This window comes from Cupressus sempervirens, chromosome 7 (genome assembly GCF_028749045.1).
Source record: "Cupressus sempervirens isolate cs-2001-9-10 chromosome 7, ASM2874904v1, whole genome shotgun sequence".
Taxonomy (NCBI): Eukaryota; Viridiplantae; Streptophyta; class Pinopsida; order Cupressales; family Cupressaceae; genus Cupressus; species Cupressus sempervirens.
In genome coordinates this window covers 933,299,439-933,371,527 of record NC_143124.1, presented here as the reverse complement: position 1 = coordinate 933,371,527, position 72,089 = coordinate 933,299,439, and the positions used below count along the sequence as shown (strand labels likewise).

Below are 72,089 nucleotides of genomic sequence, written 5' to 3'. Positions count from 1 at the left end.
AATTTTTCTGCAATTTGATTGTATTGGAAGGGACAAAATGATTCTATAGTCATTTTGTTATGTTTCTTTGAAATAAAGAGAAATATTCTATATTGATCTTGCGGTTTGGATGTTTATCTTTTCTGATTGAAATCAATTATATAGTTGTTTCTTTCTGATTCAGAGATATGGTCTTGTAGTATTATGTCAGAATGTGCATGTTTGTAAATCAGTTGGTTGACAAATTTGTATTTTGCAGAACAAGTCATGTGACCCCTTCAATTTTCTTTGTAATATGAAAGACTTGGTGGATAGTCTTGTGGTTGTTTGCTGGTTTTTTATTCATTACCAACTTATTAATCTTATAATTGCATTCATCTCATGGTGATGAATGAATGTCAAAAACCTTAGTATCTTCAGGTTAAAGATATATCTTTTCATTTAAATTCATTGCAAATATGTAAATGAAAGAGTTGTACCTCTTAATTCAGAGGGCAATAATCAATCAATGATAACTGATCCAACTATTAGTAGGCTTTTTTCTTTCCAATCAGGCATGTTGAGTTGTTATTTATGTTTCTATCTGAAAGACAAAATTATTTACTAACAGTTTATGGTGACTCTACTAGGGAGAGAAAGCAAAGTTCCAGTGCTTTTCTTTCCTTAGATATCTAAAGGTACCTCCCTAAGGATGGAGGTTGGCGACACTAATTGATTGTGGTGAAAGAATTTTGGTGTTATGGCTTTGGTTGCAGCCCAGCTATGGGGGGCTCAGATTGGGCCGTTTGCTTTATCTTAATACTCAGCCTTACCTAAAAGTTCAATAGAATATCTCCCAAAGTTTTTCAGCAACAAAAATCAAGACCTTGATGATCACATTAAAGCAACTACAATCACTTGTGGTATTCTTGGTGTGCAGGAAGAGAACATACTTATAAGACTATTTGCAGGGAGTCTCATTGGGAGCATTGTTGATTGGTTTTAGAATTTGTATAATGGATATATCACCTGCTGGAGTGACATTGAGGAAAAATTTCTCTAGAGATTTAGGCCCACAATTGATGTTGCTAAGTTATTATTGAATTTATTTCAAATTCAAAATAAGGAGATTGAACCTAAGAGGGATTTTGTAGATAGGTTCAATAGGCATGCTAGTAAAATTTCCCAAAATAGCCAACCAAATAAAAATAATCAACTGTGTATTTTCATTGCTACTTTACAAACTAAAATCAAGTTTTTGTTAAAGCACCAAAGAGTGCAAACATTGCAAGATGCACAAAGGGAGGCTATTAGTTTAGATGATGACATGTTTCTAAGTGGAATGAAGAGTAAAGAAATTGCACAGGCAAGAATTTATCTCTGTGAACAACAGAATTATCCGAAGAAAAAGCCTAAACAAAAAAGGCTCATTCTCAAAGCAGTAAAATCAGCACCTCCTATTTATCAAAGTCTAACAGTTTTCAACGATGAAGATCTCCTAATCCCTCCTATGATTGAAAGCACTCCTTGTAGTGTAGTTGGAGCCTACTATCTAAATGTTGATTATGATGATGACTACACCTCATAATTAGTTGACTCAATGATTGGCCTTGATATACCTCCTCCCATTGAACAAAGCCTGGAGGGTGAAAGATCAAATGAAAACTTACTAGGAGAGTTTCAAACTTCAGAATTTGATTCTTTTATATTTGGGACTATTAATGCTATTTCATCAAATAATGTTGTTCAGGAAGATATGAAGGATCAACATACACAAGAAAAGATTGATGACGAATACTCTTCTAAGAGTATGGTTGATCACACAATGCAATATCTATCAGCATGCTTGGATGACTCTTCCTATGAGCATGAAGTTGATTATGAATTATTCCTATTTGATCTCCTAGAGACTAATAAAGTATTACTACAACCCAAAGCACCAAATGATAGCCAAAAAGTAGAAAAAGATTCATGCATTTTTTAGCCCCTTGCAGAATCAGTGCAACAAATTACAATGGAAAAATCACATGAGCGATCCAAAAATCAAAGGACTCAAGGTATGAAAAATTAGTAGACATTCCATCTATCTTTTTAAAAGATGATATTGATTGAAAAATGTGGAAGTCTATATTTATTTTCTGTCCTCTGCATTCAATTTCCTTTCATGAGTTAAAGATCACATTGACCATGTTGCTCACTTGTGTGCAAACCATTCTTCCATTCTACCAAGAATTGATTAGGAAAGGCTCATACTTTTCCCAACCTATAAATGGTCACATTTAGTTTTTAGGATTTTCCCCTCTCCATTGTAAATAACAAATTTTGGCTTGGTTGTTTTGTTTTGTTTGCTTTGTGGTTTTAATAAAAGCTTTATCAAATTTGAGCCTTCCCCCCTTTCCTTGAGGTAATCCATACTCTGAGGAGTTCCAAGAAATAAAGGCCCTTATGAATTGATTGACAACACTCTGTACCCATCGAGTTGTATTGTCCAACTTCAAATTCAAGGCTCAATTTTACATCTTAGCATGCAGTTTCATTAAAGCTCAAGTTTAGATGCATAGTTCAAGCTTCATATTCAATTTGATTTCAATATAAGTGTGCATGAGTGGGTTTCAGATTTTCTCTTGGCATTAGCTTCAAAAGTTGGGGTCTTGGGAAGAATTTGTGATGAGCAACCTGCACTGTAATTTCAACAGTAATATTTTACAGTGGCATTGACACATGGTCAAGTTGCAGTAAAAATGAATATATTTTGAAGAAACTCAATGATGGACATCTCCAATAGCTTAACGGTTTAAAAAATGGGATCCCTAAAGTAAGAAGTGAAAAATAAAAATAAAAGAAAAATACTTCATGACATTTTAGGGTTGATACTCTTGATGTAATTCTCAAGGAGATTAGTAGCATGTATTGGAAGAAAATGATGGAGAGTGCAGTAATGCCATGCAAAGAGAAGAGTTGTTTCTCTTAATGTTCCTCATGCAGCAATATGACATTAGATGATGATGATTCCACTTATTCAGTCAAAGACTGATGGAAAACTAGCCGAATTAAATGCTCATTGCCAAGATGTTGGTGATGTTTGTGGAAGGTGAGAACGCAACCATGACTCTCGTTCTGGAGCATGTCCATCCGGACACAACACTTCCCATAGGCTTATCAGGTGCTCCAATTATCAATGCCATGACCTCTGACTGATGTAATGATGCAAAGAAGATGGGAACAATATTGAAAACACTCAACTTGGGAGACTTCTAATGCAAATATTCTGCATTCCTTCATTTTATCCTTAATGTGGTATACTAATGTCGCCATGTGCCCTAATTTGCAAAAACAATGGTGCTCAAAAACTGGTGTGATGCTTTGAAGAATTAATGATAAACCCTAATGCAAAATTGATACCATCAACAAAAGTTGTGATTCATGTTTTGAAATATGTAATGAGAGTGTTTTGTAAACTGCCAAAATGGCATTCATTGAATTGGTGAATGGTGCAACTATGCAAGCAATTGCTCATGAAGATACCTTAATGGAGAAGTTCCTTTTAGATAGAATCTCTTTTTCTATAAGATTGAATGTGGAGTTAGTGGCCCCTATGTATTTAGTTGTATTGATCTTGGAGGTATCATGAGAATATCCCACAACTAATGAGATTATATATTTGATGGCACCTTCATGTAGTCTGTAAACTTAATATAAAATCTCTTGGGACAAAATTGTGTTTCCAACATAGTAAGTGACATGGTCGAGAAGGTTAGAAATAGTTGTGAAGATAGTCCCAGATGAATTCAAGTTGATGGTAGTGATCCCTATGAACTGAGCTCATAGGTGTAAAATGGACATGGAAAGAATAAGTTATAAGTGTAACACTGTAAATAGAAATTTTTGGTATGGCAATAGAGGCAATGATAGTTGGAAGTATCATTTGAGACTAATGCAGGCTAGTTGAAAAACTTCAAACTATCAAAAGTTGTCTGAAAAGTGTCGATGCACTTTCTATACAATATAAGAATATCAAAGAGTTGTTGAAAAATCTAAATGTGGTGTGAAACAATTTATGGCCCTGAAATTTATACTAAAAGAGCACGAAGAACTTTTTGAATACTGTGAATATGAATATATCTCAAGATGGATATACACCTAAAATTAATTGGTTTTATAAAATTTTCAAAAGAAAGATGTGTCATCAATGCAGGTGATAGGCCCTTTGGTTTCAGAAGACGCCAGATAAATGCTTGAATGGTGCACTATCGCAAGTTCATGCTTAGCATGCTATGAAGGCTAGCTCAGGAGATCCATTTGTTGCATATGTTAAAATGATGATAAGAAACTACTTGAATGGAGATGTTTCATACACTAATGGGAAGGGGGATACAAAAGTTACACCTGCTGATATGAAAGCAATGCAGAGAAACTCTGGTGATTTGTTGCATGTCTTTGGTGCTCCACATTTCATAAATGATGGATCAAGATATTCTCTTGTTAAAGGAGAAAACATAATATGATCAAGAGGCTTTGCAACTAATGGATGAAGTCCTGGTTAAATAAAGAAGGTATAATTTATTCTCTTGTTAACTTTGTGTGGCAACCTGTAGTTGTAATGGTAGATGCAATCAATGCTACCAAAGAAGCTTCTTCCCAGATTGAATCCAGGAAATCCTCCATGTCAAGTACATACAACAATCAAATCTATGAGGAAAGTCGATTGATTAATGACTCTACACCCAATGGACAACACTAGACAGCAGTAAACATAGATTCTAGAGTTCTCTGCATTCTAGTACAAAATGCAGCCCCCAGAGAGAGCCACTGTTACCTAGGGTTTTGAAAGCCTAAGTATTTCCCCTCTTCATTCAACTATGTGAGAAATTAAGACAAGGTGAGTCTTCAAAAAAAATTATTATTTAAAAATTATTTTGCATTGCATAAATATTTAATTCTTTAAAGAATTAAATATTATCACATTCAAATGCAAAATAATTAAATAATTGATTAAACCAACATTAATCTCTCACATAGTTAAATCTAATTTTTATGATATGAGGGTGAAAATGAGAAAAATACAAAGGGCAAGGTTAATTCTTTAAAGAATTAACTTTATTAGAAAGTGTTAAATAATTATTGCACTTAATATTGAAAACTTAAAACATAAAGAGAAGAACATAAGCAAAATGATAAAATGTAAATTGGTTTGGTAAAAAGAAGTTGGGGGTAGTTGAACTTCTTGTAGGGGAATTATTTAATGGGTGAAAAAGAATTTTAACGTGTTCTTGTGTTTCTCGGGTTGGGAAATGTCTATACATTTTTCAAGAAATGGGAAGGCATTTTGAGTTTGAAGATTGTAACAGAGAGATTAGAGGAATTTATTTATTTTTCTGCAATTTGATTGTACTTGCAGGGACAAAATGATTCTATAGTCATTTTGTTATGTTTCTTTGAAATAAAGAGAAATATTCCATATTGATCTTGAGGTCTGGATATTTATCTTTTCTGATTGAAATCAATTATATAGTTGGTTCTTTCTAATTCAGAGATATGGTCTTGCAGTATTATGTCAGAATGTGCATGTTTGTAAATCAATTGGTTGAAAATTTTGTATTTTGCAGAACAAGTCATGTAACCCCTTCAATTTTCTCTGTAATATGAAAGACTTGGTAGATAGTCTTGTGGTTGTTTGCTGGTTTTTTATTCATTACCAACTTATTAATCTTGTAATTGCATTCATGTCTCATAGTGATGAATGAATGTCAAAAACCTTAGTATCTTTGGGTTAAAGATACATCTTGTCATTTAAATTCATTGCAAATCTGTAAACAGGGAGTTATACCTCTTAATTCAGAGGGTGGTTATCAATCAATGATAACTGATCCAATTATTAGTAGGCTTTGTTCTTCCCAATCAGGCGCGTTGAATTGTTATTTATGTTTCTATCCGAAGGACAAAACTGTTTACTAACACCAAGAATGCTTTTTAGCCAATTTTCCACATGACATGCTTCCATCCCTGGACCTTTCCAATGAGCGCAAAGGCCCTGGTCTTGACACCTGCTCTAGACGTATCCCACTAGATGGCTTGATAAATGGATTGCCTTTCAGTCATGTTGCAATACTTCCTTTTGAGGTTTGAGATTATCGATAGGTTCTTGAGTTAGGGCAGCCACCCTATTTTCAGATTGCCACGACACTGTGGAACCTATCTTCCTTACTTCCTTTGTTTCCTCCTAAAGAGGGCCAAAGGGTTTTGAAGATCGTAGTTCCCTCCGTTGATGCTTAGATTTTGTAGGGACAAAATGTTTATGATGTACTATGGATCTGCTTTGTCTCTTTCTTGACCTGCATAAATGGACCATGGTCCATCCATCATTTGCATCTTCTCCCACCTAGATCTAAAGAAGTGTTCACTCTGTCTTCGAAAATGTTACGCATTTGGGCATGAATTCCCTTTATACGCTATAGCAGGAGAGGAGCACATTTTGCCATTTTTTTTATGTTTTCTTAAAAATACCACTAGTTTCTCCCCTATATTTCTTCAAATTATGGCAGAAATTGGATCTTCTTTTCAAGCTTTTCTTGATTCACAAATGCTAATTGCGATAACAAAGTTTCTTAAACATTCATGCTTATAAATCCACTGCACTCACTCAAAGCTACCGAAACTAAACCTAAAATAGTTCATATCCTCAATATTTTAAAGAAAAATAAATTGAAATTCTCACACTCACAAAGATAAATGCAGAATGAGAACAAAACTTTAAGCAAGAAATCGGGTACCTTCAAGTGAGAAATCGACTACTTGGGGCCTTCTGTAGGGGCTTAGAATGTTCGACTTACCTTTGACAATTTTGTTAACCTTACTTAAAAGTCTTTCCAAACTTCACCTAAAATCTCTATAGCCTTTTGTTTGTTTCCAAGGTAAAAATCTTCTGAAGCGGAGGAGATGTTGTGATAGTTTGTTTCATTAGTGGTTTACTGTTTCTCTCTGATTTAAATTATATTTCACTTGTTGGATGTATGACACCTGGTGCTTGGAACTTATCTTTTGAGCACCTCAATAATTCCTGCTGATGCATGCGGGATCTGCTTATATTAAGTTGATCGAGTATTGGCTTGAACCTGTTTTTATGTCTGCCTTCGTCACCTCCTCAATATTCAAGGGATCATGTCGATTTGCTGGTGTATGAATTATACGAAAGAAGAATGTGATCTAAGCGCCTTTTGCACATTGATGAACCTGCTTTGATAATGAATCAATGTCTTATCTTTCTATCAAATTATATACTCATGCCCTCTCAAGGATATATTTGGCTATTAATTCTGATAAAATATGTTGCCGCCAACTCTGATACAAATCGTTGCCTTACTTCTGGGAAATTTCCTGCATTATTTCTCAGAAATTCGTTGCTCCAAGAAGAAGAATTTTGATGCCTAGTTCGAATTCTAACAGTAAAAGAATTGTCTTGGCCTCTGCCAGGCAATAACTTTATTATCTAAGTGGCCGTCGTTATTAGGACTTAGGAATGAGGTTCTTGTCGAAATTAATGGTAGCAGTAACAACACTAGAATTTATATTATATTTGTATTCTTCATTGCTCTCTATATTTGTTTCTACATGCTCGCACGGTCTCAACCTATTCGCAATTGTAATTAATAATTAAACATTTGGAATGTTTTTACTCCCTACTTTATTGTTTGACTGTTGTGTGACTGTTATGTTTGTTTATGATTCAATATTAGAAGTCTTATATTATTTATTCTAATTTTTGTATTTTTTAATAAAATAAACAATTTATATCGATTATTTTAATTATTAACGAAGATATATATTTTTAATTTTATTGGCAAAATTAAAAGGAAAATCAATTAAAACAAATCTATTTTATTTAATATTCTATAAATTTAGATATCTTATTATTGTTTATTTTAATTATGATATTTTTATTTTATTAAAAGATAATTTATTTTGATTATTTTATTTATTAACAAGTAGAAAGGGAAATTTTATATTAAGAAAATATTTATTTAATTTTTAATATAAAAAATCGTAAATTTAAGTTTGTTTAAATTAATTAAATAGATAACAGTTATTTTTTATGAAAATAAAATATTGAGAAACTATTTATTTAAATGTTCATATAGAAAGGGCGGGGGCCCTAGCTCGGTTGGCTAAATCTTCCTTGTTGCAGGGGGTTGGTCACGAGTTCTAGTCTCCCCCATCCCCATGGTACCTGTGGGCGTGTCACGCCAGTGCTACCGGTCACGTTAAAAAGTTTACCCGCTACCGGTCATGTTAAAAAGTTTACCCAACGCACTGCAATTTATAGGGGGGGCCATGCTACACTTGATTCCTGGAATCTAATTTTTTTAAAAAAAATGTTCATATAGAAAGTAATCTTAAATTTAGTATATAAAAATTTCTAAATATTATTATAATTTGTATTTTTCAAATGTGAAGATATTAGCATTGTTTTAGATTTTATCTATTTTATTTATTAAATATCATATATTAAATAGAATGAGATTTTTTATTGCAATTATGATATTTTACAATTTTAATATTTTATTTGATCAATACCCATTTTTAAAATAAAAAAACATAAGTTTTAAGTTTTATACAATTAATTTTATCTATTCTATTATTATTTTATGCATTATTATTATTTATTTATTTTTCAAAATGATTACTAAAAAGATAAAGTTAAAAACAACAATATCCCTTTTCTATTAATGAAATATTTATAGCAATTTTTTTAATTAACCAAATACATGATATATATTTTTGTGCTAATAAAAATATTGAAAAATAGTTTATTTAATTTTTGATAAATATACATATATTTTTACCTTAAAAAAATAATGGTTAGGTTTTATTCCATTAATTTGTCCATTCTGCTAGTATTTTATACAATGTTATTATTTATTTTAATCTTGGTGTTCCATTTTTCATGGGATTAAACAAACCCTCTTATTGGAAATTTGTGATTGAACGTATCAAAAGTAGAATTAGTGCTTGGAAGGTTTGTTGGTTATTTATCTCGGGTAGTAGTTTGCTTATCAAAATTGTTCTCTCTATCATTCCTAATTATTACTTCTCCATTCTACAAGCCCCCAAAGGTATCATCTCTCAAATTGAAACTTTAATCTACACCTTTCTTTGGGCAAACAATATGAATGGACAGAAGAAAATACCTCTAATTTCTATTCATGCCATGTCACCCTCTTTTAGAACAGGAGGTGTCGGACTTCCCCAGATTACTAATAGAGCTTTTGGTGCTAAACTTGTTTGGCAAATGTATGACAAATCCTTTGCCAAATGGTGTCGCCTTTTACAAGAGTAATATTTAGATAACTTGGAACCTTCCAGAGTTCTTACTGTCCTAGATCCATCAAAGGACTCTATCATTAGGGATTTCATGATGGCTTCTTGAGAAGTTATTACTTCATTCATATCATGGGAAGTGAACAATGGCGATAGTGTCAATTTTTGGTTTGATTCATGGAATGAGTTCCCTCCCCCACAGCCCCCCTCCCCCCGCGCACACCCCCCCCCAACCCCCCCTTGTCACTATTGATTCTTTAAAGGATTTGTCAAACATAGCAATTCAAGCTTGGGGGACATATTTTTCTAATTATATCTCAATTATACATAGATTCACAGGGCTAGTCATTTGGCAAAACTCCTCAATTCTTCCTATATCCCACAATCAGGCTGCTTCTTTCAAACAAATAATAGCTGAAAGGTATGTTTTTATGTCTAATCAACTAAAGATGGTAAATACTCTGTTAAACAAGAATACTTAGCTCTCCAACACAACTAGTGATCGACTTCATAGATTGAACTTTTTTTTATCCCTTTAACTATGTGCTATGTCTGCAACTTATAGAAACAACAGATCACCTCCTCTTAAACTGCCCTTTTGCACAAGATTGTTGGCATTTTGTTCTTAATAAGCTTAATTTCCATATTTTGCCAAATTACTTAACTCTCTGTGGGATATATTCCAAGCATGGTCAATCTTATATTCTGAATTAATATTTTCATGTCTTTGGAAGTGCATCCCTGCATATGTAGTATGGGCAATTTGGTGGGAAAGAAACAAGAGAATTTTTAGACAGACATCATCTTGAATCCCTCAATTTCTGGAACGTTTAGAGAGATCAATTGTTGAGCTTGTTAATGCTTCAGTAAGTAAATATAAGGGTAAACATGTTTTTTTCTCCTTGGGATGACTATGTTATTCATTGGTGGAAGGGTTTACTTTTTCCTTATCTTCTTGCTCCATTGTGTCCATCCAAGATTCCTCTTATTCTAGCACAAAGTTTCAAACTCAATTTTGATGGGGCCTCTAGAGGAAATCCAGGAAACTCTGTCTATGACATAGTCATTAGAGACTTTAAAGGTCATGTGATTGCAACAAAATCATCTCCTCTCCCTCCGTGTACTAATAACAAAGTTGAGGCCTTGGGCTTGCTTTTTGGTTTGAACTTGTGAAATCACTATCTATATCTATGTTACTTGTTGAAGGGGATTTGACTATTATTATTAATGTGTGTGTTAAACATCATGTATATAATTGGTCCATACAGTGTATATTGCATCAAGTATGGTCTCTTTTTTATTCAATCTATGAATGTTACATCATACATACTTATAGAGAAGACAATCTTTTATTTGATTGTCTAACTAATTTGGGTATTGATGGGGTTTATATTAACTCTTTACTTTCCCCTCGTAACCTCCTTGATTTCCCCAACTCGATCACTATTATGAAAAAAGAATATGTTTGGAATAATGTTGAGCCCTTCTCATATATTTTCTGATACTAAATCACAACTTCTTTGCAATTTCACATGTTTTTACTTTTATGGATCTCATTTTTCTTTTGAGATATTGTATGCAGTTCAGGGTCTTGGATTGTACTTGCATCAGATGGTTTTCTAATATCATAGTCTCGATTGGAGTTTTGGATGAAGATCAATGATGGAAATTTTATGATAGTTTTTGGCCTGGCTCTTGGTTTTGTCTCCGACACCAAACAATGAATTGTATTCATATGAGATTTGAGCTCTTTGTAATCGCAATATTCTCAATTTAGGAATCACAAGGACAAGATTCATTAGTGTTGATAGATACTCTCTCTTGATGCAGTATTTCTTCTTCTGCATCCTTTTTGTATCAGGCAATAACCAAAGTTTTTCTTTTATGGTTCTTTTCTCTAGGAGCTATTTTTTGAACAAGTTATTATTCATATAAATATAATGTTTTGCCAGTAAAAAAAATGAAATTGATTTTTAAAAAATTAGTAATAATTATTTTACTCATTCAAAATAGATAAGAAGAGTTTTTTCAAATAAAATAAAAAATATGTAATGTTGGACATTCTTAATGTGAATAGATTTTTTGACCGCCACAAAATGATTTCAAGAATTTTTAAAGTTTGTTTTGTGACTTTTGAAGTAGTTTCATGGTGTGAGACAAATTAGGACAACAACAATAGTTTTTTATTAAGGAAAACAGGTTTTGAAGGGTGCTTAAAACCTTGTAGACAACTTTAGATATTCAATAAGCACAGAGGCAAAATTACAACAAACCGAAGAGGAGCTGGTCACCCCCCAAATAGGGGTAACCATGGTGACATAAAAGCCTATCACTAGCCAAAACAAAATAATCAACTAGGAAGCAAAGATCCAAATGGAAGGATCTGCCTCCAAAAAGCTAGGCACAACAAGGGAGCTCACGATACACCCTTTGATTTAGAGTCTCCCTTGCCCGATCGAAGATTCATTTCTAAAGGAGGAGCAGAGGGCTTTGTTTTCTTTCTTTTCACTGTAATCCAACCATCCTCCACCTTAGTTGCCTCACCAATCCAATCCCCAGAAGAAACTAAAGAGTGGAGGCCAGGGGGAGCAGGAGCAGCAATAAACTCCCCAGGAGAGTTCGTAGTAGGATGGCCTCCCACAGGAACATGAAGATCAGCCGAGACAGGGACAGGGGCAGGAGAGGGACCAAAGGCTAGACACCGGCCTTCCTCAGCAACCATTGGCATTGAATCATCAGCATGGGGAGAGGACCTAACATCCTTAGCAACCACAAGCTCTGGGATGTTAATAGCATGGGGCAAGCCAGAATCATCCGCAACCTCTGAGGAACCTTTCAAGTACACATCCAAGGACTTAAACATCATGTAGTTCTTAGGGGATGCCCCAGACCACCAAGAAGGTGGAAGCCTTGGTTAAGTCTTCCTAGCAGCACAGTAAGCAGTGATGTAAGCTGTCTTATGACATTTTTTTGCAACAGAAGGGAATACCTTCGTAATCCAACATTTGGGTCCAGGAGCCCCTCAAAGAGTCCAAACAAATCTCTTCTAGAAGGCCCTTTGAGACATCCATCTCAACAAGAATTTGTGCACACGTCAAATGGAGGACATCAGAAGTGGCTGAGTCCACATATAAAAAATCTTCGAGAGAATTTTGGATAGTTTCCAAAATAGAGTCTATCCAAAGATGCAATGGGAGGTTTGGGAGTCGGACCTAGATATGAATCTTATTAAAAGATTCAGTAAGTGGATCGAAATCCATATGCCATGGTTTGGCCATAAGTGAGTATCTGTCTTGCCATGAAAAACTATTATGACACAAAATGGGCTTCCTATCCTTAGCACTTTCAAACTTTACAATGAAGAAACCTCTGGCATTTGGAAATATTTGGACACCATGGTCTAAGATTGGTTCCCACAGCTTGGAAATCCAAGCATGGAGATCAACTAGAGAGGGCCAAAATCCCCATAATCGAAAGATGGCAGTGAGGGAGGAGAACTCCTCTTTCGTATTGAGAATATCATCAACTGTTTCATTGTCTAAAAGGACCTTAACAGGTTTGGAGACACTTACAGGGATAGCTACACCGGGATGAGGAGGCCCAGAACTAGTGCGAGCAGCACCATGAAGACCTGCTTCAAAGGCGGCCACATCGGCATAAGAGGCAGCCCTACCCCTAGAAGGTGCAGGAGACCCAACAACTAGAAGATCCATTGAAGGAGCACCTGCAGGAGGTGAGCAAACCCTAACATCCCCTGAGGTCAACGCGAGCGCACCAGACTTGTATAGGGACAGAAGAGAATGAAGCTACTGAAGAATGCGCTCATCTGGAACAACAAGATTTTGAATTTCAGGCGATGCGCGCTCAGATGTGTGAGTAGGGACAAAAACGGTAGGAGGCATATCCACGAGATTTTAAAAGGGTTAGGACAAAAACAAAGATATACAAAAATAGTTTGTTCACAATAATATATTTATTTGAAAGTCATATAAGTTTTGACATTATTCAAAAATAACAATCAACATTTTTTTTAAAAATTTCAGTTAAATATATTTATTATTTTATCTAAATCTTTTATTTATTTTAGATTATTGAAATCAACTAATTTCTTGATATATTCTGTAGTTTATTTATCTAGTTTAAACTTCAATTTGCAATTTAGAATAAATTTATATGCCCTTATAAATAAAAATATATAAATAAATTATATAATTAAAAAAATCTAATATATAAATTTTCAATTTAATATTATAGAAGGAATGAGCATCCAAATAGAACCAATTTAATTGGTACAATAATTAAGAACAAAAAGATACACATGTATCTATGAAACTTCACTAGAAATAATTTAAGAGTTTTTAACTTCCATGTATATATTTGTATAACTACTTTTTTTTATCTCATATATTATTTATTATCATTCTAAAAAAAATTAACTATTTTTTATCTAATATATTATTTATTATCATTTAAAAAAATATTTCTCCTATCTAAAATAATAGTTCAGAATAATAATTAAAAATAGGATAGAAATTAAATAATTATAAAAGGTAAATTTAACGATACCATTTCCTCTAAATAATTATAAAAGGTAAATTTAACGATACCATTTCCTCTAAAAATAATTTAATGAAACATTTTATTTTTTATCGGTAAGAGGCCAAAGCCAAGATTAATTATTATGTGTTTTAATTAATTATTATTATTTATTTACTTAGCTCGAGGAGATTTAAACCTAAGACCTCCCACATAAGAGGCCCACAATTTACCATTTAATAAATTAGAATGCAAAACCTATTTTTAAGCACCACGGTATATGACTTATGAAAATTTAGCACATTAGAACACTAAAAGACATGGAAACACATTTTGAGTGGTCTATCATGCCCAAACTTCAACACTTTCATAAAGATCAATGCATCACAAACATTATGTGAAACTTCATGAGATGGTTTCATTATCAAGGTATAATCATTTCATTTCAGCATTTACATTAATGTTTTGCCTCTAGTCTCATAAAGACAAATTACTTCACCAACATAATTGTTGTAGAGGTGTGTAACACTAACACAAGGTTTGACTTTAGTAAGCCCCTATACAACATAATCATTCTTTCTCATTTTTTGTGTGCAAGTATAGATCCAGCAAAGAAAGCGTTACAAGAGCGCAAAGCATGCCATCATAAATTGTGACAGAATTTGAATAGGTAAGAACAATTGAACTACAATGTCCAATGCTCATGTCTAACACTTTTAAACTGGAATTTCGGTAGACTAACCTAAAAAATCTCCTTATTACATTTATGCTCCAAAACTAAGTTGCCAAACACTCTTGTTGAATAAATTTTGCTCTTTCAAATCTAGGTTCTTTGCATCTTCTCTACAAATCTAACTTACCATGTATGGCTTTTGTACTATTATTTGTTTTTATTATTGAAAAGTATTAAATTTTTTTATCAATAACCCTAAATCTTAAACACACACTTTACAATCTCAATTACAATGCAACACATGAACATGAGTCCAAATATTCATCCTTTCTATCAAGATTGTAATTTAACCTATTCAAGTTTCAATGATATGCCACGAAGAGTTGAGATCTTATCCATAGGCCTAGGATCTTAGTCCATAAATATCAATACCCATGGTAGTGGTTACACCTATAACCACCTCACTTAAGCCAAAAAATCATCCATGTGTACTCCCCATACCCAATGTCATCCAAATACCAACTACCTCTGTAGTCAACCTTAGGGTAAGCCAAACTACATCAATACCCTGTGCAACAAATACTACTCACCACATGCCATGTATAACCCATAATGAAGTATGTTGTCTATACATATGCTAGCTCCTCATCTCTTGGCCAAGCCCCACATCCTCTCCAAGACATCCAATCCACCCCATATAAGTAATCTATCACTCCTCGCCAATATAAGGAATCCCCCAATTGTACATCGCATTGGTCTTATCTATGCAGATACATACAAACATCTTACTACCTATCACATGTCTATCAATGGCTCAATAATGTAATTAGTTCCCATGTTGAAACACACAACGTCACTCTAAAGCCCAAACTTTACCCACCCATGTACATGATTCTATGCATTTCTATACAATTATGCTCGTAAACATAAAATTCATACATAAACTCTCCCAACTCAACATCCCTTCTAATACTCTCAACCAACCAATTAGGAATTTGTTTACTATACAGGGTAAACAGATACTTATTGCATTAAGGTATTAGAATGTAACGCCAAACAGGATACTTTATTCATATAAGCAGTATGAAAACAATGATAACAATGATAATGATGCTCCAATAGTCCATTCGGACAATGTACATATACTTTCTCGAAGGGGTAACTCAACCGTGATGTGCCCTTTCGAATACAACTCTACTCGTCAGCTATAATAGTTTTTACTGACAACATCATCCCCCCCAAAAAGTAAAGTCATCTCTGGATGACAAAATAAAGACAACAAAAATCAAACTATAACCCAAACAACTAATTACATCAAGATTTAGACACTAAGAAGAGAGATGTGTTCCTAGTGTAGTAGACGTCTGTGCTCTAATCTTGTCCAACTCTACTCGTAGCTCATGCACTTGCCCTGTTTGTACCTTCAAATCTGCTTCAGCCTCCATCTGGATCTCTAAAGATGTTTGCATCATTCCAACAATCTCTCCAAGTTCCATCTCCTTCTTTGCTACCACTTGATGTAGCTGACTCTACTGGGCCAAAAATGTTGTCCTCTCGAATTCCCAAGCTACTCTCTCGGACTCTCGAGCTACCTTCTCTACAGCTAGTTCTTCCTTCATCGATGATAACGGGGTAGCTAACTCCTCCTGAGCCCTCTCTATTGTTGTCTGGTTTGCCTAGCTCCTCTAAAGGGGATAATAAGCATCCTAGTATATTCAGACTATCTTCTGAGTTAGAGCCTCTATGAAGCTCTCCCCAACTGGCTCTCTCATATTGGCCCAATCCTCGCGCATCTCTAAAGTCTCGACTCTGGACTGCAAAGGCACCTAGGCACCCTACCCTCATGAGGGATATCACGTGCTCCAACTCCTTTACCATTGAATCCAAGGCCTATGTCTATGTAGAGGCCACCACTCAATAAGCCCGAGTCACCATATCAGCAATAAATGCCTTCACACCCTCTCCCATCAATGCCTCTGGCCCCACCGTAGGCTGTTCAGTGCCCTTAGCCATCTTCAATGCCTCTAACATCTGCTCAGCAGTGCTCTCTGTGGAGAAGTGTGGTATTACATCGGTCTATGTCGAGTGACTCTCCTTTACCTGTCTGTAGAGGATCTCCTTATGGGGATACTTCCCGCACAAGTGTGAGAATGCATGTCGCCTATGGGGATGGTGTATGGTTAAACCTCGTACTCAAGTACATGCTCAACCTTTGAGATTTACTTTATCTGTTCGGCTCCTCAAGCATTGCTAGCAATGTTGCATCTATCGTAACCACCATGTCCAACCCCACTACATCCAAATGAACATCGGGCGTCCTTAAACCCTCACCTAGCAATATCTCCATTACTCCTTCCTAAGTGTCTATCCCCTCATCCGGTATAAATATCTTAGCTCTTACCTCTAGTATAGCTAGCAAAGTCTCTTTGACAACCCCTTCAGATAACCCTATGACTACCTTTGGTATGACTGTATCAGGTATCGCTATATCAACTGAAGGCTTGGTACTCCCTAAAGGTGCCAATGGTGTTGGTCGTGCTGATGACTGGGGTGTTGGTTGTGTGGTTGGTCTAGCGGCTATGGTGACTGACGTCATGACAACATGTTGCCTAAACTGTCAAACCCAAAAATGTGAACACCTGCGGGGACTAAGTGCCAGTGAGAGGTAGCTGTGAGGGTCCTCGAAAATAGTAGTGGCGGTGTTGTAATAACTTCAACTTCCTCATCATCATCCTCATCCTCCACTTCCTCCTCTGAGTCGTCATCAGTGTCCTTTGATGATGTGTCCTATCTCCCTGACAACAATACCAAATGTTTATCATTCAGGGTAAACATATACTTATCGCATTAATGTATTAGAATGTAATGCAAAATAGGATACTTTATTCATATAAGTAGTATGCAAACAATGATTACAATGATAATGATGCTCCAATAGTCCATTCAAATGATGTGCATATACTTTCCCGAAGGGGTGACTTAACTGTCACGCGCCCTTTTGCATACAACTCTACCCATTGGCTATAATACTTTTTACCGACAACATCATCCTTGAGAACTCTTGTAAAGAAGTAATACGCTACTAAAAAGGCTCATACAAAAAAGAGGCAAGTCCTCCAACACCTCATTTCTATAATCAAATCCATTGTATCACATATAACCAACAAACTTTCCATTACAAATGCATGCTCTACGCCCCATTGCTCCCCTCATACTCTATTACAAAACCACAAAATGAATTGTAGTATCCTTCATACATCTTCCATGGTGACTATCACCTTTCCTGTGGGCAGGGGCGACATGTTTTATTCCCTTTGTGTCACCTCTCTACCAATGTTGTCAAAATCATCCTATGTGCTTGCAACAATGCCACATGGAATACATCATACAACCCTACTACCTTAAAAAATGTTATTGTAGACTCATCTAACCTCATTCAATCTAATCATTGATGGCCTCCACTAACATTTTAAAAACAAGAGCAACTTGAGTTTTTGAGCTATTGGTGCAACTAAAAGAAATCCAATGGAGCTTATAAGTGCAATTTACTTCAACTCAAGAAGCACACATGCACATGCACAGACTATTGGAGGTGTGACTATATATGCTCGTGTTTACGTGCCCACACACACACAATTGAAGTTGTATGTGTGCTTGTGTACATGCACGTGCACATACACAATTGAAGTTTTACATGTGTGTGTGTGCGCGCACGCGCGCGTGCGCATTGGAGCTTTATGCTTGTGCTAAACCATGAATAGTGTGGATCATTTATGCATGATACCCCCACATATTATGATAATTGGAGGCTTTCTATCCATGTTAATCCACTCAAGCTACAACCATTTTCCTTGATGCAAGGGATGAGGTCTCTTACATGTGACCCCCACCACCTCAACCCAAACTAAAAAATTTTAAGATATATATGTGTTAGTAGCCATATAGACAGCCATTTTTTAATTCCAAAATCAGTCATTCCATCTCTGATTTTTATGTCAAATATTGATAAGTCCAAGAACAAGTCTTAAACCTCCTTAAACTGGTTCAAATGGGTTCAACTAGTTCAAACAGGTTCAACTAGTTCAAATGGGTTCAAAAGGTTCAATTGGGTTCAACTAGTCATAGGTTCAGTGCTGAAGTTAGAAGTTCAGGTTCACAGGTACAAAGGATTCAAAGGTCTAAGATTCAAAGGCTCAAGTGCAGGTTCAAATGCAATGGTTTGAACATGTAGATTCAAAATGTAAAATTTCTATTAGCTAGTTGGTTTGATGAATGCAACGATAAGACGTTCACTCTTTCACGTAAGAAAGGTATTCACAATGATTTACACAACATGCTTTTTGGAAGGTTGGGAAATTCATGGACCTCAAATGTAATTTCATATGTAGGGAAGTATATTTATCTAATTGTAAGAATTCTCAATAGCATAAGAGGCCAACTAATTATGATGGCATCAAGTATTCTCAATTGGATTCAAGGACGAGGTGAGTATATGTTATCATCGTCTCTTGGCATCAACTAAAAATGGTGGCAATAGTATAAGAAGCAAATATTAATGCCAATATTGCTAGCAACAATAATATCATGCACAATCAAGTTGATGGATAACCTGTTTTTGGTATAATGAATACTATACAGTTATACCTTCTCAGAGGATTTTCAAACATGTGTGAAATTAAATCAAATTGGTTCTTAATATCAGCTCAAAATGCAATAGTATGAGCATAAAGAATGTTCACAGTTTTACATGCAACCAACAACCATGAACTGTTCTGGACACAGAAAAATATGTCTTGGTGTAGAAGCCATATCTTCCAATCCAACCATTGGGTCAAGCTCATTTTTGAATATGTTAAACCCAGTCCTTTGAGTCCTCTCCAAACGGTTTTTCCAGATTCATTACGGATCAGAAGTTACACCTTTTTTAGTGCATCATTGTCAAAAGTTTTCATGACAACCACAAAATGATGACAGAAAAATAGTCATAGTACAGGGGCATAACTTTTAATCCAACCATTGGATTGAGTTGAATTTCGGATATGTTTGGCAAAACCTAGTTTTATGAATCCTTTCCAAACGGTTTCTCCAAATTCATTACAGATCAAAAGTTACGGATTTCTAAGTGCAACACTATCTGAACTATTAATGACAACCATGTGGGCGACAAAATTATGGTAAAAAGTGGAATAAAATGCAAAAGGCTCAGCCCAAACATATGAAAATTTATAAAATAAGTGATTTAAAACTAATATAGGCCACTTGTCTATATGTAGAGAAATATATTTTAAGATCACTTTTATAACATTGTAAAAAGGGGAAACCAAGATTATGAGAATTATTACAAAAGTCTCCATTTCAAGATTCAGTTATTTAAAACTCAAAATGACCATCGGGAAGGAAAGAAGATAAATATGTAATAGAAAGATGCAAAAAAGGATTCCAGCCCGGCTGCAAGAGACTTTGTGCTACAGGCAGAGGGTTTTTTGTTTTTTTTTTTTTCGTTTGTAATGCAGAGGGAGAACATGTTTACTTTTTATGCAGGTTGTTGTGCAAGACTTGAGTTTGTGAGCTCATTCTTTCTTTGTGGTATTGAATAAATGGTAGAGGCATTTCTAAATCTGTGAATTTGTTACTATCTTCTTCGGATTGTATTGAACTATATCTTGAATATAATATTTTCCAATGCCATCAACAATATGAGTTTGGTTAATTTTGGAACTTTGTTTTCTCAAATTAATCTTCTTGTTGAAATGAGAATGTGTACATTTGTATTTCCTCTGTTAGTTGTAATTTGTGTTAGTTGTAATTTGTGAATGCATGAGAGTGAAATGTGTATCAATTTTTTGTACTCATTTATCTTTGTATTTAGTTCTTTCACATCTATTATGCGTTTAAGGATAGATATATGTGTGCCTTTCTTGCTTTCAGTTTAAAAGCATCTCTATAATTAGTTTGTGAATTCTTTGAAGACTTCACACGGGTCGTTGTATCCAAGATAATTCGGAGGTCGCTTATGTATTTCAATTGCAAAGCAACCCAACTGTTAGTCACAGATATTTGTCTTCTTGGTTTGGGCATTCAAGAGTTATTTTTGTAAAAGACAAATCTATTAACTAACAATATGCATTCAATTAAATCCATACAGTGAATATTTGTGTTATAATGTCATCCCTTTTGATATATATATATATATATATATATATAGTCACCCTAATAATGGGATCCTCTGTTAAAGATTTATGACTAAATAGAATTGTATCATTGTTGCCCAATGCAAAGATTAAGACGTGAAACATCATATTTATGTTATAATGTCATCCCTTTTGAGATATATATATATATATTCACCCTAATAATGGGATCTTCTGTTAAAGATTTATGACTACATAGAATTGTATCATTGTTGCCCAATGCAAAGATTAAGACGTGAAATGTCATACAATGAGTTAGGTTGGGAAGTGTCTAGAATTAGATCAATTATTTTAGTCGCCCCTGCATAGATAAGTATGTCATTTGAATGTTTGACTATCTTTTCTTGCGAATCCTATGTTACATATTTACATGCTACAACTATAGGGCTCAGGGAAGGAAGTAGATGAGAATGATGTTGTTGAAGTCTCAAAAGCAACAAAGAAGAAATTTCTCGATACCAATGAATTTTTTATTTTTTATTAGAAACAAAAAAACAAGGATGTTGTCCCTTACAAAATCACAACCCGAGTGTGTTAAAAAAAAAAAGATATTTACAAACTCAAGACAAGATCGTTGTCAACAAATTAGCAACACAACTGGTAACTCACATGAAAATATGTCTCGAGTATAGTCTCAAATCGTTAGGTAGGAAAAATGTCTCAAGCATAGTTCATCGTCCCTAGTGTGCATGTATGCTCTTGAAAATGGTTAGCATGTAGATGCTTCATAATGATGCAAGTGCTCTAGGAACTAAGGTAAGTTGTATGTAAAATATGTGCTTGATCACCTTCATACTCTCTTGAAGAATTAGGTTAAACTTTTACTCCCCTGAGGAAGTTGGGCAATGATATTCACATCTAGTTCCCCATTAATATTACAGTGATGAATTCTAAGTATGGTGAGGATGTAGACAAGGATGGCTAGAGAGAAATAATGTCTTTGAAGGTGACATGGCGGCTCAATTGAGCTTCCAAAATCCAAGATTCATAATGTGTTAATACATTGATGATTGTAGTCTAATACCTTTTGCATTACAACTATGTTAGGTATATTTCTCGTCAATCATAGTTATTTATCTTGAAATACCCTACCTCATCTATAATGCTCCACTATTTTTGCATTAACACTTGTTTTGACAAGATTTACATGGAACTATTTGAGACAACAATTGCCTTATTTGGCTGTTTGGTACCATGATTCAATTAAAAGAAGAAAGAAAGAAATTTGGATATTTGCTCTCTTATCGAAAGCATGCACTTAACACTCATCATTATACAAAATATTCACCTTCATCATTCAACTACTTCATATTTTCGCATTCTGTGAGATGGATGTGCAAGGGTCTTCGACAAATTAGGACCTTACAAACCAAAACTGATTTGTGCTACACTTTTTACATTGAACAAGTACAATCAGACAAGAACCTACATATCAATGAATCCCTTTTGAGTCGTCATAAAAAACATTAAAAGGGGATATCCAAACATAACTATACCAAGCTTTATGGCGACATCTAATGCTTTATAACTTTGTCACAAGGTCCAACGATATCAAGAATTTAGCACTTTATATTGAAATCTAATGGTGTCAAATCAAGATGTTTTGTCCAAGGGGCTGTGATCTAGTGATTCAATGGTCGAATTCTACATGGTTTACCTTGACTTCACTATTTGGTTCCTACTGGTAATAACTAATATCTGAATTTATTGTCTAAAATATTGGTGCTCTAAAATGGCCACATACTGTACTACTCATAAGGAGCTAAGTACAGTACCTTATTGCTCAAAGGAGCTAAGTGTTTATTAGAATTGGTTCAGATGCTGGTTTGAGCTGTATGTAAACAATCTGAAATGTTTGGTTAAAAATAAATAAACAAATGTGTTTTCTACATGGAATGTGAAATGTAACCAATTCTAGATAAAGCAGAGAGAACACTGTAGTAAATGGAAAATTTTGGAGATGTCTCTAAAGCCTGGTTAGAGGTTCTCATGTTGTTGACATGTCATGGAGATTCCTATTGGAATAAATACATTCAGTAAGACTTAATTTCTTAACAAATGTGATTATGACAAACCAGAAGACATTCATATCTTTTGAGAAACCTTTACATGTTATTTGCGGCTTCCATACAATTCATGGTCCAAGTCCTGCACTATAAGAATACCGTATTAGCAACAGGCAACTTGTTATAACACGCTGTTTAAAGTTTATCATACAGAACACACTTAAGATATAATAGCAGAAAGCATGAGAATCCCTTAAAAGTAGGCAAACCAGGTAGAAACCTAAATTCTTTATGATTTTATTATTACTAATTTCTATAGTAGAGACCTGCTTTTGCATGCTTTGACAGAGAGTAAACTATATAAACAATTGTTGAAGTCCTTGACAAACCAACCTGCATTAGAAACCTTCATTCAAGGCATTTGCAAACCAAAATATGTATTTTAAGTGGAAGCTCAACTTCTTTCAGGACAAGAGTAAGTGTGCAAACTTCCTGATAATCGATCACTATCCCAGGAGATTGACATGTGCTTAGATTAATAATTCAGTAGTGAATACTTCACACGCAATACAATTTTTCCTTTCTCAACCCCCAACTTTGCACCACTAACTATCCAGTGACCAGGCATATCATGGGGTCCCCTGACCATTTCCATTAAATCAACAATTTTTGTAAATTTTCCACTTTGGACGGTTGACTCTGAACCTGAACTAGCTGAACCATCTGATTTCTTGGACTGGTGGTTTGATGAAGATGCACCAGTCACAAAAGAAGCTGGTGTATGATCCCACACGGATCTTCGAATGGTACAACCTGGAATTTTCAAATACAGAAGCTTAAGGTGCAAAACATTTTTTTGCCCAAAATCCCATACTCCTAGTTGTGCTCCAGTAACAATATATACACCAGAAAGATCACCTATCCATGTTTCACTATTCTCTACAGGTGCAGTGCTAACATAGGAGAAGTTCTTCCATTTAACAGGTTCAAACCATCTGCTATCTTGTTCTTCTGGTCCCTGCCATTTAGGAGGCCCAATTGGTATATGTGCATCCCAATGTAGTCGTAAAATCTTAGGAAGAGACGACAAATGCTGCAACTGAACAACAAGTCTATTGCACTTTTTCCCTTCAAGGCCCAATCTAAGGCCTGTCACTGGTCTTCTACCAACAGATACCTGTGTGCTGCCATGCATATTAGAAAAATCGACATAATATCCTCACAAGATAATGAAAAGCGCCTTGGCACTAGTCAAGGACTCACCTGCGACGTGCAAATATAAAGTTTAGGACCCATCAAACTAAATTGTAGAGAAGGGCAAACTGGTTCCTTCCGTTGTTGCCCAGGCAGCTGACTAGGAAGTGGAGCCCATACACGAAGAACTTGAAATTCCAAGAAATACCTTAGCTCTTCAATTGGAGGTTTATCTGCACGGAAGTTTTGGAAAAATTATATTCCACATTACTGTGTTGACATGAGAAAGCAAATAATGGCTTAGTCTACAATCACTAACTCAAAAAACTTAAAAACATAACAGAAGAGAAGAATGAAAGTAAACAATAGAACTCTTCTTTTCTTCTTTTTATAGGCCTTTTAATCTAGGCACTCTCTAGTAATTGCTTTACACATAAAACTTCTTATCAGGTAATCCCTTTTATAATACATTTTTGTAGTTTGATTACTCAATATATACGTAATGCTGACCAAAAGAAAAAGGTGAACAAAAATTGGTACTTTTATCAGTTGCTTCTTCAAAAAATGTAGAATGGAACAAATTCCAAAACCGAGTTCTTGTGACACCTCTGAGGCTAATAGATAATTCACAATAAATGATAAGATGGCTGGGAAGCAGCTTTATCAGTTTAACTTTACACAAACAGCACAACTAATGTCCACTTCAGAAAACTATTTATAAATAGACATGGGTAGCCATGAACTTGTCAAACAGTGGTAAGAAAAAGAAAGAGACAAATTGGCATGAATACAATATGAACTAGACACATTTCAACTTTTATCTTTGGACCAAACCTATAAAGGGGCTTATCAGGAAGAAATTATATGGTTAATCTGTTTTGATGAAAATGTCTAACAGCAAGCCGCATCAAGATCACATGATTTCTTCAATGATCAAATGTAAGTTGTAACTTGTTCAAAAACAACTTTCACAGGTCCATTCTTGGTGTAAGAGGCTTCAAAAGATGTGTCATGATGAAGTGAAAATTGCTCAAAGAATAATCCCATTTTGTATTTGTGCTTCATGGACAAAGTTGTATGTACGGAGTGATGTCCAAAATCACCTAGTACACACAATTTTTTAAAAAATAGCAAACAACCACACAAATATTGGAGATCACCTCTACTATTGTACGGTCACTAATGCCTGTGTGCACTAAATGCAGAGGTGAAGGCAGTTAACTTCTTGAACCCTTGTGGTTCTTAGATCTTTATGTAGATTTGTGTGCATAAGAGCAGTTGATCAGAATCAAATCATGAAATAATTGAGTTTGGTGTGAGTAGGCCACTAATCTCAATTATTAGTCAAAATGACTAGGGCAACTTGAACCAATCCTAATAAGATAAATTCAGGCAATAAAAAAATCTGCAAGTTAGCCTAAAAGTCTATAGGCATTGTATATAAATTTAAAGTGATCACAGTGCCTTATCATAAATATCAAATAATAGTCTATATACTGACGACCCCATTCAACATAGCAGGGTGTGACATGGCAGTTCCACTCTTGAATTTTCTATATTTAAGAAGAAAGCGTGCAGGTAAATATTGCATGAACCTTATTAAGAGAGGAATGCATGTAGTTTCATAATATTCACAATTGCATGAAAAGAAAAATTTAGTTACCATATCATGTGCATGCTGTCTACTATGCTATCATTGAATTGAATGCACTTGAGCATGAGTGTTTTCTCAAGGAAAGGAGATTGAAGGGTTTACATTTCTGGAAATGGGTACTCAATATGGGTAACACAGAAGGCTTCTCATCTATTCAAGATCTTGCCCAATATTTAAAGTACTTTGGAAAACGTTATGTAATCATTGAAATAGATGAAATTACTTCAGCAAATTATATCGATTTGGTTCTCTATCATATTCTGATAGTAAAACATTGCATAACATGACTAGGATATGCATATACATAGATAGATCAGGTTGCGCCAGTGTTTCCCTCTTGCTTACTGTTTCTAGGTAGTTAGGTGTTTCGTCTAAGATCAGGTATCTTTCGTGTCATGAAAGATTCCAGGGAAGTGTAAGCTTTGTGGTTGGGCAAAAAAGTGGCTAAGCCGTGTTCTTGTCTCTCAAGCTTGCAAATGACAGGTGCAGTCAATGGCACTCAAAGACACATGATTGCTTTTCAAATACTATTTATCGTATTATCTTGTCAATTGTGTATTATTATAATATTAACTTTCAAGCATGTGTGCTAACACACTTTATTGAGATGCATTTGACATTTAATGTGGATATTAAGTTATTATATTTCATCTTTATATTTTTTCAATATTGAGCAATAAGTTATTTGTGAGATATGATTTAAAGCTTTTGTACCTTACATTTGGTATCAAAGCTCTAGGTTTCACACTAGGGCCTTGAAATGAACTGAAATGAAAGATTTTAATAATGTCCACGAAGCTAAGGTAGCCTATGGGACCCACACTAGAAACCCCCCAAGGTAGGGGAGAAACTAATTGTTGTCAATAAATTATATATTGTAACCGACGGGTAGAATTGTATCCGAAAGGGTGCGTGACACTTGAGTCACCCCTTTAGAAAAGTATATGTACACCATCCAAAAGGTACTACAGGACATCATAATCATTATCATTGTAAACATTGCACTTGGAGTGCATATTGCGTATATGAATAAAGTATTTGTTCTGTGTTATATCTTACTGTACTACATGCGATAAGTATCCTTTTACCCTGTACGGTAAACATTTGGCATCGCTTTTACCGACAACACTAATCTAGCTATAAACTTTTGGTTAACTTGTCTCTCTGTCATTGAATTTTGATAATCAAAGCCACTGTTCTCTTCACTAGATCCTCCTCAAATAAGTACTTCAAGTCTCTGTTCTCTAATAACTCTGCATACCCCGATCTGATGTTACTGTAAGTCAGACATATCTTGACAAAGTGGTGCTCCGTCTCTACCACCCCCATATTACAAAATAAATAAATTGTCTGTCCACTCTTCTTTTGGAACCTGCCATCTACCCATTTCACATCTCAGTTGGTGTGAACTAGTTCTGATTTGCGCTATCAGCATTCTTGCTCTCCAATTAATAGGTGCCCTTATATAGGCCTTTTCATCATGACTAGAAGTGGGATTAAATTCTTTAGTGTAGTAAATTTTTTCCCGCCCCTTGTGTCTTGTCCATATGATATTGCGAAATTTTTCCATGACATACTCCTTTATTTCCTTATTACTATCCAAACAAGTATGGATGTTAACATCCCATTTTCGCATCCACTTGTCATTTTACTTCATCCATGTGCCTATTCGCCTAACAAGTTTTTCATCTATGACTAGCTTGGGCCAATGATGTTCTTCCAAACCTTGGGTTTTCTTCAAGTAACTTAGCATCTGGACCAATGTGACGGCTTCTAAAGGAAATGAACCCACCTCAGCCAATAAGATCTCATCGGGTACCGTAGTTTGGACTTTGAGATTGCATGTAATGAAGTGTTTTTGAATTCTTTCTACTTGTCGCCATTTCTGTCCGAACATACTACTGCCCCAAACTTCACACCCGTACAAAATCACCGAAGTGACCAATAGACAAAAAAGAGTTTTCATGGTCATCCAATCCCATAATTATGCATTCCTACACCTGTTTTGTAGAGAATATAACATTTTCCAGCCTCCTTGAATCCTTTTTGATCTGCATGTATCCCAATTGAGTTTGTTTTGAAAATCTATACCCAGGTATTTGTACTATTTCACAATCTCCAGCTGATTACCCTCAAACAAGAACTCATCCGATATATCCCTATTCTTTTTCAACGAGAAGATCATAACTTTGGTTATGCTAGTGTTCATTTGTATTCCCACCTCCTGGCAAAAACTTTCTAGCACTTTCAAGTGTTCTTTCAAACCCTTAGCCGTCTTCGCAAGTATGATGAGATCGTTCACATATAGGAGCAATCTTATCACAAAGTGGGCCAGCTGTACCCCCTCACCATTGGTCTTGTTTATCCATTCTTCTAACTTGTCAATGTAAAGCCCAAATAAGGTTGGCGATAGTGGAAAACCCCTGTTTAACCCCAATGTGTAAAGTTTTTGCAAATTCTGCTTGTGAATCAAACTGATGTATAACCTATATAGTGCTGGAGATGGTCTTGATCTGCAGATGAATATTAGTCCTTCTTGCTGATATGATAATTCTGCAATAAAGTATATTCTACTACTAAAGGCAGAGAATGCTAATGAACAGACTTCTTTGTACTTGTGTGTTCATTATCCACATTTCTATCTCATATATATAAGGTAACCAAAGGGCATGTCCCTTGAAGGGAGATGACCCTATCTAGGTCGGCCCTATAATATAACTCCCATAGTCGGCGCTCAATGAAGAATATGATTTGTAAAGACATTAACTAACTTTAGTTAAGGTTATCCTTAATAACCACTATCCCTAAAGAGATGTCGATAATGCCTATGAAGGAAGATATATATAGTTAGATCAGATCTGTGTGATCTATACAATCAGATCAGCATGATAATCGAAGTTACAGTTTTAACACTCCCTCTTAACTTGATAATCATACTGAGAGATAACATATCTAGCATCATCAATTATGATGAATAAGCATAGAATGATACTCTATATCTATCTTAATCTTCTTAGCATGTGGTATCATTGAACACATGATACTGTCATATTACTATACCTGTGATATGACATATCACTTATACTAGTGATAATAATATTGCAAAGAATATAGTATACAGGATAAAATCCGGAGAATAATTAAATTCTTCATTTATCCAAGTTGTGACTCATAGGTACTGGCATTCCTATATCACAACATGATCCTGAGTTAAGATCTACCAAAACACAGGACAAACTCTGGAGAATAATAAAATTCTTCCTTTATCCAAATTGTGCTCATAAGCATAACAATGTCTACATGACAATGTGATCTTGAACTCATCTAGATCTGACAGTAGATCTCTACTGTTTAGCACATTATCTAAGAGATCGTCATCTCTCATAATGTCTTTTATCTAAGTGTTCATTATCTCAGAGATCGTCACCTCTTAGATAATGAATACAAATGGTGGAGCCCATAACAGTCAATAGCCTGACAATAAAAATTATTTTAATAATAATTTAAAGAATACAAATGAATTACAATTCAACCATACCAAATCTTTTCCTGAAGTGATCTATCTTCACGAGAGAGAGAGATTTGGTAAGAATATCTGTTGCCTGATCTGCAATGCAAATGTATTCTAATTTTACAGTATTCCTATCTACCATATCTCTTACATAATGGTAAGGAATTTCAATATGCTTGGATCTGTCATGAAAAATTGGATTCACAAAAAGCTTGATGGAACTCTGATTATCATAATGAATAATAGTAGGATTCATGGGTTGACCATATAATCCCACAAGCAACTTTCTAAGCCAAACTGCCTACCAAGAGGCCATTGCTGCGGCAATGTATTCAGCGTCTGTGGAACTCTATGCTACTGATACCTACTTTCTGCAAATCCAAGATATCATTGCTAGGGCTAACCTGAAACAACATTTTGAAGTGCTTTTTCTATGAGTAACACTTCCAGCCCAATCTGAGTGTGTGTACTCATGTAAGTCCAAGTCAACTCTCTCATACTAGAGCCCAAGGTTAAGAGTGCCTTGTAAGTATCTCATAAAGTGTTTGACTACAACTAGGTGGATCTCCTTTGACTCACACATAAACTGACTTAAGGCATTAACAGCATAGCAAATATCAGGTCTTGCATTTATTAGATACAGAAAAGGCCCAATCTATGGAGGGTGATTCTGCAATTGCTTTCTTAAGTTTGTGTAGATTAGTCTCCATTGGAGAAGATATAGGTCTCTTTTGTAATCTTTCCATTCATAAATGTTCTGTTCACATCTGTCTAATATACTTTTCATCCTTTTGATTATGCAATAGCTAGGACTGCTCTTACAGAGGTGTATCTGGTAACTGGAGCAAAGGTTTCTTCATAATCAATTCCCTCCTAAGAGAATCCTCTGACTACAAATCTGACTTAATGCTACCGTCAATAGCATGCTTGATTTTAACTATTCATTTAGAAGAAACAAAAGATTTTTCTTTCAAACCTTGGAACAATTTCCCAAACATCATTCTCAATAAAGGATTGGTCTTCTTCCATCATAGCATCCTTCCAAATCTTGATGGTTATGATTTAGATAAATCACTCATTTTGGTTCCGATTTAAGAGTACTAAATTTGACATAACATCCATGATGTCACCCGTACTGGTATCTAGCATTAAGTCCATCAAGTACTAAATCGGATATCAAATCCATGATGTCACCTACACTGGTATCCGAATATCAAATACAAGATATTCACCAAGTGCTCCAAGTACTAGTATTCGGACATTAAGTACACCAAGTACTCCATTCTTGAGTTGAGAAGATTCAAACCGTGAATTGCCACTATCCACAAATCATAAAAAAATAATCACATAGATGAATTTAGCCACATATGTATACAAACAATATAGTCTATGCTATATTCACATATCAAATAAATGATCATGCAAAATATCCAAATATCTCAATTATAGACTTAACTATATAAAAGAGGTTAGACTTTGCCATAACATAGTCAATGATCATAACAACCACAACTAATAAAATAGCCTAGGCTAAATATAGTCTTGGCTAAATACATAGCCCATTTTAAAAATATATGTAAAAGAAATGCTTATACATATGAATCCCCAAAGGAGGAGTTTATAATGTAAAATTAGATGAAAGTAGGCCCATATATAAACTCCCTCTTAAGTTCGAGAATTTCTAAGGTGGATTCAATCCACGTATGCAAGTTCTCAATTTATCCAAGACTATTATAAGTCAAACCAAATTGAAGTATCTGGGGTCCATGACACTTAATGTGATCTACTCCCTTAGTGAAGAGTTTAGAAGTTTCCTATTTGCTCCCTCTGAAGTTTAGGTTAACTACTTTTGGAAGGACTCCCTCTCAATGTGAACACTAGAAGGTCCCCTCCCGTTATCTAGCCAAAGTTTACGGATAACTTCTCAAGGTGTTATGAGTCATTAATAAATCATGAGAATTTTTTTGTTTATGTCACTTAGTCCAAATTTATCTCAAAATTATTGGTTTAACCAGTTTTAATTCTTTAACTCATACTCAGAAATGAATATAATGTAATATCCCTATTAACATTCAACCTTAAACAGCTATGTTTAGAATGCACCTAGAAATGTTCGAATGCTTTTGGAAATGATTCCCTTTGACATTGGTGGCTTCCTCTATGCACTTTGATATCAATCCTCCTTTTCCTGCAAGCACATTCTTGGAGGAAAAGATCAAGGGACATAGCTCAATTTAGCAATCATCACGTTACTTTCATGTTGAAGAGTAACTGCAATTCATCCAAAGTAAGAGCCAGTTTCTTGCGGTGCCCACACCAAGGACCACAACTCCAGAAGCACATTCTTCCTAGAATCTATGACTATTTCTTGAAGAGAATCTGCCACAACAATTTTCACAGAATCATCATTCTTTTTAGGTATGGGCTCAGACTTTTGTACTCCTTTAATGTTCTGTCAAAGTACTCCTTCAACCAGGATTCCATTTCTTCTGCCTTAAATTGCTCCTTAAGAAACTTTCAATCTTATTTTTGAGACCAAAGTACTTCTTGAATTTTCTTTGCAAAGCACCTTGACTAGCCTCAATATCAGCCAAGAGAAATTTTACACCTTTTCCTTGGTGAGGCTTTGCTAGCTCTTGATTTGTAGATATCTATGTTTCTACGTTGTCTCCACTAAAATTGAGAAAAAACACAGCCATGGAATCTAGAGTGTTGAAGAATTTCAACACATGAGGATGATTTGCAGGGTCCTTGGTCAAAGCTACTACAAGAGGCATACTGGCTTCTTCAACAAACCTTTTTTTTTTTAAATTTTAATGCCTCAATATTGAAATCCTGAAAATCAGCATATCGCTCATCAACAAGCTTAAATAGTCGAGTTGTCAGTGGTTCAATGGGAAAATCCTCCAAAGAAAGGACTGTAGAATCAAATTGTGTGACCAAGTTCATAATCTAAGATTTTGAACATAACTCCTTTACAAAAGTAATGAAATTTCTGAATTCGTCACCCTCTAGTTTAGAGAATACTCCTACAATGAATACTTTTTGTCACAAATAAGACTACCAGTTTCTTCTACAGGCTTGAATTCTACAGATGTTGGACCAGCTTGCTCTTTCAAATATTCAACAATACCATCTACTTCATGAAGACAATTGTAGTCCTGAATGTTTGCTCCGCCTTTCCAAATGATTTTCAAAGTTGGAAAACCTCTCACTCCATAATCACCAGCCAAGGCTTTATATGTTTTTTTGTTAGCATCCACCTTAGCCAAGACGATGGGTGGATCATTATTATTTTTGTTTTTTTGTTTTAGATTGACTGCAACTTTATCATACTTAGGTGCAAGACACTTGTACTGCCCACACCAAGGGGCATAAAATCTGACAACAAAAGGATGCTTTGACACATCATCGGAGAAATTGGTGGCATCCAAGGTCAAGACAAAGGACTCTCCTCTTGCTTCTGCTTCTACATCTACAATGCATGATATCAGGATCGTCGCAAGACAGAGGATGAACATCCACCGGATCGCCATTTCACACTTTATTCAATGATCATACCTGTCCTCTTAAATTTGTTGTGTATGCCATTGAAGATAGAAGAATGATGCTAGATATACTAAGTCTGATTGTTTAATTTGTAGAACCTAGGTTCAACTACTAGAGCTCTGATACCATGTAAAGTTTTTGCAAATTCTGCTTGTGAATCAAACTAATGTATAACCTATATAGTGCTAGAGATGGTCTTGATCTGCAGATGAATATTAGTCCTTCTTCCTGATATGATAATTCTGCAATAAAGTATATTCTACTACTAAAGGCAGAGAATCCTAATGAACAGACTTCTTTGTACTTGTGTGTTCATTATCCACATTTCTATCTCATATATATAAGGTAACCAAAGGGCGTGTCCCTTGAAGGGACATGACCCTATATAGGTCGGCCCTATAATCTAACTCCCATAATCAGTGCTCAATGAAGAATATGATTTGTAAAGATATTAACTAACTTTAGTTAAGGTTATCCTTAATAACCACTATCCCTAAAGAGATGTCGATAATGCCTATAAAGTAAGATATATATATATATATATATAATGCTAGATCAGATCTATGTGATCTGTACAATCAGATCAGCATGATAATCGAAGTTACAATTTTAACACGATGTTGCTGTCAAAATCTTCAAATAGCCCTTCCGTCGTCCTAAGTTCCTTTGGGACCTCTAACTCTTCCATTCTCTCCGAAGGTTTGTTACGTGGCGTTGTGTCAAATGTTTTGTAAAGTCCACGAAGCAACAAAAAGCCTCGGCCCCCTGGGTGTCCCAAATTTTCTCTATCAAATATCTAAGAGTTATCTCATGATCTATAGTAGAGTGTTTCGGTCTAAAGCCCGCTTGCCCCTTTGCTCTTTTACCTTCTATTTCAAGCCATTTACTGATTTTCTATTCTACCATGCTGCCAAATAACTTCCCGAAGAGGGGATTGATCATGATAGTTTGATAATTAGAAGGGTTGTTTATGTCTCTGCCTTTGTGTAGTGGAATCACTATTACTAGTTGTCCAATTTATAAGGAAGCCTTCCCTATTGACGTTGATGAAAATCATAATGATGTGCAGTGCTAGGGTTTCAATACCCCACTTTAAATATTCAGCCTGCAACCCATCTATGTCTTGGGCTTTACCAGCAACTAATTTCCTTATTCCTTGTATAATATCCTCCATGCTGAATAGATCAACTGTAGACTTGGTTACCAAGGTTCTATGTTCTCCCAAGTCGCACTCGTAGAGAGTCTTGGTGTACTCCAGCCATTTGGTCCCTGTGATGTTGTTCTCTATCTGCATCTTTCTCTGCTGAAGTTCTTTCCAAAGCTTTATGGGGCTGTTTTTCCCAAGATTAATCAGCTCGATCCTTCTCAGTCTCACATAATCCTCTTTCTTCTTTTTAACCAGCTGAGCATACTCTTTTCTTCTTTCATTGTTCATGTTCGTTTTCCACCTTTTTGCCATTTTGCACTCATCGTCAAACCACAAGTTGGTCAGGAAAGTATTCTTGTCTTCTCTCTTGGTTTTTGATCTTTTACACTCCTCCAGGGCTTTATTGATAGTAAAGACAAGGTTGTTGCTTAGAAGGCTTAAGATAGTTTCCCTGAACACTAGACAGCCGTAAAAGAGTCTCAAAAAATATTATGATTTTCTTGTGTCATTAAAACTCTACCGGTCGAGAGTATCTTCCTCTTTTGTGAGGGTTTTGTGACATTATGTTGGTCTTTAATGCGAGTTGCCACCCTCATCAAGATGGAGTTATGGTCAAACTTTAGTTCAATGGGGCATTCCTCTATCTCTAAGTTAACTATCTTTGAGACATAGTCCTGAGAACATATGACATAGTCAACAACACTTTGTCCGTTGTGTCTTTTGCATGTGATTCCACCCGATTTAGGCCATTTTTCCATACCATAACATATGACCATGTTGTATAAGCAACATAAACCTAGTAATTCAGCCCCAAAATGGTTGACCTTTCCCGTGTTGTCCTGCAATGCTCTTATCCATTCTTGTGTCCCCTTTTCCTCTAGCCAAACCGGATCTCTTCTTTCCTTGCAACTTTCTTTGATGCTGAGAGCTTGATTGTTCGCTGATCTAGTGTTGAAATAACCTATTAACAGTATTTCCCCTAGAGAGTTAAACGCTGCATGTTCTTTTTTAAGAGCAGCGAATGGGTCTTCTCTATCTAGTCTGAGTTTCTTATACATTGTTGAGCCTTTAGGGGCGAAGTAGCAAGCAGCTACCATAGTAGTAATCTGATTCTCTATTATTTTTATCCATATATACCTTGAGTTCACCTTGCTCAAATGCAATGAATGTTTGCAAAACCCATCAATCAATAATATATTAGAATATTATAATGTTTCTTTAATGATCATCTTAGTTAATCTTTAGTTTATTAGGTAGTTACTATTTTGGTCTTTCGATCACGATTGTTTCTTTTAGAGACATCGTCTTCGTAAATTTATATAAGGACCTTTAATCTCCTTTGTTTAATACAACAACATCAATTTACCATAACACAGTGCTTAGCACATGTTTGCGTAATTAAATGTAGATTGAGTAATAAGTTGAACCAATGTAATGCCCCCAAATTAGGAGAACCCAAATTTTTCCCTAGATTATGATTTCTATATTAAAGCAGTAAGGTTTTTTAGGGTATCTTTTCGCTTTGATTGAGATCTTGCAAGCAAGTTAAGAAACATTATATAATAATTCATAATTAGACATTCTTGAGTCAGAAATAAACCACTAATCAAATTGATAGATTGCTGAATTAGATCTTAAGATGTCCCGACTCCCAACCATAGAAGTGATAAGGTAGGGTGATTTGATGAGGTGCCCAAAGTGGATATACCATCCCTCCTGGCCATATGTGGCCCTTGTCATACAAATCAGATGGTGTACCTAGTGTGGTGTCCTATCACCTTTCTCTTCATACTCATCATTTCCACCTCAACTCCACCGGTTGAGCATCCATATGTATTGGCTCACCATGATAGAAGTCACGAGGATCATTCACAGCAGGGTGCCCAAAAAAGTGCCTCCTTCCTAAGCCCAACTGCTATCCCCTTGTCCCCCCTTTGTCCCCATGGGACTCCTTAGTCACATAGCATGGGGTGGCGTGCTTAGAAGGCAATCTCATCAATATTCTCCCTCTTGTGGCCTCCTCATTCTCCTACCATGGCTAATTATGGCAGACAGAAATCATAGATAATATTTCACACATAGATTCTATATTACAGCACTAGCAGTTATGAACTATCAGAGAAATGCATGTTAAACCACTAGTGTTTTTGCGTGTATAGATAAATACATAATATCGTATCACAGAAATGTAGACAAAATATAAAAGAACAGTCAGTAAACACTCATATCATGTGATACTCGTACCAATGAATTGTATGATATTATTAAAATCTGTTCCTGGTGTCTTCTCTTCTTCTCTATCGATGATTGAATGAAGCAAGTGGATTTTTTAGGATGACACTTAAATGATTGATATTTGAATGATGAATTGATAGAATTAATTTCTTATTCCAATATGTGAATTGATTGATGATGATTTAATCGCTTGTTTATTCACATTGTTGAATCGATCTTTGTTAATTAGATTGTTTGATTTGACTTTTGTTGATACATAAACTGCTTGATTGCATGATGCTTTGATGAGTGATGATGCATTGATGTTTGCTTGGAAGACCTCCCCTTTGTTTAGGTCATTGATTATCTTATTCATGAATATACAAGGTATATATAGCAATGTACATGGCAGTGCTCTAAACAGAACAAACCATTTAACTGCAGCTAAAAAATTGCAACTACTTTAATAAAAGAAGCCTAAGATGACACTAAATTACCATTAATAGAACAACTACAAATAACAGACTAAATATAATTAATTATTCCAATATCCTCTCATAATGGTCATTCCATCAACTACACTACAGAAGTCAATTTGCAGGACTTTTGGTCACAAATGTATAGATGGTTGGCCTCTTCTGGTTTCAAATTCATAGAATGCTCTGCAAAATGAGTCTGCTTCTGAGACCCTCACTAATTCTGCTTAACTTCTATAAATGACCAATATAACCTGGATCCTTTCAACCTGATATTGGGAAACAAAGCCATCCCTTGTGAAAATCACAGAAACATTCAAAAAATCGGCACAAACTTTTGCAAATTAGTACTATGACTCAAAAAATACTACAAGAAATCACGATTTTTGTGGAGAAAATAACCAAACCCTTGATGTGATGTTGAGATCGCCCACAAAGAGGCAAACTAATTTTTAAGGAGAAAAACGAGAAAACCCAACAATAACATTTTGAGGAAAAAAAATTATCAAACCCAGATAATTTTTTTAAGGATTGGAACATTATTGATTCAAACTTCCAAAGTAACGAGAATTGGAATCGGCAAGGCCGAATCGAATCGTGAATCGGTCATGAATAGGAATCGAATTGGCCACGAATCAGAATCAAATCAGCCACGAATCGGAATCAAATAGGCCACGAATCGGCAAATTTAAAAAACCCTTGAAATTTAGTAACTTATTTCATAAACCCTTTATCACTGATTCGATTCACCAATTCACAAAAAATCATTTGGCTTGAATCGAATCGCCAAATTGTGTGAATCACATAAATCCCGGTGATTCTTGTTACTATGATTCAAACACCTTCAATTCATAAACAGATGAAGAAAATTATTGAAATCAAAGAGAAAGAATAGTACATAGACTGACAAAATTGTCAAATAGCAAGGTGCTAATTATGAAATGATACTTCAATATATTATATAACATTAACATACCAAATATAGTTGAACAATGAATAGAGAAAATTGAAATGCGATTCACAAACCATAAATATTTAATAAGTTCAAACTTGAAACTTGAAACTTTATAACCATTACTAATGAACATTTAACAAATTAACTTAGTTCAAGATGCAAAATTCAAAATTCATTGTTCAAATATGATTCTATGAATATCATGTATCATAAAGATGCTCATGATGACAATGAGCCAAATAGCATGAAACAATGAAATAATAATAATGTGTCATAGCCATATCAAAGTGAGTACAATCAACAAAATGACAAAATGTCAATAATGAGAATGGAATCATCTCAAGTGCTCTCTAATCATCCCCTATACCGAAGTCCTCATCACTGGAACTACTAGACTCCTCGTGGGTAAGATCTTGATCCTCTAAAGGAACACCAACTAGCAAAAACACTTTTTATTTTTACTTTTTTCGTCCATCTTCTCGAAGCACCCTGCGAGCACCCGAGCACCACATCCCACCCGGGTGCTTGACAGGTACGGTAGGGGTGCAGCGGCCGAAAATCTCCAGGCGGGGGTGCGGCTGCATGACACACCCACACTAGGTGCACCAGGGTTTTGACCCGAGTGCGCGCACCCAAGTTACACTGCTTAACAGCAAAAGAAGGCAAGGTCTACTCTTCTATAATCTTCTCGCACCGGATTTCTCTAGGGTAATATCCAATGTTAACCCCAAGTTTCTAGGACAAGGACACCAGGGGACAGGGGACAAGTTTTCAGGACAGCTATATTAAATATAGGGGACATTTAATTTTTTTTGGGAAAATTGCATATATACATTACATTCGTATGAAAATAACTAAGCGTGTCATTTAAACATCAAAGAACATTAAGATACAGAATTTCATTGTTTTAATATTACATAGCCAACTGATTCAATACTCAATATGCATTCACAATTCGGAAGTCATTGTCAATATGCATGTGATATTAAAAAAAATAACATATAAAATACCCAAAGGCTAAAGTGCAGCCATATAGTTTCATTCTCAATATAAAAATCAAATTACAGAAAAACAAAGCACACTGCTGCTCCTAATCAAATCTCTGCACGTCAGTTTGACAATTTTGATTCAGGCATACAACAGATAAAATCCAAAGTAATTGATTCCTACTTTTGCATCACAGAAATATCAGAAAACAAATAGCTATGATACAATTGAAAGGAAAATGAATGGTGTTCCAACTTTCCTGTATGCATATATTTGACAGGAAACCTGTTGATCTCATAGAAACTCGTCCTCAGATTTATATTTCACTTTGTCTAATAATTTATCTTTCCTGTAGCATCCAGCCATTGTTTCTTTATATTTTTCTATCCACTTACGATTATATTGAAATGCTTTCTCAAAAAACATGTCTAGCCTTCAGTTGTCAAAAATTTGAGTCAAATTCTTAAACATCTGATTTTCTTACATGCAGGTGGATAAGATTTTTCAATTGTGAACATAGAAAATCTACATTATTTACCTATTTGTGCAGCTTGAAGTAGCTAGCTATTACTGCAGCTTAAAGGAGCTATTTATTCCTCAAAAATGTTCAACATAGCAGACAACTAGCAACATGAAAAAGAACATCCAAGAAAATATTTGAATTTCTGGCAAAAAATATATTTTAAGTCAAAATTGGAGGAGGCGACCACATAACAATAACAAAAAATGTACATTTTGATGTTCTTTTTGCTGGTCGCCACTCTTTTCCATCGTAGACGGTAGAGGAATGGCCACCCATCACCCATCCTGGAAACGTTCTCGGTACAGGGACACATCCCCGGGTAACGCTGGTAAGATCTCTTGTGTTGAGCAGTGTTTTGTGGGTATTTTAGATTTTGTTTATTTCATTACATCCATGCAAACAAACTGAAATTAATCATGGCATTTATGAAAATCATTCTACCAAAGTTGACTGCTTTCTTGAGTTAACGCTAAGGAAACATAATTCAAAATTAACTAAATTGTTTTCATGGAGATATGATTTATGTTGGTAAACTGACTACACAATATCTATACTAATTATATAAAAGACCACACATTATTCTCTTTTTTTTCTTCTGTTGGTTCCTTGCATGAATTAAAACATTCTTCTATATGATATACTGAATCTGAAACTGCGCTCCTCAATCAAGGTCAATACAACAAGTAAATAGAAACCATAAGGGATAAGAAGTGAATTAAAAATTTAGAACAGCCAATTGTATGATACTGAATCCCATAATTATTAGTATCTTTGCAACTTAGAATGAATGAACTTATATACAATACAGAATAAAACAAAACATCCACTCATCTATTAAATTGAAAATTACCAAAACTCACACTCTAAATAGAGACTGATTGCACGGATAAGATGATCTTTTCCAGGAACTGCATCCACGAGAGAAGTTATGGGAGAAAACTCCATGTCTATGACATCTGGTGATGAGTTTACAGTTGAAGCCCATTCTTTATGACTATGTACAAGCTCGTTACCTCCCCTTCTCCTAAAAATGACTCTCACATCCTGCATCTAGAATATGTTTTTTAAGTTATAATATTTATGTTCCTCATAATAGATGCATGCATCTCTCTCTATCTGCAAAAAACACACATGAACATCTCCTTAAAACAAGAAAAAAATGAAGTTTACTTCTTTCGCAGTGAGATATGAAGTAGTATGAGTAGGATGTGGATGAATCTCCTGGTTATTAAATGGAAATTGATCTGCAATCTACATCCAAAAAAACAGTTTCAGCAAGGCAAAACTCAAATTTTATCAGAAACAAACAAGAAGGCAAACAAAATAGGAGGAGAAATTATAAGAGTATCAAAGAAATCTGCTTGCTACATTAAAATCAAAATACTTACCTTCTCCTTAACAGTTCTTGCACCAAAACTTGGAGAATTTTCTAGATCAGAAAACCTTTGATCTGCAATATTCTTTACATAATCATGCATTTCTCTCTCAGATAATGGTGATGTGTGATGCTGTTTAACATATATTGCATCTCTACCGCCAACTGTTACAGATGTAACAATATGTGTCCCATATGTTTCAATAAAGCTTAACAATTGCAAGGAATAAATAATGATCAGAGGAGCATGCCAGTGGAATATTGTAAAAGAGATAAACTTCATGTCAACTAAAAAGAAGAAGGAAGAATCACAATACCCTGTAACACAATCTGAAAATAATTGCTCTTTCATTAAATAGCTACCTTGCTAAATCTGTGGGCTCCCATGTCAATGGAATAGCGCGCTTGACTTCTTCTCGCAAGACCAAGGGAAATTTAATCAAACAAACTGTATACAATGCAATGGAAACTCCATCCACAGCAAGGCTCTTGGTGGATGATCGATCAGTTTGCCAGGAACCAGAGAAATTGAACATGGCATTGAAGCTCCCAAGAGGAATTTTACCAGACAGAGAGAAGGGTTTGTTGAAATATTCTGCCATCTACAACACACATCAAATAGGTTTAAAAAATTTCGATCGAACTCTTAAGAAAATTACCTTGCAACATAAAATTTTGAATCTTATTATGCTCCAATTCTAAAGGATTTATTTCAACTGATTTGTTCCACCTGCATGGTTTAATATGCTGAAAATTGCAGACTGCTGAGAACCACTTTCATTAAGCTAAAGACTGACTTCTTTCATTAAGATAAACTATGATTGATATCAGTTTCTAAAGTCATCATCCAAACATCTCTACTAGAATGCTACAAGAAAGAATGAATGTGATATAAGAGATTTTTAAAAAGCCAACTCACTAGTAGTCATGACCCTTGCCATCATAGCTACACAATGCACTTTCATTCAGTCAATATGAATATAATTTCACAAACAACACAGTATAAAATATAAATCATAGCAATATCAGGCAGATGCTGCAACAGAGGTATTGGAATTTAAATCTATGAAAGGCATAGCAAATGGTGAGTCCTAAATAGTCTAGAGTCTAATCCGAAAAATAATAATCAAAGTGAAGATCCAGCTTTGCATCCTTACAATGAGTTTAACAACTTTTATATTGTATATGCTACATAATGAATCATATGTTACATACAAAAATATATAATGAATTTCACTTTCACATAATGATGATCTCGTAAGGGTTCCATTTACACTATGTATCCAAGCAGCATTGAGTGAACCCAGGCTATCCCTGACTGTCAAACACTAATGGTTGTTAAAATTGTAATTCAGTCGAATTAGACATATATATGAGATAAATAAATAATGATTTATAAACATTCTAAATATGCAATAATTATGTATATATACACACACTTTACATATTCATTTCATATATATAAATAAATTGCATATTATACATCATTATTGCATACCATATAAAAGTCTGAATTGACCGACTGGACTGGCAGATTAAATACGGTCGACAACTAACAATGGTTGTTATAACTGTTTGGAAGTGACGTGGAAAGTCACGACCCGATGGGTTGTGACTCCACATTGGAGTCACCCCATCGGGTACTCCCCATCACTTATATAAAATCTTCAAACTTGTGTTTAATCAACCACAGCAGAAAACAAAATTTTCACGTCTTCCAAAACGGTCTTTTAATGCAGAACTAAAACAGTGATCTCATCAATATCTCCAAACGTATACTCTTGTCAAGAATACACAATCTTCTACCCCACATATAAGGAGTGACCTCTGACAACTGCAGTCAGATCAATCAGTGAAAATAGGACAGTTAATATCTGACATTTCAGTTAGATCAATTTGGAGATAATAAGACAGTCTTCTTACTTTGTATAAAGGTTAAAGCTATTCAAGATGATCATTAATAATTAGAGTTTCAAAGTTCAAATTTATATATATATATATATATATAAGTCAACAAAAGAGAATTCAAGGACTCATATATAATTTAGTGAAATAAATAAATCTGATCATCGAACATCAACATGGTATTAGAGATGGTCTGAAGAAAAGATCAGATCAGTTTATTGAAGATTATCATATTTTTTACCGAAATCACCACACTAATTCAAAATGGTAAACGTCATAAGACTCAAAGATAGACTTGAAGGTGCTTCAGATTTTGAAGCTTGGAAATTACAAATGATGCTAATTCTGAAAAAGCATGACCTAATAACTATAGTGAATTCTCCTAAATCCGAGAAAGACAATGAAAAGAATCAGTGGGAAAAGGACAACATGAGAGCAATGGAGTTATTGGTGGATGGAGTGAAAAATCATTTACTACCCATTATCACAAAGTTGGACTCTGCATATGATATGCTAAAAGCACTAGAAGACATGTTTGGAATTAACAACACTAGTAGGCTTCTTACTCTAAAGAACCAAATTGCTAATATAAAAATGAATAAAGGAGAACCAATCAACTCATACTTTATGAGGATAATGGAATTAAGAAACCAACTATTAACAATTGGTCACATCTATGATAGCAAGGAATTAGCTATGGTAACATTGAATGGACTCCCTACTTCATGGCAAAATTTTAGACAAGGGTATGTGCTCGTTCCAAACTCCCAAAATTTGATCAGCTACAGGCTGACTGCATTCAAGAAGAGTGTAATCTAATATACAGTCAGCAATGGATCCAAGAATGAAGACATTTAGATTCTCACCACTAAATTAAAGAGAAAAAAGGGCAAGTACTCAAATAGTAAACAGCCACACAAGAGACAAAGAGACTACTCCAAAGTACAATGTTATAGATGCGATAACTATGGGCACACTGCAACAATCTGTCCTGACAGAGTTAAACATCAAGCTTCTTTTGCAGAAGTCGGCAATCCAAACTTGGATTCTAAGAAATCCAAATTCTAAAGAAATATTCATAAAATTAGTGTAATATTGGATTGAAAGGGAGTTCACAATCATTTACCATCCACACCAAGCCTCTTGCATGTGAAGGTGGAACATTGTCAACGTAAACTTGATATGTTGTAATTATTGAGAAGAGTCTCGGAATATTCGATTGTTGTACTAATGAATTACTTATTAATAAAATGTTATTTCATATGGGCACTGTGTACATCATGTACATCACGAAGAAGTGACGACTTCCAAATGATTATCCCTTGTATTTGCAGAAGTTATTGAAAAGAGACGATCTTATAATAACTTAATTTCTATCATCGATAGATTATTTCTTGCATGGTGGATTAAGTTCCTTTAACAGACCATGGCCTTCTATTGTGGTGGACATCTCATGATGTCTAAGCAAATCACAATATATGATAACTTGCATGGTGGATTAAGTTTCTTAAATAGACCGTGGCCTTCTATTGTGGTGGACATCTCATGATGTCTAAGCAGATCACAATATATGATAACTTGCATGGTGGATTAAGTTTCTTAAATAGACCGTGGCCTTCGATTGTGATGGACATCTCATAATGTCTAACCAGATCACGATAGATGATAACTTGCATGATGGATTAAGTTCCTTAAACAGACCATGGCCCTCTATTGTGATAGAACCTCTCATAATGTCTAACCAAATCACAATAGATGATAACTTGCATAGTGGATTAAGTTCCTTAAACAGACCATGGCCTTCTATTGTGGACATATTATGTCTAACCAGATCACAATAGATGATTACTTGAATGGTGGATTAAATTCCTTAAATAGACCATGGCCTTTCTTCATATTACAATGAGGTAATATCCATCTTGTGTTTTATCCTTCTTCATTAAGAGGGAGTGTTAAAGTTGTAATTCAGTCAGATTAGACATATATATGAGATAAATAAATAGTGATTTATATACATTCTCGATATGCAATAATTTCAAATATACACACACACACACTTCGCTATATTCATTTCATATATATAAATAAATTGCATATTATACATCATTATTGCATACCATATAAAAGTCTGAATTGACCGACTAGAATGTGCAGATTAAATACGGTCAACAACTAACAATGGTTGTTATAAGTTTTGGAAGTGATGTGGAAAGTCAAGACCCGATGGGTGGTGACTCCACATTGGAGTCACCCCATCATCAGTGACTCCCCGTCACTTATATAAAATCTTCAAACCTGCATTTAATCAACCACAGCAGAACACAAAATTCTCACATCTTCCAAAGTCATTTTTTAATGCAGAACTAAAATAGTAATCTCATCAATATCTCCAAACATATACTCTGGTCAAGAATACACAGTCTTCTACCCCACAGAATAGAAGTGATCTCTGACACCTGCAGTCAGATCAGTCAGTGAAAATACGACGGTTGATATCTGACAGTTCACTTAGATCGATTGGAGATAGTAAGAGAGTCTTCTTACATTGTATAAAGGTTAAAGCTATTCAAAACAGTCATTGCTAATTACTAATTAGTGTTTCAAAATTCAAATTATATATATAAATATATAAATCAACAAAAGAGAATTCAAGGACTCTCATATATAATTTAGTGAAATAAATAAATCTGATCATCAAACATCAGTGATGGTAATAGGCACATTCAAAACCATTTTTTTTTATAAACAGCAATCTCAAAAGTGCCTAAAAGCATACTAAACTAGCTAAACTCAAAAATGTTTATATTAAGCGACACTGTAAAGTGGAAGTAGTACCACCACTAGCACTAGCACCTTATGATTTGGACATTTTTTATGAAGAGCGATATTTAATTTGTTCATACGATTCTTGAGACTGAATATGATCAGTAACTATTTTTCTATTTTAAACACATTGCAAACACCAATGCAATATTGCTGGCCCCTTTGATATCTAAAATTATCAATATCAACCATAACTAGTATTTTGCTTTACAGTTCTACTTTTTGTTTTTATGCATAAAAAGTTGATATTATTTTTGTTTCTTATATATATAACTTTTTGCTATTTTTGTGCAGCTGCACAAGGTACCATAAAAATCATCAAATTGCTGTATTCATACCCTACTGTATCTGTAGCTGTACCAACACCGGTACCCTGCCAATATAAATTCAGAGATATATAGTAGCACAGGAAGCTTGAGTAGATTACCTGTAAGTTGTCAGCTAGCACTAAGACAAAGTTAAGGAAAAAACACTGAATCCCCCCTTAGCAGAGGACATGAATATAGAAATCCAAATCATTTCATGATGCAAAAAGAAGTCAGTTCAGGTTAATAACTACCAAGTTATATTGCAACCAATGATAACAAAGCACAATTCTATTTGACAACAAATCGCAGCCAATAACTGTCTCAAAGTTATTCTGTCATACCTGTTGGCTCTCAAAACTGCAGCTCCAATCCTCTAAAAGGGCACCGCACTACCATAGCAATGCGAAAAGGATTACACCAGTAAAGTTGCAGGATTCATCAACAAGGACTGGACACCTAAGAGTCCAAAATATAAGGGAGGCAACTCCTTTGTCTTTTGTAGGTTCTGCTGAACTTTCAATGGTAATCCTTAAAGGTTATAGAATGGGACATTTAGAGATAAATGCAAAACTGTATTAAGGCTCTTAGAAAATCTCCAGAGTGATAGTGCACCAACACTACACTAGCTGCAAGCACGAGATCTTATTGACCCCTGCTATAGCAGCTTGAAGGATTAACAACATATGCATCAAAGATGTAGAATATGTTGTATCACCTAAGATGAGTCCCCTTGCTGTTTCATACTGCCTTTACAAACTGAGCCACATATGTATAATCATCTATTTTGTTTATCAAAAAATCATCTGTTTTGTTTATCAAAAATTGAATCCCTTTGCTTTAGCATAAGTTACTACAATGGATTATAAATGTGGGCAGAAAGCCCATATGCATAGCCCTCTACATGTATGGTTCGAGTGTAAGCTTGCTTAAGATCTATAAAGCTGAGTTATGCCCATAGACAGAGCAGATCAAATATTTATACTTAGTTCCTCACTATTTCGACCCAGAATTCTTTTGTCCTCCCAATTATTTATCTAACATTATTTATGCAGAGTTTCATTTTTTTGAAAGGGTAACATTCGAGCAGATCTCTTCAACAAACGAACAGGAAAACACATGGAAATAAATGCCAAAAAGCACACAAACTGAAATAAAAGATTTTCTGAAGATAATTTTTTGCTATTAAAATACAGAAACAATAAACTGTATCTGACCAAATACAAGCCATAGGAAAATAAGCTGGATGGAATAAATAATATCATAGTTCAAAATATCGCAGATATACCTGCGATAAGTGTAGTCATCGTGATACTTTCTACATCCTGATAAACTACATCAATTAATCGCAGAAAACTTATTGCAGTTAAGTTGGAATTTATGGCCAATAAAACATGTAAATATTGAAGATACTTCGGTTATCTATCATGGAATCAGGTATACTATCGCCTGCAGGCCTGCTATAGGCAGTGGTGGCCCAGAAATGGGGAAGATGCATTTTTATATTGGAAAAACAGATTTGAAGAGGAGAGGAAGAAAAAGGAGAAAGAAGGTTCCATCAGGATTGGAAAAACAGATTTGAAGTTACCAAGAACTTTCCAACTTATCTCCTATATTTCTCATCTATTTTTTGCCCTTGGCTAGAAGTTGCCGATGACAATATTTTGAACTATGCATAATATTATCAGATAGCAGAAAATGAAGATTAACCTAAACCCACAATCTTGCTGAAGTACAGTGATTCACAGTGCCTATCAAATATATACCAAATAATGCTCCCTTACAAGCACATGTCCAGTTCTTCCACACAGTCAGCAAGCAATCCACTTCTCTGTATGAATAATAGCTACGAACAACAGGGTGATGTTTCACATCTGTGTAAGAAATAATGGTGGCTAGAGTGCTTTTTCTTCCTATTAAGAGTCCAAGTCGAAATATGCTTACCATAACCTAAATATATATAGAGAGGAGACATTTCTTAAGAGGTACCATAGGATACATATAATAATCGTCATGGACCTGTGCAAATACATTTCATGCCACAAATATCAACCACCAGAAAAATTCCTCAGGGGCAGTAGTAAAAGGTGAGAAGCCAGACCAAAGGTTGATGGTCATACAAAATACAACACCCCCACATACGCTCCCAGCTGTGGCTAGATATCTGCCCTTTCGACTTGGTGTTTTTGCTTAGAAATGGCCACAATTTGTAGTCAAGTTGGCATCCATGAAAGCAGCAGGTACAACTAACAATTTGCCAATATATTCAGGAAACTCTAAAAAATTGCCTCTTATTAGAGACTTCACAAATTTTGTACTGAGATGTTGAAGCTCCAGAAAGAAATCTGTGTGATCTATCCAACAGCCAACAAGGGTAGAATCTTACACTACGGAAGCTAGCACCCTTAGAGTTTTTGTCCTCAGGTTTCGGGCTCCAACAAGTTCTCCAAAATCAACAAGAGAAACTAGTCCAAGCATATCTAACCTGAGCCCCATCATGCTGTTTTGAAACAATCTGGGAAGCTTCTAGAAACACTTGCAAATTTTCTGCACTTTGCAATATTTAATTTTGCCTAGGGGAATAAAGTGACTTTATTAAATTCTTCCTTAATAAACCACTTAAGTCGCTTTATCAAATTATTAAATTAATTAAATAATATTTACCCATAAAATAAATTTTGCCAGATAATTTTAAATAGCTAAATCAATGAATTTCCTTTTCCCAACTTTAGCCTAGCGGAATTAAATACGCTAGTTAGTCTCACTGGACTATTCTGTAGAAAGGAGCATTACAAATACTGCGATAAAATATGCTTCTTGAATGGTTTCAGTGGTGGCGGATGACAAGCTGCAATAGAGTGGTCCCTCTGTCAATAGGGAAATTAAGTCAAGTCCCAAACCTTACATAAAAGCATGCGTGTGAGAAACAACATAGAAACTAGAAATGCATTCATAATAGATATGCTAGGTTCTATGACTAAAAATAGATTATATTATCAAGATTCAAAAGCGTGCAAAACAAAATCTATTAAAAGAATTTGTGAATGAACAATGTGAACCCATATATTGAATTAGAAAGAGTAGCATCAAATGCATTTTGATACAGTTTTACATGTCCTAAGTTACCATTATAACATCAGACCAGTAAGTGTGGCCTCAAGGACAAGGAAGGCACATAGGTACCATGAATACACCCAATATTCATAGAGACACTTGTGCTGTGAAGAAATTTCTGCTATCTAGCAACTACCTTGATGTTTAACACCTTAACATGAAGAAACTGAGATTGAACAGCTACAACTGATGCCCTAGAACAGCATTGGCCAATGATAAACACCTCTGCAGAAGAGCAGTGCCCAAAGAAAAGCCACCAACACCCCCCCCCAATGTTTTGTTCTAAAGTTGCCTTATTAAGTCCCGTAGTATGCTTCAAGTAGTCTTGTCATGTGCTTCAGGTAGTATGCCTCAGTGCTTCGGGTAGCCAGTGCTTCAAATAGTTCTCCCTCAATGCTTCGGGTGGCCAATGCTTCAAGTAGTTCTCCCTCAGTTCTTTAGGTCAATGCTTCAGGTAGTTCTCCCTCAGTGCTTCGGGTGGTCAGTGCTTCAGGTAGTTCTCCCTCAGTGCTTTGGGTGCCCAGTGCTTCAAGTCCATACGGTATTACCTTGATAGTCATAAGGTGTAGAGTGGAGGATACAAAGTGAAGATCAAGTTGTGAAGCAGATGGCGTACGGATTGTAGGAAAATGACTAGTAATGCAACTAGAACTTAAAGAGCCAAAACACGAATGGAGATAGAACATATATAATCTTCAAATAATATTTGCCACAAGATGGTGCTCCGATTTGCCAAATCTGAGCGAAGTATTACGGGTGACAGAATAGGGTGAGGGTTGAATCTCACCGAAATCGGAAAGCCAAGTAGGGAAGATCTTTCACTTCTGAAATGGCGAACAACAAAGAATCCCAACTGGAATTCGCAGTACAAAGAAATATGATCCAAATCGCATTCCTACGACTACTTATAAGCCGTGCTTAAATACTTGTCGGGGAAAACCTTTCTGAGGGTGTACAAAGATAGCTGACGGCAACACTTACCAACGGAAACTAAAATAAGAATAGGTTCGGGATATACCAAATCAATCGGAACCACAAATACAAATATTAATTTGGGCCTCATGTTAATTAATTAAAGGTCCTTTTATTATATTATTTAAATTTTGGGACCAGTTAATTAATTAATTTGATTAAATTATTACATTAAAATTGGAGACATTACAAATCCTCACCGGCCAAAGATTGCTTGTCCTCAAGCAATATGCAAACTCCAAGATCCCAAACCATGCGCAAATGCAAATTGCTATATCTGCTGAAAACTCCATGCTTCTTCAAGATCACAAAACATTGCTATATCCAAAACCACCAGGATCCCAAGGGCACCAATCATTAAACACATTGATGTTCAAATCCATAATCTTCATGTAATCATCGATCTCCTCAAGAACTTCACAACACATATAGATCCTATTATTTTTATGTGGAAGCACTTCACATGGAAAAATTGCAGTCATGCATGACTTAGGCACCACTGAAGGGTAAACTCCATATTCAACCAATTGTGGTTGCTCCTGCAAGGAATCGTCCATAGCATCTCCAAGAAGTTGAACAACCATCGATAGAACCTTCCCATTTGGAGGGCCACTGACAAAACCCAAATTTTCATCAAGATGATCATTAGGTGTTGGTTTGACAATATTTGTGCCAATATCTTCCTCCAAAACCATTTCCTTCATCTTCGATTCAGGTACCAAATGTGGACTTCTGTCTTTGTGGTAAATAATTTCGCCAACCACCTTGTATGTGTTATCCTATACTTGGCCATCCAATAGTTGGCACGCAAAAGTATTCTTGGAGTATTCAACTAACAGATGTGCCCTCCAATCGGATGGAAACCATATGGCATCATTGGGTGCCATAGTGTGATCCGAGACTAAACTCTTAATTCTCCCAACACACTGGCAAAATCACCAGCTCTGATACCACTGTAATGTTTTGTTCTAGAGTTGCCTTATGAAGTCCCATAGTATGCTTCAAGTAGTCTTGTCATGTGCTTCAGGTAGTCTGGTTGTGTGCTCCAGGTAGTATCCCTCAATGCTTCGGTGGCCAGTGCTTCAAATAGTTCTCCCTAAGTGCTTCGGGTGGCCAGTGCTTCATGTAGTTCTCCTTCAATGCTTCGGGTGACCAATGCTTCAAGTCAATGCTTCAGGTAGTTCTCCCTTAGTGCTTTAGGTCAGTGCTTCAGGTAGTTCTCCCTAAGTGCTTCGGGTGGCCAGTGCTTTAGGTCTGTACGCTATTACCTTGATAGTCGTACGGTAGAGTGTATGGCCGTATGATGTATGGTCGTATGGTGTAGAGTGGAGGGTACGAAATGAAGATCAATTTGTGAAGCAGATGGTGTACAGATTGTAGGAAAATGACTAGTAATGCAACTAAAACTTAAAGAGCCAAAACACAAATGGAGATAGAACATATATAATCTTCAAATAATATTTGTGACAAGATGGTGCTCCGATTTGCCAGATGCGAGCAAAGTATTACAAGCGACGAAATAGGGTGAGGGTTGAATCCCACCGAAACCGGAAAGCCAATTAGGGAAGATCTTTCACTTCTGAAATGGCGAACAACAGAGAATCCCAACTGGAATTCGCAGTACAAAGAAATATAATCCAAATCACATACCTACTACTACCTACAAGCCATGCTTAAATACCCATTGGGAAAAACCTTTCCGAGGGTGTACAAAGATGCCAGTGGCTATACAGCCACGAAAATGCACTTCCTTTACATTGCTTTTTCTAACTTTTCAAAAAATAAACAAAGTCCTCTCCTTCGTATGGAAGTGCATTTTCGTGGCTGTATAGACGTTGCCTACAAAGATAGCCAACGGCAACACTTACCAACGGAAACTAAAATAAAAATAGGTCCAAGATATACTAAATCAATCAGAACCACTAATACAAATATTAACTTGGGCTTCATATTAATTAATTAAAGTAACTAATTAAAGGTCATTTTATTATATTATTTAAATTCTGGGACCAGTTAATTAATTAATTAATTTAATTATTACATTAAAATTGGGGACATTACAACCCCTACTCCCCCCAAATATAGAGAGCTACTACAGCTCAGAATTAAGCCTTGTGGGTGCATTCACAAATGACACAAAATACCATATCAACATTTACACAATTTCACAGTTAACATTCACTCTCGGGTAGAACATTCGCACTTGCCTAAGAAGGAATCGACGGTGTCTCTATTTCAAGGTACACAGGAGCATGGAAAATATTCTTACAGATGCAAGCAACAGCTTCACCACCACTCGCATGGAACACGTCTATTCATTGTACAAATCCACCCTAAGCAATGCCCAGCCACCTACATAATAAATAAACTAACCAGCCAAGTAAGGCCACCTATTTAGGTCAAAGTCCTTTGTATGGTCTGTGCACACAGCTCAATGGTATCTGCACAATCCTTCACAGCCCCACAAAATACTAGTATAAATATCTTGAATAAATCTATCTAAAAGAGCCAAGGGACATCAACCTCATATCATTTTATTTGCTGAAGAGTAGTTTAAGTTTACTGTTGCATAATACTTTATCTTATCTTATCCATGGTGTTTTGGTGCGATGTCCCCATTTTCAAATATAGTTTAATGGTAAATAATAATACCAAAATGCAATTTTGTTACAATATAAATTATTATTAATTATTAAATTAAATATTAATAATAATAAATAATACACTATTATTAATATCATAATTTAGTATATTGTTGAAAAAATAATAAAATATAATTATGAGTGTGGCCATGGTGACATACTCTAATTTGTAAGGAGAAGAGGGCTAATCCAGTTGAACTGGATGATATACTACACATTTTGGGCAAGCATCAATGAAACAATTATCAAAAATATCAGTTAAACATTAATAACAATAACTCGTCATTAAGTCTAGTATAAATGACGGCAAGTCTATCAATTTAAGGAAAGCACGAATTGCAAAGAGAGCAGTCAAGGAAGGATATCGGGGACCTACTCAAGAGACATCATCTGCTATTCATGTTGAAGAAAATGACCAATCTAGTAACCATTAGGTACTGCGGGAAAATTAGTATGGTGAAGACCAGGTATAATAATATTATTACAATGAAAAGATAGGTAGTGAGGACATGACTAACGTTGAAAATTCAATAAGAATCCCGTCGGCCCTGCAGCATGAATTATGTCCATATATGTCAGCAAGACTGCTTCATTATTAGAATACAATCAAGTAATTCCATCATTAGTCATCCTTTTAATGCAGAGGTTGTTTTTCAAAGAGCTGCGATTAATAATAGAAGAGCTATGACCCTTGACGAGATAGGAAGAATGGATGTGTCTATGTAGAACATTTTCTTTCATATATATATATATATATATATATATATATATATATTGTGGCAGATTGGTTTTAAACAAGAGTATCTATATTAATAGAATATTAGTGTAATACATCAGATCTCATGAGGCTGACAGATTGAAATTGGAAATAGCAATATGAATATCGCATAAGCCTTAAACCATACATACTGTACACAGTGGTAGCCTAACTTCAGATTATCACCATCAAATGCACTATATCAGGCAATCAGTTAGATCCGATTGAGAGCAGAAATATAATCCCCATAGCGATAGAAGAGATTCTAGGAATATATTACAATGTAATTGGTAAATATTTGCTTGTTATTATCAAAGACCGAGAGGTCTATATATACAAAAGAATAAAGCAATGTTTCCTTAGGAAACAATCATAAAGAATAGAAATATTCTATTCTAGTTAAAAGAAAGCTAAAGGAAGCTAACAAATAACTGCAGCTAACTAAATATTAGAAACATTCTAACATTACAAAAGATTACAATAGATAACCATTAGATACTAAACAGAGAGATAGATTCATGTTGAATCACTACTCATGAAACATGAGTCAATGAGTTTGACTCAAAATCACACAATTAAAACCCTGATAGCAATATCACAACACAGAGATAAAAGCGTAAAAGGCAGATTCTGTCTGCTGAAAGTGCTCCACACTGTTCGCTGTTGGCTGCAAACCAGATTGCTTAGATTGTGCAGCTAAGCATTTCCGACATTCAACCTTCATGTGCCCAAACTTGTGGCAGCAGTTGCATTGAATGTTCTTCTAGAAGCCATCTAATGCAGGAGTAGAAGACTTCTGCTGAGACGACTACTGAAACTTTCCCTTATCCTTCTAAAAGGATTTAGCAGCAAAGGCTTGCTCTGTGGAGTTGGAGCTAGAGCTGCTACCGAACTGTTGTTTCCACCAATCTTGTTGAAGCAAAAGTGTGCAGAGATCAGTGAACTTCAAATCAACACTAGAAGACATGATGTTGAGAGTCTTGATAAAATGCTCATAGGACTTTGGTACACTCCAAAGAGTGATAACCACAATATCCTCTTCCTCCATCTTGCGACCGATGGCAAGCAACTGATCACGGATTTCTCAAATCCTATTCAAGTGTGCTTGGAGCGAGGTTTGCTGATCCATGACAATAGAAAACAGTGTGTTCTTCAAAAAGAAAGCTCTACTTTTCTCAAAAGTCTCATGAAGACCTTTGAGATGTGTCCATATTCGACATCAATCTTGCCGAATGGAATCTGAGAGCTGATCATCAACCACGGATAATTTGAGAAGCATCACCACCTCTCAATTATTCAAATTCCAAGTATCTTGATCAAGACCAGGACCAGTTAGACACTTCGTAACACCCAGAACAAGTTGATCGATGTTCTGATATTCAAAAATTGCGATGATTTGCTGCTTCCAAGTGCCATAATTTCAACCAAGATTTGTGCTTGAGCAGAATATTCATTAGAGATGCCATGGTACGTTTTAATGAAAAATGTGAAAATCTGTGAAGGCACGTTCTTCGATGCAAAAAAAGGAAGACCCAGAAAAAACAGTGACCCAAAAGAGAGACCGATAATGTTGTTTTTTGCATCTGCTAGCTTGAAAATCAAGGTAACCCAGAAAAACAAATGGCAGCCCAGTTAAGCTCTCAAAAAACCCACTGAGAATCTCTAATCAAAAAAAACAATTCAAGGCCAAAAAACTAGGGTTTCAAAGAAAACACTAGTCCACGGCTATGGAGGTTGTCAGTTGTAGAAAGATGGTAGAATACTGTAAGAAGATGCCCGAAAATGGACAATGGTAGTATTGAGATAGGCGTTTATGCAGTATTAGGAAAAACGATCCCAAGTGCTACAAAAAACACAAGTGCTATCAGACGTTTGCTGCATGAAAATGGCGATGCTAAGATCACACAGGAGTTGCAAAGAACACTTGATTCAAGTCGCCAAACACACCAAATACCACCACCAAATATGCCAAACACCACCATCAAACAAAACGTGATTTTTGTTGGTTGTAATTTGCAAAGAGAAGTCACGATTGAAGATGCGAGTTGTAGAAAAAACGACCTCCGGATTTGCGATTTTCAGATTCTCAAACCCTAGCCAAGAACTAGGTGAGATTAGAGGAGTTTCTCAAAAGTTTGGAAACCCTATACCGCAATCAGAAATAATTTCGATAATTGAGAGCAGATAATTTAGAAAGAAATTATGAAATTTTCGAAAAAAATTGAAGCATTGGCTATGATACCGTATTACAATGTCATTGGTAAATATTTGCTTGTTATTAATAGAGACCGATAGGTTTATATATACAAAAGAATAAAGAGATGTTTCCTTAGGAAACAATTGTAAAGAATAGAAATATTCTATTCTAGCTAAAAAGAAAGTTGAAGAAAGCTAACATATAACTACAGCTAACTAAATATTAGAAACATTCTAATATTTACAAAAGATTACAATATATAACTATTAGATACTAAATAGAGATAATAGAAACTATCTATTATCGTAATATAATAGCGTACACTCTCTGACCAAGAATAAAACACCCCTCTGCATATAGATCAAATGATATCAGGAATAACAATTAGTAAGGATGAATAACTACTTAAGTTCAAGAAATAAATCCATGTTAAGAATATATAAACATACACTCTAATGCCATACCATATTAATACCAGTCATTATTATCTGCTACATAAACAACATTCAAAATACCAATTAAATGTCCTTCCTGAAGGCTATTTCCTAGATCTAAAGCTCTGACCCATCAACCTATTCTAACTCCAGCTCGACAAAACCACCAAGCATCGAAGGGAGAGCCAAAAACTAGGGCCTAATAGGCACTCTTGTCATGTCCATGATCTCCTTCAGAAGCACAATGCATCTAGTCACCTACAACCTGCATGCATCCTCATCCTTTCTTATTTGCCAAATCAGGAACTAGGACCAAGGCAAGTTAAATGGTAGGGTTGAACGTGGTGATGCTCCTCCTAGAGGTTGGAGCCCAATACTAACCTTACCCAAGTAATGTTGCATGCCTTACCTCCAATTGACCTTGACCAACTTCTGCATTAGCACTTTCACAAAGCCCTTATCCTCCCACGTAAGGAGGATAAAGTGTCAAGAACAGTCCCTCAGATTCAGCCTCTATAGAGGAGAGAGAAACTGTCTGTTGCTTCTTACTGGTCCATGTGACTGCATCGGATCCCAAACTGAACGAATATCCAGAAGTTAGCTTTTTATCATAAACAGAGCTGCCCAATCTGAATCTGTGAACCCATTGAGTTTAGGATTAGAACTTCGAGAGTACAGAAGTCCATAATTTAAAGTGCCCTTCACATAATGAAGCACACGCTTTTCTGCCATCCAATTATCAACCTTAGGAGCTATTATAAAGCGTGAAATATAGCTAACTGTGAAGCTGATATCAGGCCTAGTAGTAGAGAGGTAGATGAGGCTGCCTACTAGTTGCCTATATGTAGTATCATCAACGGAAGGAGAATCAGACTTTACGGATAACTTGAGACTTTTCTCCATAGGTGTGGATGCAAGCTTGCAATCCTGCATCCGGAATTTGTCTAACTGGGCCTTGGCATATTTGGACTAAGAGATGAACATACCAAAAGATTGTTGCCAAACTTCAACACCTAGGCAATAATGCATGAGCCCAAGGTCAGTCATATCAAAAGACTAACATAAATTCTGTTTGATTCCCTAAATCAAAGATGCCGAACTACCAGTGATGATCAGATCATCCACATAAATAACCAGAAGGATGATGTCACTGTCAATAGTCTTGATGTACATATTTGAATCTGAAGAACTCCTCTTGAAGCCTTGATCATTGAGGTACTTATCAATTTTTATGTGCCATGCCCGAGGGGCCTGCTTCAAGCCATAGAGCTTTTACCAATCTAAGAACCTGATGGTCTTTACCAACAACCTTGAAACCAAAAGGTTGTGTCATGTAGACCTCTTCATGGAGATCACCATTCAGGAAAGCACTCTTGACGTCCATCTGATGGACCTTCTAGCTAAACTGTATTGCCATGGCTAGGACTAATCTGATGGTGCTCATCTTTGCAATAGGAGCAAAGGTCTCCTCATAATCAATGCCCTGACGCTGAGAAAAGCCCTTCGCCACTAAATGAGCTTTGTACTTATCCAAAGTACCATCCGATTTGTATTTGATTTTGTAGACGCATTTGCAACCAAGGGGTTTCTTCCCTGGTGGAAGATCAAAAAGGACCCAAGTGTTGTTCTTCAGCAAGCTCTTGTATTCAAATGTCATGGCCTGTTCCCACTCTAGAATTCCTTTAACCTCAGAATATGTTTGAGGTTCAAACACACTGTGAATGTTGGCCATGAGAGAAAAGTTAACAGAATCTATAGTTTTGCTCTTTTTCCTGCTCTTTTTCCAAGCAGTTCTCCCATCAATGAGCTCATCATCACGAAGATCAGCAAGTGTCTTAGCCCACCACTTAGGCCGAATAGGAGAATGACCAACATTAGTACCAGGAGATGCTTAATCAGTAGGATCCTCATCAGAAGAATCTGGATCAAACTCAGGTGAAGCATCTACAAAGCGAGGTGATCCTGCAGGAGAAGTCAAAGGTGTCTGTACAGGTATCACTGGTATAACTGGAGCTGCAAGAGCTAGTGGAGCCCTCCCATCAGGTGGACCTAATGGAAGCCGAACTCCCAAATCATGAGGCATCATAGGCCGGTCTACTAGATCAGGAACAAGAGAAACAGGCATGAATGGTCCTCGTAGCTCATCAAAGACTACATCTCGACTGTAGATGAGACGAGATGTCTCAACATCGATCAGGCGGTAAGCTTTGTGAAGACTACTATATCTAGCAAGCATGAGTTTCTAACTCTTGGCATCCAACTTGGTGCGTGTCGCATCAAGGATCCAAACAAAAGCAAGGGAGCCAAAAACCTTTAGGTGACTAATTCTGGGCTTGCGACCTGATCGGGCCTCTTCCGAAGTTTTACCTTTGACCGCCACTGTGGGTGACCGGTTCAACAGATAAATTGCAGCATTAACTGCTTCTGACCAAAACTTCTTCAGAACATGTCTGTGTTCAAGCATAAATCGAGCCATCTTAATGATTGTCTTGTTCCGACGTTCAACTACACTGTTTTGTTGTGGCGTGTGGGGTGGGGTTAACTGGTGTTTGATGCCATGTGTATCCAAGAAGCTGGAGAAAATATTCGAACAAAATTCCCCCCCATTGTTTGATCTAAGAGTAATAATAGATTTCCCAGACTCTTTCAAATAAAGGTTTAAACTTTTGAAATACAGGAAATGCATCTAATTTCTTTTTTAGGAAATACACCCACATTTTTCTATTGAAATCATCAACAAACAACAGAAAATGAACAGAAGGAGTGGCCATAGGGCCGCAGATATCGGCATGAACAAGCTGAAGTACTTGAGAAGCTCGCCATGAATCGCCACTGGTGAAAGGTGTGCGATGTTGCTTCCCAGCCTGGCATGTGTCACAAACTCCAAGCTATTGAGTCTAAATCTCTGGCAATACAAGAACAAGCTCATCTCGAGCAAGCTGTGAGAGATAATGCACATTTAAGTGCCCATATTGTTGATGTCAAATTGTGCGGATAGAAGACCGCCGAGCAGCCATTGCTAAGTCCTAAGAAGCACCAAAATCAGTAAGTCTGAAAAGACCATGATCCTCAAGACCCACTGTAACAGTAGATTTAGTCGCCCGATCAATGATGGTGCACTGATGTTAACTAAAGGTGACTACCAAGTGTAGAGAATTTCGCAACAACTAACTGATTGACAGTAGATTTAATTCCATCCCTGGAACATAGTACACATCAAGGAATATGAGATTCCTCCCGGCAGACTAAATCTGAATGTTGCCTTTGAATAAGGCTTGTAGTCAGTAAACCAGTCTCTGTGGTCAGTGAAATGACGAGAGGCACCTAAATCAATGTACCAAGTAGATGACTTGACATGATCTGCAGCTCTTTTAGCCATGAAGGCGTAAAAAGCAGATTTCGCCGGCTCAGTGTGCTCTGCACTGTTCGTTTTGGGCTGCGAACCTGATTGCTTAGATTATGCAACTAAGCGTTTCCAACATTGAACCTTTATGTGTCCAAACTTGTGGCAATAGTTGCATTGAATGTTCTTCTTTCGAGAACCATCTTATGCTGGAGAAGAAGACTTATGCTGAGATGGCTGTTGAAACTTGCCTTTATCCTTCTGAAAGGATTTTGCAGCAAAGGCTTGCTCTGTGGAGGTGGAACTGAAGCTGCTACCGAACTATTGTTTCCACTGATCTTGTTGAAGCAGGGAACAGAGATCAGCGAACTTCAAATCAACACGAGAAGATGTGATGTTGAGAGTCCCGATAAAATGCTCATAGGACTTGGGTAAACTCCGAAGAGTAATGACCACAATATCCTCTTCCTCCATCTTGTGACCGATGGCAAGAAACTAATCACGAATTTCCTAAATCCGATTTAGGTGTGCCTGGAGCGAGATGTGCTCATCCATGACAATAGAAAACTAAGTGTTTTTCAAAAAGAAGGCTCTACTCTTGTCAAAAGTCTCGCGAAGACTTTTGAGATGTGTCCAGATCTCGGCAGTTGTCTTGTTTGATGGAATCTGAGAAAGCTGATCATCAACCATAGATAATTTGAGAAGCATCACTGCCTCTCGATTATTCAGATCCCATGTATCTTAATTAGGACCAATAGAAGTCGGACGCTTCATAACACCCAGAACAAGTTGATTAGTGTTTCGATATTCAAAAATTGCGATGATCCGCTGCTTCCAAGTGCCATAATTTCGACCATTGAATTTGGAGTTGTGCTCGAGCAAAATGTTTGTCAGAGATGCCATGGCACATTTTCAATAAAAATCTGTAAAAATCTATGAACGCACGTTCTTGGAGGCAACAAAAAGGAAGACCCAAAAAAAACGAAGAGTGGCCCAAAAGAGAGCTCAAAAACCCAGAAGGAATGTGTTGTCATTTTTTGGATCCGTTCGCTCGAAAATTGAGGTACCCAGAAAAAACAAACGACAACCTAGTTGAGCTCTCAAAAAACCCACCAAGAATCAGTGATCAAAAAAGAATTTCGAGTTCAGAATTAAGGGTTATGAAAATTGTTTGCAGGTCAAAAAAATGTCTGTTTTTATTTAGAACTGAGGCATTTTTGCAAGGACAGTATAGACGAGGAAGAATAGACACTAACAAGCAAATTCTTCACCCTTAAAATCCCGATTTGACAGACGCTCAACAAAACGTGAATGGATGCCACAATTTGTCAAAAAACGGTCTCAGCAACAGCAGACATGAACTTTTAAACAAAACTCTGGAAACCTGAGATGTTTGAGGACGAAAAACCCATGATTTCTGAGATGGAAGTCGCAATTTTGCAAAGGAGATCAAAAATCGCAAGTGGCAAATGTGTCCAGTTCCGAACTAGAAGAAAAAATGCGATTTTGCAGACACTGATTTCTTAAAAACCCCAACCGATGTTAGGTATTTTGAAGCACGTAAACAAAACATGAAAGACTAGAAAGAGTTTCGAAATTTTTGGAACATATAATTTCGAAAGAAATTAAAAAATTTTGAAAAATTTAAAGTCCAGGCTTTGATACCATATTACGAAGTAATTGGTAAATACTTGCTTGTTATTAACAGAGATCGAAAGGTCAATTTATACAAAAGAATAAAACGATGTTTTCTTAGGAAACGATCGTAACGAATAGAAACATTCTATTCTAATAGAGAAAGCTAAAAAACGAAAGCAAACTAAAGCTAACTAGATATTTACAATAGATAACCATTAACTAATAATAGACGACTTATCTATTATTGTAATATGAATGACATTAAACAAGAACAACAAAAAGACTGATGAAGTTGCGAATGAAAATAAGACACTTGGATGATAACTTACGAAAACAAAAACTGATGACACTTAGAATTCCCAATCTATTGTGACTAGTGGCAATAGGAAAAAATGCACACAACTTCAGAAAAAATTGATGAATGTAATTGTGGACCGCCAAACATACACAAAAGGGAGGATGAATCCCTATCAACAAAATCCACAAACGAACAAGAATAGCCTACAAACAACACAATGAAATTGCTCAAAAGAATACAACACTAAAATGCAAGGGTGAAGGCAAGTAATATAACACAATAAGTGATAGAAAAAGAGCACACTCTATCTGAATTACTGCTTAAACTCAAACATAGAAGACAATACAAAGATTAGAATTGATATTACTAAAAAAGCAATGCTCAAAAAGCCTGACTATCGACACACTTGAATATGGATGAAGATCAAATATGAATCTTCTACAGTAACAAGAAATGACAATATGAAAGCAAAAAGACTCCCGCAAATATGAAACAAGCCACATCAAATATGACTGAAGCTGAATGGAAAAAATGTCGTGAATGAAAATAAAAACCGACGACATACAATCGGTGCTAAAGAACAACCCACGATACAATAACCATAGAATGGCCAAGGCCAAGCAAGCATCCAGATAATATGGCAAATGAATCAAAATGCCAGCAAGACACAAGGCCTTTACATAAGCTCTGAGCATGATATGCACAAACAGAAACAAGAGGAGAGCGGTGAAGACTTCAAAGGAAGTGAAACTTAGTTCATGATGCAAATTTGAGAACAACACGAGCCGAGGAAGGCAAAGATACCCAATAGAGAAAATTGATAGGAGCCCGTCATAGAAAAGATTTGACTTCACAGCTACACAGGAATTCAATAGGTAAGATAATACGAAGAAGTCGTGTCCAACAACAAGTAGAGAAAAAGTTATATCATAATTGAAGGCATGGAAAACATTGGAAAATAAATATCACAAGATCAATTGTAGATAAGAAGAACCATGAAAGCAATATACTGCAACTGAAACTGCCTTAAAGAATACAACACTAACAAAATTGAATACAAGATACTCAAGCAACCTGAACAAATACACAAAATAAAGAGCAAGAGAGACTTCTTTATTGTTGTTATCTAACCTGGCTTTGATACCATGTTAATGTTTTGCCCAGAAAATATTAGATAAACAGCAATATGTGTGTGTGTGTGTGTGTGTGTGAGAGAGAGAGAGAGAGAGAGAAGAATACATAAAAGACACAAGAAATTATCCTAGAAAAACCCTTCCACTTGAAGGAAATAACCCATCCACACAAGAAAAATATCACTTTTATTAAATATAAAATGTTTGAATACAATGTTTTTCGTTTGATACAACATATACAAAGAATAGACTCTTCATTATACAACACAAGGTCTCTTTAATTTCCAAATATAAACTCTCATATTTCCATACGCATGCCTCTTCACATGACACGTGTGTCTACATATAGTATTATCTCAAATATTATTACAAATGTCTTCTTCAGCAGAAGATGACCATAACGGTCATATTTCTATTTTATAACATTAGAGATAAAGATCTCTATTGCAGCTACAATCTTCAACAGGTACTGCAGCAGACCAATATAAAAGGCCCTGTCTGGTTTACTGCATTCCTCTAGAACCCAGATTCTCTGTGTTCCCCCCTACACTTAAGGCGTCAGTTCTCCCTCTGCGCTCCTCAAGGATGTTGTCTTTGTTTGGTATAACCCTTGCCTTCGCACTAGAAAGGTGGAGGGAGTTTCAGATGAGTCCATTGACTTGCGTAATTAATCCAGATGGTGATTGTATGGTCAATGAACATGATGAAGCTGATAATGTCCTCCAAACTGAAGAAGATATTGCAGAATTAGAGAGGGGTGCAAGATGAGGACTTCGATGTTGATGAAGAAGAATCAACTACTCTTTTAGATATCTCAATGCCTACTACTTCAAGGCGTCAAAAATTGAGTTATAATTTGAGAGGAAAGAGGAGGATGTAGCCTTTAGTTTTCTGTTTTTCACATTTGGATGTATCATTATATCTAATTTTGTAAACAATTATAAACTTATGCTGCTGTTATACATTTTAAAGTTAGCTACTATGATGATATTTCATATATTGAGTGTTTGAGATTCATATGACATGTGTAATGTATCAATTATGGCTCTTTGGTTCTTTGAATGGATTAATTTCTTTTTGGTTCTAAGTAAAAATACGGTGTTTTCCTTTTGTCGAGTCCTTTTGCAAGTCTGAGTCTGAGTCCAAGTCCAATATTTTGGTTTGCCGAATCTGTGGCAAGTCCGAGTCTTTAAACTATGGCAGTAGTGACATGGTCAACACAGAACAACCATTTACTGCCATAGATAACGGCAAAAGCATGTCCATTTAGTAGAAAGGAAAACACACATCTAAGGAAGCTTACAAGAAGAAAATCACATGTCACTATTGTGGGAGGCTTGATCATATCCAGAAGTCCTGAAGAAAGTGGTTGGTTGATCAGAAGACCAACCAGGGAGCGTCTCAACAACAAGCTCCTATCACAGAGTGTTATGAAGAGGAGTCAACCTACTATGCTTTTGATAAGCAGATTTTGTTGTGTCGGTTGGGTAGTTGATAGAATGACCATTAAGGGAGCATATTCGAATATTTTTTATATCCTGGGTTCTTGCTATTTTAGCACATTATTTAGAATCTCAATTTAATGGTCATTAAGGCTCTACTTTTTAATTGTCTTAATCAATTCTATATCTAGTTGTCTTTATTTAGACGATCTTGTTTTTTCGTTGATGTTTTTCATAGCATCTATAAGCTATATATATTTGGTGTATTGGTAATAAAATTATAGCAGTTCTTTAGAGTTTTAAACATCATATTCTTGGTGATGTATGGTATATAATGTCAGGTTTAAATATTGCAATTTGAGAAATAATTTGGGGACCCAATGCCAAGGATAGAGGAACTTTTGAATACTATGGACACCGAAAAACCAGCAAATTCCTTGAAATCTGCTTCAAGAGCTTGCATCATATATTTGTACGATTTCAAAATGTAAAGAAAGCTCTTCTATAGTATTTCCCCTCCAATCATGTCTTTGGTCAAGTCTGCGTGAAATTGTAAAGAAGAGTGCTAGAAACCCCCTTACAATCGAATTTTCAAAATGTCAATACATTTATATATTACATAACTACAACCAATGATCCCAGACTGTGCCTTTTTATATCACTAGCTTTTCTTTATTTGATATGCTAACTCGAAGCTATAGCAAGGGAAAGGACGTCGGAAAAAATGAAGCAGTTTTGAACTCTCCTTCAGGTGCTCAAATCCAGTTTGGAACTCGTTTAATATGTCAGCAGGAAAAATGATTTTATTTTGTGTGTCAGGCCCTGTCAATCTTTCAAGACTTGATTTAAAATGCTGCATTGGGAATGTGTTGGGAGTTCAAGTGACTCCTAGAACCATGTCTTCCTTTGCTTCTTTGTTGCTTTGTTCTTTCACAGGCACCGTTTGGTGTCCCTGCTGTGGGTGGTTTCCCTTGTTTGTAAACTTTCAGTCCCTTAAACCCTCGTTGCTCTCTTGTTGGACATTAATTAATTTATCTTATCTGTACTTCTCTACACCAATCCTCTTTTATATCTCTTTACAACTGTTGGGCTGAACATTTAAGTCATAACCAAATGCATTTTGCACATGTCATGGACAATGAAGAGTGATGCGCTTTTATGGGGTCAAAATGAAAGAGGTCTTAGAACTTCTACCAGGCTCTGAAACCCATTCTAGCACTTGCCAAAAATCCCTTTGCATTTGTAAACACGTGAATTTGAATATTTATGATAAATATCCATCGGCCTTTTTAGATGGTTCTGATGTATAAAAGCCATTAAATCCCAATGACCTCTTAAAATTTTAACGCCACATTGGTTGCAATTATGAGCCCCTCTAGAAATTACCAAACTTTCCCATTTTTAACTATTCTTTTCTTTCCTTTTCCATGTGCTCTAAATATTATAACGGACTACGAATTAAATTTTGAAATCAAAATTGACTTCATCTTTGCTTCCTTAATATCCCAATTTCTATCTCTAATCTTAAATTCCACCATTGTCATATTTGTATCTGCAAAATAGTTAAACCTTGATCAGAATCATAGGATGCTAGAATTAGTAAATAGAGTATTTATTTTAATGTTGGGAATAAAAATCAACAAAAGATTCCTCATCTTGTATAAGGGGATTGGTCGAGCATATACAGGGGGCATAAAAGTTTTGGAAATTTTTACCAGGCTTGATATTGCCAGCAATAGAGGCAAAGGATACCAAAGAAGTATAATCAAATAAAGAGCCCAAAGTCACATATGTGATGCCTCACCTGACATGTATATTAGAGTGGAAGACTACATGGTCGTAGGATTGGGATAAATTAATGAAGGACAACTACACAAAGAGACACCTATCCATATGAAGAAAATGTGCAGATGGCTGAAATTGAACCTCCAACTGATGAAAAGCAAAAGGAAACAGAGGAAATAGAGAAGGTTGTTCGAGATTCAAATCCCAATCTAGAAAACTCCTCTCTTAATCAGCCATCTATTCCCATTCGGTTACAAGGAAAGATGAAAGGCAATACAACTATAAGACCTCCACCATTGAGCCTGGATGCCTAAACTGACATGCGTCTTAGAGTGGAACACTACAAGGACATAGGATTGGGACAAGTTAATGAAGGATAACCACACAAAGAGACACCTATCCATATGAAGAAAATGTGCAGATAGCTGAAATTGAACCTCCAACTGATGAAAAGCAAAAGGAAACAGAGGAAATATAGAAGGTTGTTGGAGATTCAAATCCCAATCTAGAAACCTCCTCTCTTAATCAGCCATCTATTCCCACTCGGTTACAAGGAAAGATGAGAGGCAATACAACTATAAGACCACCACCATTGAGCCTGGCTGATTTGTCTTCTCAGATTGGTCAAGACAAGGAGAAGAAAAAGGCAAAAACATATTCTAAATTGATGAGGAATGCCAATCGAAACAAAGTGATCCAAATGGCAGTTCCAGCAATTGAAAAGATAAGGGAAGAGGAGGTAACCACAGCTGATTATGATATTACTACCATCAATATAGGCCCAACAACTAAAGAATAAGATATTGAAGAATTGAAGGACAATAAATAAACCATGTCAGAAGGTTGAAGAAGGAAGAAGTCAAGACTGAGTACAAGGCCCAAGAAGAAGAAGTTACAGCATATCTGGAGCACCTATTGGAGCCAATTCAGAAAGTGGAAGGAACCTTCACACCACCCATGGTACTCTCCCAGCATTCGGTGGAAGAACTTGAAACAATGTAAGTCCGTAGCAAAGACCACTCCTAGATGTTTGGAGAAACTATGCAAGGAAAGAGACAATGTAATAGATGCACTCGTGATAAAAAATGCAACATGTGATGTATACCTCCACGAATTCACATCTATAGAAATCAAGTGCAAGAAGTTTGATGCCACAGCAGCATGGGCAGAAGGCTACATCAATGCATTGCTGAAGATTAATGAAGCAAAGTTGATAGGGGAAAAGATCTTAGAATCAGGGCAGAGAGAGGAAGTTATGGAGTAGCATCATGTTGCGTATTTCAAAAAGGCCACAACTGAGGGTGTTTCAAAAAGGCCACAACTGAGGATATCAAGAATGATTTTGCTGAGCATGAAAAGTCAGTCACTGGCATCCAGGACAAATGCTATAATCTCGAGGCCATGATAGGAGAGAAAGTATGAAAATACATAGAATGAGGGCGATGTCACTTAGAGGAGAATGAGAAATAGTTGCCCCACCCAAACCTGCACACCATTCTCAGAACAGATTTTGAGAGACGCATCAACCAAATATACCGTCATTGACAAGTATAAAGAGAATAAGGTCAAATGGGATGTTAAGCTAGTGGAATTTGACTAGGCTCTGGATTCTTACAATTTCAAGATCAACACCATTCCTGACATTTCCCAGAGGAGCCCAATATTGGAGAGATTCAAGGAATATGTAGAAAAGGAGAGAGCTGCTAGAAAAGATTCAACAAGGCTCTGATTCTTATCATTTCAAGATCAACACCAATCCCAACATATACCAGACTGAATGGAGTCCACTATTGGAGAGAATCAAGGAATATGTGCAAAAGGAGAGAGCTGGTAGAAAATATTATTGGCCAAATGAAACATTTGGGGGATAGGATATTATGTTGTAAATTGTAAAATGGCATTTTTGACAAATTTAGTTAATATTATAATGTCAGATATAGTTTTTATTTTCCAGCTCTTTGGAGTGGAAGGCAGTCATGAAGTATCTGCACACAAAACTTGGTTGTTGCAGAATCAGACCTGCTAGCTTAACATATTGCACTCCTACTAAAGCTTGCATCATTTTACTTGCAGTGGATGTACCACTTTCATCCTTGTCCCAAAAACATCACGAAAGGTTTATGCATCTTAAACATAGGTTCTTGTAAACATCATATCAACCTAAAGGTGCTTATTAACCCTTTTGATAAGATCAAGTTTAATGGAACTGCCCTAAAGCTCTTATAGAGTCTAGATTATTTTGTTAATTTTTTAAATTGTTAGGGAAATACATGCTAAATTTGATGCATACATACTTGTAAGACAAGGGCATGAATATGTAAGATATTTAATAAGATGCGAGGAGTACCCATACACTTAAATACACATAGGCATAAAGTGTATATAGCATGTAAGGCATGAGGCATACATGTAAGCCGCTAAGCATATATGTAAGGTATAAGTTATACATGAAAAAGGTGCTTATGGAGCAAGCATGTCATAAACATATGTGTGATGAAGCAAACACACAAATGCACGTAGCATCAATACACAAGGCATACATGAGAAAGGTACACTTGTAAAAAAGTCATGGAGTATATGCATTGGGCATGGAGCAAATAAAAAACTATGAAGTATATGCAAGAGTCATACATATGAATACGTAAAGTGTAAAGCAAGAAGTATGCACATCAATACACATAAGGCATGAATCATACACATGAATACTGTATGCCATGGACCATATATAAGAATACACGTAAGGCATGAATATAAGGCCTTGTTAACCCATTTGATAAGATCAGGTTTAATGGCACTACTACAAAGCTCTTATATAATGTAGATTACTTTGTTAATTTTTATAATTGTCAGGCAAATTCACGCTGTATTCACTGCATACATACATGACATGGGATGCAAAAACATAATGTGTAAGATATGAAGCATAAGATGTGATAAGTACCCATACATACATGTTAGGCACGAAGCATAAATGTAAGCTGCTGAGCATATATGTAAGATACAAGCTATACATGAAAATGGCGCTTATGGAGTAAGGATGTTGTAAAAACATCAATGGTGAAGCAATTGTAAAAATATCAATGGTGAAGCAAACACGCAAATGCACCTAGCATCAATACACAAGGTATACATGCAAAAGGTACACTTATAAAACATATATAGAGTATATGTATAAGGCATGGAGCAAATATAAAGTATAAAGTATATGCATGAATCACACATGAATACACAAAGTGTAAAGCAAGAAGTATACATACAAATAAACATAAAGCATGAATCATATGCATGAATATGTATAAGGCATAAATCATATACAAGAATACACATAAGGCATCAACCGTACTCATGAATACACATGAATCCACACAAGATATGAATCATAAATAAGGGATGAAGCACTACAAATGCCCATAGGGCATGAAGTATACACACCAAAGATGTAAGGCATGAAGCAATACACATAACATGCCAAACATGTAAGGTGCAAAACAATACACATAGATACACATCAGTCGTGTATTGCATGAAGCAACACACATGAATACACAAAGTGTAAAGCAAGAAGTATACATACAAATAAACATAAAGCATGAATCATATGCATGAATATGTATAAGGCATAAATCATATACAAGAATACACATAAGGCATGAACCGTACTCATGAATACACATGAATCCACACAAGATATGAATCATAAATAAGGGATGAAGCACTACAAATGCCCATAGGGCATGAAGTATACACACCAAAGATGTAAGGCATGAAGCAATACACATAACATGCCAAACATGTAAGGTGCAAAACAATACACATAGATACACATCAGTCGTGTATTGCATGAAGCAACACACATAAATACCTGCCACATGTAAGGCATGAAGCAGTAAACATAAATACAGAACAGACATGTAAGGCATGAAACGATAGACATAGATACACATCCGACTTTTAAGCATGAAGCAATAGACATAAGTACACATCAGACATGTAAGCATGAAGCAATACACATAAATACATGTCAGGCATGAAGCGATACACATCAGATATGTCAGGCATAAAATGCATAAATGCAAAAAGTACACGTGAGAAACATTCTCATAGAGTACAAATGCTGAAGCCCATTAGTTGTGAAGCAAACATGGGTCATACATGTGAAGAGCATGCATCACAAAGCAGTTAGATACATGTAGAAATGCAATATTGGACCTACTAAATTAATCTTAATTAGACAGTAGTTAAAGTAGGTTGGTCCTGCAAGCTGGCAGGATTATTGCTCCAATACCAATTGCAGTGTCCCCTATCAGGACTTGACTCTAAGTTGCCCTAGAATTCCCAAATAAGGTAAGGAATATGTATAGGAATGTAAAATGTCAACTTTATATCTTGATTTAGAGCTTTTGACCATTAGTTACAATTATGAAAGATGGATAAATATATATAATTCCACAAAGTTATAAATAGAATTATAAGCATACTTATAAAGTACAAGTAAGATTCACTTAAGAATCTAAGATTTTTCCGAACACCCTATCCACATTATAAAGTACCAGTGGGGATCACACAAGGCACCTCGAGCCTATCCATCAAACCTAGAAGCACAGAATGACACCTGTCATTCGGCCTCCCAGCCCCACCTCGGGTTATTCTAAAATGTAATGACAAGTCCAAACAATCTCAACAGTATAATCCACCAATTTCCAATGGGATGCAACAAAGCCATTTTTATTCTTGTGCTTGAAACAAGAAAAAACAGTTGATACAGGTTCAGAACCCCACATAGTTGATCGGACTCTCAAGCTCAGATGTGTACCAATATTTTCTAGCCTAGTATGGTTGTCACTTGCAGAAGCCATAGTTAAAATAATCCAAAACCTCTGCTACCATTGATTTCTTGGAAAAAATATCTCGCATTGTTCTGAAAAATAATGGCTTCGCTGAGAAGAAATGAAAACTAGATATCATCAATTCGGAATTGGCAGTGTCTACTGCCATTCCTCCAGTGATCCATTCCCTATGCATAAGCTTTCCTTCTTTGACATTGAATGCTCATAAGTTTAAACATTTTTCAATTAATCTTGCACAATCGGTACCATCAACACCATACAAGAAAGACATTTTTTTTCTCCGTTTCAACGTTTAAAGTAAATGAAGTAGCCAGTTTTCATGGTGCCACAACTACTTAAGCTTCAAGCTTCTTACTACTGAGTTTTCACAAAACCAACAATCCCTGAATTGCCAAGCTTAGCTGAAAAACTTAAGACAAGCTATTCGTCCTTCAATTGACATTAGACAATCCTCAATTTCCAGGCACTGTAAGGACAACGTATTTTTAATTTTTAAAAACACCCAAATCGAAACTATTTAAAAGCCTAAAAATTACCTGGTTGAAGTCCATGACACCAGTTCGAAAACGATGGCATTTCCCCTCCACGCATTTGATGTCTTTGGAAACAAAGGGCGCAGGAATACACTCAAACGCCATGGCATCCCTCGTATGTTCCTCATCTACCTCCACTAGCCTTGACCCAGCAACCCCCTTACAATACAGCAACTTGATATCTGAAGTGGCATCAAATCCCCGGCCCAGCGCCTGAACAGAATTCAAAGCCGTATTGAAAGACATGGCAGCACCAAACCATTACTCCAGAAACTCAGCAATCCATGTGGATGCCGAAATTTTTCATACGGATGCTCTAAGTTTTCATAGAGGAGCTCGAAATTTCCCTCTGTGTATCCATAAACTTCGTGTCGTTTCTTAAAACTTTTATTCGCGTGGCCAAAATTCCCGAGCGCTCTAAGAGGTCTAGAATTTTTTTTGCCCGTTCCTTATATTTTTCATAAAATGCTCAACAATTTCATCTAGAAACGAACGTCCATATAAATAATCAAGTTTTACAAGTGGGGTGCAATCCAAAAACATCGTTTCTCATCAGATGTGTCCTAAGTGACAAACTGGGGTCTTTTTTGGGCCAATACTTCGATGCATGTACTTCCAGAGATCTGTACAATGCCTCCTTCCAATTTTCTCAATTTGGGTTTTATTCATACGAATACTATTCAAATGCCCAAATTCTGATCCTCTTCTGCATCAATCTGAAGCTAAAATTTTGTCCCAAATCGAGCTGATATGCAAACGTATGGTTAACCCATACGCGAAAACAAAAATAGTCAGCCTTAAATAACTTGCATGTTCAACTCATCCGACGGATAAGCTTGCCTAGAGAATACAACAGCACCTTTTGTACATACAGGATGCGCCGGCTCAATGCAAACTAATTGCCGAGCAGCCTCGCCCCAGAAGATGAAAATTTGTTTTTAGTTTTTTAATTCCAATATACTGCACTGTGCTTTATGAATTTTATAACTATATTTCCTCCATTTGACGAGGGAGACAACCTGGTCAAGCGGTTGGTACGGTATTTATAATATAATACTATACAGATAGTGTGTTCCTAATTTATTGACTTAAACAATCCAATGGTTCAATATGTTAATTTCTACTATTATTCTTGACGACTTCAGTCAATTGTGATTCGGGTTTGGTTCTAAATCATGCAGCCAACGAGTGTGTGGTACGCTACGTGACTTGGTGAACATGTCGCCAACAAACATATTTGAACTGAAATCAGGAGCGTGCGAGTGTCATAATGCCAAGGGCTTCAATTTCATGAATTAATGAACTAATTTTAATGACGTCAAACGAATCAAAGAGATGAATAGCTCCGCAAAAATTACAAAATTTGAAATTTTTCACTATGCCAATTTCTTTTTAATGAATCTTGACCGAGGAATTCACACTTATGAAGCTTAGGGCCTGCTTGGTGAGCGGAATAGGAATACGTATTCTGGAATACATATTCCAAAAATTGTGAATTTCTTGTTTGGATGCACCAAAACGAGATTGGAATACGAAGTAAAAATGGAATACGTATTCCATTTTTGTCCCAAAAATGGGGTTTTGCAATTCCACCAAAATAGGTGGTATTGGAATACGTATTCCTATTCCATTTTTTTTTATTTTAGAAAACATAAAT

General features: G+C 35.8%; 1 protein-coding gene and 1 pseudogene across 3 annotated transcripts; both read right to left on the bottom strand.

The window, feature by feature from the left end:
* Positions 1-22,954: 22,954 nt before the first annotated feature.
* LOC149550635 (MACPF domain-containing protein CAD1-like) lies at positions 22,955-71,168 on the bottom strand. Of its 2 annotated transcripts, none has more exons than XM_089793619.1 (7): positions 70,436-71,168; positions 40,628-40,866; positions 40,278-40,473; positions 40,060-40,140; positions 39,750-39,939; positions 23,943-24,106; positions 22,955-23,856 (listed from the first exon to the last, which is right to left on the bottom strand). In XM_089793619.1, the coding sequence occupies exons 1-7, from the start codon at positions 70,676-70,678 to the stop codon at positions 23,215-23,217; spliced, it is 1,755 nt and encodes a 584-aa protein (XP_089649745.1). In that variant the 5' UTR covers positions 70,679-71,168; the 3' UTR covers positions 22,955-23,214. The 2 variants fall into 2 exon arrangements, with proteins under 2 accessions (XP_089649745.1, XP_089649746.1); XM_089793620.1 differs by having other exon boundaries at positions 39,750-39,933.
* Positions 31,134-33,748, bottom strand: LOC149550636 (protein disulfide-isomerase pseudogene; annotated as a pseudogene). The gene has a single exon (XR_016354222.1). The product of XR_016354222.1 is annotated as a protein disulfide-isomerase pseudogene (transcript).
* Positions 71,169-72,089: the final 921 nt, after the last annotated feature.

Coding starts and splice junctions, on each gene's coding strand:
- LOC149550635 (XM_089793619.1), bottom strand. CDS start 70,678: ATGTCTTTCAATACGGCTTTGAATTCTGTTCAGGCGCTGGGCCGGGGA. Junction 40,867..70,435: donor GTGTCATGGACTTCAACCAG/GTAATTTTTAGG, acceptor TGTGTGTTGTAG/ATGGCAGAATATTTCAACAA. Junction 39,940..40,059: donor CATATCTCACTGCGAAAGAA/GTAAACTTCATT, acceptor AACATATTCTAG/ATGCAGGATGTGAGAGTCAT.